Source organism: Phyllostomus hastatus, unplaced genomic scaffold (genome assembly GCF_019186645.2).
Source record: "Phyllostomus hastatus isolate PE091 unplaced genomic scaffold, TTU_PhHast_1.1 phas_scaffold_755, whole genome shotgun sequence".
NCBI lineage: Eukaryota > Metazoa > Chordata > Mammalia > Chiroptera > Phyllostomidae > Phyllostomus > Phyllostomus hastatus.
Genome location: NW_025334039.1, coordinates 10,270,647 through 10,342,735, shown reverse-complemented (window position 1 = coordinate 10,342,735; position 72,089 = coordinate 10,270,647). Strand labels below are relative to the sequence as shown.

At 38.9% G+C, this 72,089-nt stretch overlaps 2 protein-coding genes across 4 annotated transcripts in view; both read left to right on the top strand.

Moving 5' to 3' along the window:
* Window positions 1-3,030, top strand: part of CFAP54 (cilia and flagella associated protein 54) — a 250,390-nt gene extending 247,360 nt beyond the window's left edge. The window contains exon 68 of the mRNA XM_045826558.1: window positions 2,805-3,030. Coding sequence (XP_045682514.1) covers window positions 2,805-2,924 — 120 coding nt within the window. The 3' untranslated portion in view covers window positions 2,925-3,030. The remainder of the gene's footprint in view (window positions 1-2,804) is intronic.
* A 25,994-nt stretch (window positions 3,031-29,024) lies between these two features.
* Window positions 29,025-64,565, top strand: NEDD1 (NEDD1 gamma-tubulin ring complex targeting factor). Of its 3 annotated transcripts, none has more exons than XM_045826684.1 (15): window positions 29,025-29,117; window positions 31,376-31,519; window positions 33,684-33,778; window positions 37,629-37,745; window positions 40,532-40,672; window positions 46,251-46,480; window positions 47,815-48,016; window positions 48,396-48,585; window positions 51,457-51,564; window positions 53,676-53,723; window positions 54,986-55,188; window positions 55,980-56,133; window positions 57,155-57,311; window positions 62,769-62,835; window positions 63,267-64,565. In XM_045826684.1, the coding sequence occupies exons 2-15, from the start codon at window positions 31,384-31,386 to the stop codon at window positions 63,369-63,371; spliced, it is 1,953 nt and encodes a 650-aa protein (XP_045682640.1). In that variant the 5' UTR covers window positions 29,025-29,117; window positions 31,376-31,383; the 3' UTR covers window positions 63,372-64,565. The 3 variants fall into 3 exon arrangements, with proteins under 3 accessions (XP_045682640.1, XP_045682639.1, XP_045682641.1); XM_045826683.1 differs by lacking the exon at window positions 29,025-29,117 and adding an exon at window positions 29,124-29,389; XM_045826685.1 differs by lacking the exons at window positions 29,025-29,117; window positions 33,684-33,778 and having other exon boundaries at window positions 31,391-31,519; window positions 37,638-37,745.
* The last annotated feature ends 7,524 nt before the right edge of the window (window positions 64,566-72,089 follow it).

Sequence of the window (72,089 nt, the reverse complement as noted above, 5' to 3'; positions counted from 1 at the left end):
GGAGGTTCCTAAGCTTCTCCTCATTATTTTGAATTCTTATTTCTCCATTCTTTTCTGTTTGGTTGTTTCTTTCTTCCTTCTGGTCCACTCTATTGTTTTGAGTCCCAGTTTCCTTTCCATCACTATTGGTTCCCTGTGCATTTTCCTTCATTTCTCTTATCATATCCTGCATTTGTTCATCTACTTTGTGACCAAAATCAACCAATTCTGTGAGTATCCTGATCACCAGTGCTTTGAACTGTGTATCTGATAGGTTGGCTCTCTCTTAGTTGCTTAAAAGCACTGGTTCTGGGGCTTCCAATTCTGTTTGAGCCATCTTTTTTTTTCCTTTGGTCTGGTTGCACCTGTTACATAGGAGGGGCAGAGCCTTAGGTGTTCACCAGGGCGGTGGGGCACCCCAGTCTCTGGGTTGTGACGTTGTATGTGGGGTCCGGTTTCGAGAGGGAACAATGGTGCTTGCTCCGCTCTCCATCGGACCTCAGTCCCTTCCGCTGCTTCCCCCTAGCAAACTGGGCCCCTCTGGTGCCAATTCCCGCGTGGGTGGGCTTGTGCACCCCGTGGGACTTTCCAACGACCTCTCCTGTGAGTCTGGGAGTCTCTCCCTGCACCTCAACCCCCACAGGTGTTTTCAATCAGTGCCCCAAGGCTCTATTTCCCAGCTCTGGGATCCTGGGTTGCGTGCAGTGCCTCGCTTCACAATCGCTGCCTCGCTGGGTCTGCTGGTTGCCACCCCTCGGCTGGGGTCTGCCAGCTGCCACTTGCGCGCTCAGGGTCCACCCACTGTGGTCTTACGTGCCTCAGATGCCTTACGCACCCGGTCCCAATGCTCTCTGCTCTCCATGCTGCGACCCGCGCGCAGTTGCTGGACTCTGCTTCTCCTACCGGTCTAGATGAATGGGTCTATTTTAACTTCTTGGTTGTCCAACTTCCATACAGTTCAATTTTCTGTCAGTTCTGGTTGTTATTCTGTTTCTAAATTGTTGTCCCTATCTTGGTTGTGCAGGAGGCACAGTGTGTCTACCTATGCCTCCACCTTGGCCAGAAGTCTCCCTATAAATATTTCTTTATTTCATTTAGTGTAACTTTCATTTCTTCCTTTCTGTTGTTGCTGTACTCAGTGAGTTTTTTTGAGCATCCTGATCACCGGTGTTTTGAACTCTGTATCTGATAGGTTGGTTATCTCTGTTGTGTGTGGTTCCTTTTCTGGAGTTTTGTTTTCTTCTTTCATTTGGGCCATATTTCTTTCTCCTCAATTTCACAGCCTCCCTGTGTTTGTTTCTGTGTGTTAGGTAACACTGCTTTGACTCCCTGTCTTAGTAGCATGGTCTAATGTGGAAAAGGCACCTGTAAATTGTGTGGGGCTGAGCCTTAGGTAATCACCAGGGCAGAGCAACCCGCTTCACCATTTTATAGCTCTGTGTGGGAGTAGGACTCAGAGGGGACAGTGCCACTCCCTGGCTTCTGGAGATTTGCCCAGTCTCTCCCCATTTCCAGTCATTTCGCCCACTTCCCGTGTGTGACTGGTACCCTTCCAATTGTTGCCCTGGTGGTGAATCCCACCACCAGGGTGGTGGGTAGGTTTGTGTATGTTCTAAGTCTATGTAGGCCCTTTAGGTGGAGTCTCCTAAAAATCTGGCAGTTTCTTCTGCCACCCTAACCCCGGCCAGATTTACAGCCATAAGTTATGGGGATTTATCTTCTTGGCACTGGAACCCTGGGCTGTGCAGTCTGGCCTGGGGCTGGGATTGCTCTCTCCCAAGGTATCCCTCCCAAACTTTATCCACCGCATGTGAATGTGGGACCATCCATTCCCACCTCCACCTCTCTGTGCCACACTGCATCTCTGTGCCTCTCTGCCTGTCTCTGCAACTCTGCACCTCCTACCCGTCTGGATGAATGTGGCTTCTTCAAATCTTTGGTTATTGGACTTGCATACACCTTGATTTTCTGATTGTTTTGGATGTTATTTGTTTAGAGATCTAGTTGTAATTCTTTCTATGGGTGCAGGAGAAAGTGAAGCGTGTCTATCTACACCTCCATCTCAACCAGAAGTCCACTTTTGTCATTTTTTAATCCAATAAAGTGAAGAAAAGGAAAAAAAACCCTAGTCTCTATTTTTAGGTTATTTTTTTTGAGAGTTAACATTTAACAAGCAGACAAGGAATTAATAAAACTTGTCCTCTAAACTCTTACCAAGGTTTTCAAGCCCACAAGGATCTAATTCATTCATCTTCAGAAGTATCTAGACTCGCATGAAGTGGGTCCCCAGTAAGCATTGTTTTCTTTTCTTCATGTTTCTCATTCCTGCCCTTCTCCCACTCCAACAACCAATGCTACGCTCACAAAAGCAGTCTTATTTCCCCTTTTCTAGTCTCTCAGATAACTTTGGCTACACTAGTCCTTGGTGTGGAGAATGAGCTCCTAACACAATTGGCTTCACTGTGGCAGGGTGTAAGCTGAAAGCCCTACATTTAGAATCATACACAGTGATTATGTAAATACAAATAGTCCATGTTTCTGGAAGTATCTGCTGTTTTATAGACTCACTTTTATCGATTCATAGATATGAATCTATATGCTTTTTTATAGACTCATAGATATGAATCTTAATAGGATATAGAATGATATATATGACATTTCAGCAGTGTGAAGATGTGAAACTTCGTGTCTTACCTCAGGCAAGAATTAAATATCTTTCACATAAAATTATTCCATGGAATTGGTATTTGTATATGATGAGAACTTTACTTCACTCAACAGTTTGAAACAATGCATTTAATGAATATTTTAATGCCTTTTCTCAGGTTCCATTTTTTGTGTCGCGGCAATCTATATACAATCTGGAGAGACTTTTTGATCTTGCTAATGGTTGCATCATATCGGATGGAAGCCTTTTCAATTGGATTGTGTCCATTATTCCCTGAGCATTCTTTACATGTTAACCTTGTGAAGGATTTCATTGTTATTGTTTTTCCTGGTTGAAGTGTTTTGAAACTGTCCTCTTATAACAAACAAAATAAAGTTTTCTTACACAAGCTAAAATTTCTTTAAAAACTATGGTTTTGAACAATGTTTTACATTGCATTTGAATTAAATGACAATGCTGTTGCTTTAAGATGCTTTATAGTACTATTCACAGAAAATATATGTGCAGTCCAAGTATTCCCGTGTTTATATGTACTAGTTTCTGTTTTGATTGTCTTTAGATGGATCCAGATAATAAAATTGAATTAAGCCAGTAGTTTTCAAGTTGGGTGGGGTGGCAGGATTTTATATCTAGGGTGGTAATCTCTGAAGACATTTTTGATTGTAACTGGAAGGAGGATGCGACTGGCATCCAGTGGGTAGAAGCCAGGGATGCTGAGAAGTATCCTAGAGTTCCCAGGAGAGCTCCCCACAGTCAAGATTTATCTGGCCCAAAATGTCAATAGTGCCGAAGAAGAGAAATTCTGGATTAAATCTCAACATGTGGTAAGCTTAACTTGGGGAATTTGTCTGCGGGGCTTGGGAAGAAATCTGTAACAAATTAGAGCTTTCATATTTTTATACTTCTGAGAGGCAACATTGCACAAATTGTAGAGCACAGGCTATGGAATTGTATAGATCTGAGTTTGAATAGTAGCCTCATCTCTTCCTAGTTCTGCTACTTTGTGAAAGTAATAAATTGTTTAAGCTGCTGTTCCCTTGCCAGTAAGACAGAAATACTAACAGGATTGCTGTGTGGATTAAATAAGCGAGGTAATGTAAGGAGGCGCTAACACAACACCTGAAGTGGTAACAGTCATCTGCCAAGAGTTCCCATTTCCCTGCCAACCTGGAAGAGGATCATGCATTTCTGGCTCATTTTTTTTTTAGCATCAATGTTCCAAAGTTTGGAAATAGCCAAACTAGAATTGTCCTAGGATACACTATAGAAGCAATGAGTCTTGAGCAAGCTTTTAATTTGAAGGATTTTGATGGTTGAAAATTTGCTGGTTGGCAGGAAGCTATAAAAGAACAGACACATGAAAATGAAAATGAATATGATACATGTGCAAAGGACTTTCCTACTACCTATCGGTAGCAGACAATCATGATAGAAGATAAGAAATTCTAAGGGTGAAACTAGAGTGAAGACTATGGGCTTCATTCATATGTGATAGGGTACCATCACTGATGATGAAGGGGAGCCGTGGCAAATTCCACACACTAGTTGATAGTCAATAAATGTAGAGTTAGTGGAAGGAAATGAATGAATGAATGAAATGAATGAAGGCCTGGCTTTCAGGGAAAATAAGTATGCAGTATTCAACAGTCAGGGAAGAAAGGAAGGCAAGAAGACCAATAGGAAAGGAACAAAATATTTCCCAATGAATTCAGAAAAATAATTGCTTGATGACTATATTCTTTTATGAGGTAAAGTTTGGGTCAAACAGAAAAGCTTTTCAGATAGTGATGGCTCTCCTGGGGCTTATAAAGTTTTTGCTGGGATAGAGAATGCTTTCAAGGATTTTGTGTTTCTCCCAGGGGAAGTTTAATTTATTATGCAAAGTTTAGCCCCCCAGGGGCAGAAAGGCACAACCAGAGGCAGTGCACTTCCATATAGGTGTGGCAGTATAGCATGACCAAGGCCATTCACATCAACCTAATGTTAACTTTCTGGAATGTATTTACATGTCCATTCTACATCACTACTAAGTTTTTATTAATTGCATGCTTTTTAAAATTGTAAGTATTTGTGGATATAAAGGCAAACACTGTTTTATAGAACCCTAGAACAATGCCTGGCACATAGTAGAGACCTAAAATATCTGTTGAATGAGTGAATGAAGGGATGGATGGAGAGAAGGAAGGAAGGAAATAAGGGAGGGAGGGAGGGGGAAAGGATGTGACCTAGGAAAGATGGTATTATGGGGCTCTAAAAGGAAGGGAAGCAAAGGTAGCACCACCTTCACCATCACTACCTCTGCCATTGTTGTCTACCCTGACCACGGCAGGCACTGTGTTAGTAAGTACTCTATTCACTGCCTCCTTCTGTCCTTACAAGAATTATACCCTATGTGCACCCTATGTGCACCACGAGGCACATAGGGTGACTGACCCCATGTTACAAAGGTAGGCTATTAAGTAACTTCCCCAATGGTCCCAGTTAGTTAGAGGGAGAGCCAGGACTTAAATCCCAGCTCTGTCTGACTGGAGAAGCTGAGTTCTTTGTCCCCGCTCCACGGTGCTGAGAAATTTGAATGTTAAGGGAGAGGAAGACATAGCCAAGCCTCAAGCTCAAGTTGGAACACTGATCTATCCTAGGAGCAGATTTTTTTAAATGACTTGCAGACCTAAATGGGTGTCCCAAGAAAGCAGGCGATGTCCCCAATGTTATCCATGCCAGCGTATTGGTTTCCTCTGCAGAAGGAAGTTCCCTTCAAAGTATTACAGATAACATTTCAGCACATTTTCACTTTCTCTCCAAATTTAGAAACTTACCGATGCTGTTTTTCTCGGGTGTTGTTTGGACTGAGAGAAACGCCGTCTCAGACTGCACCTGACCCCATGGTCACGGTTTCCCCACGTTAAGCCATCATTCCAGAAATCTCCCATCTCTTCTCCAATAATAACAGCACTCACTAGAATTGAAGCTTTCTGTGCAAGGCAGCAAGGAAATGGTGATAAACTGGGCTAAAGTAGAAACAAAAAAAAAATTCAACATCTACTAGGATGAAAGATATGTTTATATCCAGAAATCCTTCAGGTTTTTTCTAAAGACCAAATTACACACATCTGCAGCTGCTTTTTTTTTATGCAGTGTACAGTGTTTGCAAATGCTTTATAGCAGACACCTGCAAGTTGTCTATTTGTTTTAATTATAGCAGAGAATGACAAGAGGCACATGGAAAGGGGGGGAAGAGGGAAGCAGAAAGAGACGGAGGGAAATGGAAAGCTGAGGAACAGGAGCTGGTGCTGCAGCTCACTGACAGGTAACAAAACCCCAGTGCTTCCCTATCTTGTATCTCTCTCTGTGTCAGTCTCCAGGAGATTGCTTTGGAAATTGATCACCTGCCGGCCATTCAGAGGCTTAAATGCTGTGGTCAGGGTTTGCTTCATGTGTAGGCACTTTACACATTCTCCACCCCAGTTGACTGTTCTTCTTCACTGAATTGCAGGGGGGAAATGGTACCTTTCCAGAGAGTACTAGAAACGTGGTTTCTGCCTGTGAGCTGCCCTTTTAGACCACCTTATACGAATCTGCCTGTCCCAGTTCAGATGACAGAGGACTGGCTCCCAGCGCCCCTGAAGCACTGCCCGGGGCCTGCTCCTTTGGCTCCAAACAGTGCCCTTTGGCACTTAGTTTTGTGTTGTTCCATTTCCACAACCCAGTCTTTTACCCTTAGCGCAAGGGTGTCGTAAGTGTGTGAGCTTGTCCCCGTTCCTTTGGCGTTTATTTAACTTGAGACTGAGTTTATTACTGTTTACACTAATGTATCTTGGCACTTACTGGGTGTCCACAACACCTGGAAAATTAGGTGAAATAATATCATCATGGTCAATCCATAAAAAATAAAATATTGTTTGTAACTTATTTATTATCTATGTGTGCACAGGGTTGGACGAGCCCCAAACTGTGGGTTAGGGGAGAAAAGAATGGACCCAGAAAGTCCCCAGGTTAACTACTCTTTCTCATATTTGAAATACCTGTGGTTATCCCCAAAGAAAATCTCACTCACATGCTCAAACAGACTTGTGCAAAAATGTTCACTGATGCACTGATTGCAGCAGTAGTAGTAAAAGAAACTCAAAACCTATTAAGTATCCCTAAGGTGGAGAATGGATAAGTGTATAATGGTGTTATCATACAGTAGAATATTATACGAAAGCTGTCAATTACTGAATAACAGACTACTACAGAGAAGTTATGAATGAATTACTATTTCTCATATAATAGAGCATATATCAATCTGGATACACTTCAAAAGCAGGTTAAGCAAAAGAAAAAAATGAAATATTGCAGAAGAACACATATAGGAAGATACCACTTATATAACATTTTAAAAACAGGCAAAATGACATAATACATGTGTTTATGGGCGTGTAAGTATGGGCTGAGACATTTTTTAAGCACAGTTTAGTTAGTGGTCCACCCCAGAATCAGGTTTGTGGTCGCCTCACGGGTGCAGGAGGAGGAAGGTGTCATAGGAAAAGTGCCCAAGAAGTTTCATTTGTATTTGCAAAATTGTCTTTTATAATCTGGGGGTTTGTTATATTTGTCTCTAGTTTTTTATATGCATCATATATTTCATAAAAGCTAAAAACAAACACCCCTTTATCTTCCCCTGCTTGTTGGCTAGAATGTTCTGTATGGCTCTTGGCTCCCCATCAGGAAACCGCCTTCACACATGAGCTACGACTCTGCCCTCTGTGTACAGCTGTTAACTGAGTAGTTCACATCTGGTTCCACTATTCGGGGTTTCAGTGACAACTAAAAATCATTTTGAGGCTAACTTCAAACTATACACGGGCCCAATTTTAGCAAAGTCAATCTATGAAAATATTAATTTTAATATAAGGTAGTAGAGCCTCGACAAATGTTTAATTAAATTGAGGAAGACTCCCTGTACATTTTCTATCAATTGTGGGGTATCTAGTTATACTTTAAATAATTTGATTTTCTGAAATGAGATAATATGCAGAAGTTTTTACATGGCTGCTACTTACACGCAATGAGGTTCTCTTGGAAAATCCATCTACTATCATAATTTCAGTGTTTTAAGAAAACATATTAAGATTTTTCTCTTTACTGAAGACATTTCCTATTTTTGCTTCACACTTCAGTGGAGCTTTATGAGTTGCCAGTTTGACACCAGAATTTCCATGGCAACATATTATTTTTTTGTCATAAAAACAGGCGTGATTAAGAAGAAGTCTTTGAAAAAAAGGAGGCTTTGGTGACAGCAGCAGTTCTCTTTATAATTAAATTCATTAGTGAAAATGCTGGGTTAAGAGGAACAGGAATTTTATTGCGACAAGGACATTTTCAACTGGGGCTTTGGAGATAGCACGAAATTAATTGCTATTAAATTGCCTTTGGTCCTGTTTGATATTTAAGATAACATTCATACATTTTGTATTTAATAGCTTAGATTGGAACAGGTCTGAAACCACATTCTGCCCAAGCGCACATCACCCTGAACCCTCCCTTTAAGCTGCCCACAATGGGAAAACTCCATCGATTTCGAAGTAAGTTGAAGAGTTCTAAGTCACTTCCCAAATTTCCTAATTTAATTCTTCCCCACAAGATTCACAAGAAATTCTTAAACTGATTTCTTTTCTTGTCACGATGAAAGCAATTTAGGATGAATATAGAGAATTTGCAAAATATCAAAAGGTCCAGAGTAAAAAATAAAAGTTGGCCAGAAGTTCCACCACTGTGACACTGTGTGTTGACATTTAAATATATTTCCTATAGCACATCGAATTATCTTCCCTAGTAGCCAGGAAAAAACAAACAAACAAACAAACAAACAACCTCCAGACTGAAAAGTATACGGATTGGAGGCGGCTGTCCACACTCCCTAAGACGAGGCACAGACGGGCCATTCCAGAGCCTGCTGGCTGGGAAGTGCCCGAGCTGGTGCAGGAGACCTTTGTGGTTTGGTTCATCTAATGCAGTTCTAAAAACCAGGATGTAATTAGATCCAAAGGAATTGTCTCGAGTTCTTTCTGCTAGGTAATGATCCATAGGTGGGGGCGGGGTGGGGGGGGATCTTTGTTTTTGTCCTTTGGAGGCTGGTCATTGAGTATATCTTTCAGAGACACATTAGTAGTTAGTTCCCTGACAAACTTAGCTCACTCATTCGTGCACACAGTTTGTTCAGCTGACATTGCTCATCGCTACCCTGTGCCTTTGCTTCCTGGCAAGAAGTGTCCTTTCTCATTCTTTAGTGAACAAGTATTTATCAAGTGCCCACTAAACACCAGAGACTAGGTACACAAGGAGTGCCACTTAGGCCATCCTCTTCTTCAAAAAACAACATTTAAGGACACCAGCTCTTCATTCCAGACCCAGCCCAGGCGTCTCCCGCACCAGGGCCCTGCCTTCACCAAAGACCTGCCTTCACCAGGGGACCTGACACCTCCGTGCAGGACACACGCCCTTTCATACTCACTCCATTTTACAGATGCTTATTTATATGTCTGTCCCTCTCCTTGGGGTCAGGGGATGAGGTGGGTGGATTGCAAGGAAATACATTTATTTTCTCTCTTTTTTTATAGCGGTTTCTCATTAAATTTTGGGTTGCATTTCTTTGACTACAACTGAGGTTGAATGTTTTTCACATTTGTTATCAGCCCAATGCATTTTTCCCTATTTCATGCCTCTTCAGGACTTTTGCTCATTTTTTTCCTTGTTTGTTCATTTGTTTTTTTCTTGTTGATCTCCAAGAACCCTCACTATCAAGGGTGTTAACCCTTTCTGTATGTTTTTGTAAAATTTGCTCAGGTTTTCATTTGTGTCTCAATTTTATTTACAGTTTGATGGCTCTTATTTTTAAAACTGTGATAGTCAATTCCAGATTATATTCAGACTTGCTCAAAAGGGGGTATAAGGGAGCTTACAGGCATGCATTCAATACAAAGGTAAGATGAATTAAAACCACATAAGCAAAGTGAAACAAAGAAAGCAAATAAAGGCAGGAAGGTAAGAGGGAGCCAGGAGTCAATTACTTGAAAAAAGATTCTGTGACGACCTTACACTTCCTAGGGGTGAGCCAGAGACGTGGCCGTGTGCTTTTCTGCAGCTCGTGTTGGTCAGTACACATGGCACGTTACAAGATGACAAGATGAATGGTGGCACAAGGGGAAGACAGACCCCGAACTTAGGAGAAGTGATGGTATTCCTGGTACTAATTCCAGAAAACAGTTTTTCCTGTGGGTTCTTATCATGTGGCAGGAAAAGAAAACTCCAAAAGTTTCTTATGCTCTGTAACTGTAACACTTGCAAAGTTTCACACAGGACTGTAGAAGCTGACAAGTCGTAACCAAAGCAACGGCCAGTTACTCAAGGTCGTACACAGACTCCCATGATAAGCTCCTGTGCTCTGTAGCTTCTGCAAATTCCTCCTGAGTTTTCTCTTTGTCTCCCATATAAGGTAGCTGGACCTAACTTCCGCCTTCGGCTTTTGTAACCTTGCTTCGCCACGTAGGTAGGAAGCCCGGGACTGTTTAAACCCCGGGAGAGTGAGGATAGGTGCTCAGAGGATTTGGATGTTAGCCACCCTCTCTGGGCTCCCGGGTAATAAAGTTCGTGCTTCATTATCTCCCCGCGTGTGGGTGGATTTTCCACAACAATCAGAGCATCTTCTCAATGAACCATGTCTTAAACAGCAGCCTACAGTAAAATGCAACCCATTTAATAAATCATTTCAAGGTCTAGACTTCCGAGGATTTGTAGATCATAGACTTTCTTTCAAGGGCTTTTCATTTATTTTATTTTTGTAAAACACTATCCATGACTCATGAATTCATTTAAAATTAATTTGGGAGGCAGGTAGCAAGTGAAGGTTATCAAGGAAAGGGATATTGTTATTGATCTTAAAAACAGTTTTGTTTTTGTCTAAGGAAAAACACTTTAATTGGCTTTTTTTTTCCTTAGAGCAATTTCACTGGTTAAAAATATTTTTCAAGTATATTTGGGGTGGCATGGAAACACATACCAAAATTATAACTTTCAAAACTTCGAAGGCTTATGCTTTGAATAGCTTGGAGTAAGTTGGTTTATGAAAGCTGATGCTTTGAAAAGCTTGAAGTTAGTTGGTTTATCCGTCTTGACACTGCATTCAGAGTGAATGCAATATACAACTAGCATGGCCATGATTCAGGTAACTACACACACACAGTTCTGCCTGAGGTGCTGTGAGTCAAATTCTGAAGTAGAGAAAAAGGAAACAATTCTGCAGGGGCTGAGTATACATGGAAATAACATTTTATGTGTACATTTTCTAATTGAGAGAAAATAATCTTTCTGATAAAAACTAATTATTTTATTTATTTATTTATTTTTAGAGAGGGAAGGGAGGGAGAAAGAGAGAGAGAAACATCAATGTGCGGTTGCTGGGGGTCATGGCCTGCAACCCAGGCATGTACCCTGACTGGGAATCGAACCTGTGACACTTTGGTTCACAGCCCGAGCTCAATCCACTGAGCTACGCCAGCCAGGGCTTAAAAACTAATTATTTTTGACTGATAAAGGATTATACTTTTTATAAGATAATGAATGTATAGGTTTAAGGGAACTGCAAAGATTATTTATTTCAATTACCTTCCATAAGCTTAAATTTCCTCTGACATGGCTCCACTAAGGAACAACCAGCCCACACTTAAGCACAGTCGTGGCATAGTGGTTCAGGGAGTCAGCAGTGACACTGGGTTATGTGGGTTGGACTTCTGGCTTTACTATTTGCCACCCCCCTGAACGCGGGCAAAGTTTCTTAACCTCTCTGCACTTCAATTTTCTCATGTATGAATCAGGGGTAGATAAAAGCACCAGGAAAATTGGCGAGCAGATGCTGGATGCTCAATACAGTTATCACTCACTATTGTTACATCTTAAATTATTACATACACCTTTCAGGAAAGTTCAATTCCGACTAGAAAGACCAGAGGGTTTTTGTTTGTTTTTTATTAAGAGGAGTTCACTGCTGGTAACAGAGGTGCTTTTATTGAACTACCACCTACCTAGTAATTACAGTTTTCAACTTTTGACTTAAAAACAGTATAAACAACTATAAAATCAGAATTAAAATAACTGTTTGAATCTCCTAGGGAATGGCTGAAAATATGGGGAAACCCAGGAGGGGATATGATTCTTGAAATAAGGGAAGCAGACTAGGTGAGATCCACATTTAAGCAGTTTTTTTCCTGAGAGCTCTTCTCGTCTGGTAAAGTGCGTACGGTCAGAGCCCAACCTGGAAGAGGCTGACTGGACTGAGGATGCAGAGGTCAGAGGGTGGGGAGCTCCCAGATCTGGGCACAAATTCACCTCAAATTGTTGGCTGACCACCAAACTGCACTTGCCCGTGGTGAGGGGATCCAGTGGAATGTAACAGCTGGAAGGTTAAGGAGCTGAGCGGAGATTTTAACTTGGTGCCAGAGAGACAAGTTTTGGAATTCAAGTCCATCCAAGTAAAAGGGACTTATTAAATGCTTTGTGCTTTTCACTGAAACCTTAAGAAGGCCACACTTGAAGAATGAAAATGCCAGAGCTAAAGACTACATACAACTGAGGTCCAAGGGCAGAACAACGAAGCCCATTCTCTCAAGCTGCCACGAGATCAAGGCGATTTGACATCAGTTGAACAGTCTGCTAGAACTGGGAAAACCAGTTACAGATCTACAGAAGTCCCGGATGCAGATTTTAAAGTAACCACGATATACATGTAAAAGACCTATTGGAAAAAAAATTGATATAACAAGTGAAGAGATGATGAATATCAGGGAAGATAATGAAACACATAGGAAAAAAGAACCAAGTGGAAGTCTTGGGACTGAAAAGAAAACATATCTGCCCTGGCTGGTGTAGCTCAGTGGATTGAGCGCGAGCTGCGAACCAGTGTCACAGGTTCTATTCCCAGCCAGGGTACATGCCTGGGTTGCAGGCCATAACCCCCAGCAACCACACATTGATGTTTCTCTCTCTATCTTCCTCCCTTCCCTCTCTAAAAATAAATAAATAAAATCTTTAAAAAAAAAGAAAATATATCTGACATAGAAAATTCACTGGATGAACTTAACAGCAAATTAAACACCGCAGAATTAAGTAAAAGGACAGAGCCACGTACGCCATACAGACACTGAACATGAGAGAGCTGGTGCGACTACGTTAATATCAAGGTTTATTGCAGGACATGGATTAGGGCTGGAAGTCAAATGGAATGTTTAATATAATGTGTGGAGGCCTGTTTTGTTGTTTTAAATCCCAACGTAAGTCTTTATTTATTGTTAGTGAATAAAGACTCATCTTATTTGGTAATGAAATGGGAAATAACTGAAATTCTTCTTTTTAAAAAAAGAGAAAGTAGAGAGGAAAGGAGGGAGAAAGAGAGGGAAAGAAACATCGATTGGTTGCCTCTCGTGCGTGCCCCGACCAGCTGGGGACTGAGCCCTCAACCTAGGTATGTGCCCTGACTGGAAATCAAACCAGTGACCTTTCACTTTGCAGGTCAATACGCAACCAACTGAGCCACACCAGTCAGGGTCCAAAATTCATTTTAAAAAAATGGGTGAAGGTTATGAACATTTACCAAAGACAGGCAGGTAGCATGTGAACAAAAAAAAAACTCATTGGGAAACCAGTGATGAGGTTGAATGGGTAAACAATACGCAGCAGATGTCATGAGTGTGGTGTTCATGGGGCAAGGGCTGTGAGGGCACGACCGCCATGAATGGAATGTGTCTCCCCAAAGTCATGTATTGAATCTGTACCCACAGTGTGATGGGATCTTGGGGTGTCACTAAGTTTAGATGAGGTCACGAGGGTAGAGTCCTCATGATGAGATGAGGGCGCCTATAACAAGGGACCCAAGAACTAGCTAGCTAGCTCTCTTCCATACGGCAGGAAAGCCACTGTCCTCAAACTGAAAGGAGGGCTCTCACCAGACCTGGATTGCTGGCACCTTGATTTTGGACTTCCTATCCTCCAGAGATGTGAGAAATAAACATTTGTTGATTAAGCCACCCAGTCTATGGTACTCTGTTACAGTAAGTGTTTGGGAATTTATAGAAATTGTGAGAATGGCTTTGGACCATCATAGGTATGAAATGGGAGATTTGAGTCAAGCTTGGGTGTATTAGGCCCAAAAAGGCTGAGGTTATGTCTGGATCTTATGACAGTCTTGATTAAAAATCTTTTTGTTTTGAATAATAGAAGATCTACTTCTGACTGGATCATACAATAGAGGGAATTTATGCACTTGTAGCTGAAAAGTGCAGAGGTAAGGTGGGCTTCAGGTCTGATTCACTTCACAGGTTCACGACCACTTCTGAGCTGTGGGCGCATTTCTCAGCAGGCGTCTCAGCAGCCCTCTTTCCTGTGACATTTCATATTCACAGTGGTTTCCCTCATGGTAGTGACAGTGACTGCAGCAGTGCCAGGATTCATATGCTCACACAGCACCATGAGTCCGCAAACTTGTTCTATAAAGAGTCACATAGTATTAAGTGTTGTGTTTCTGCTGCAACTAGTCAACTCTGCTGTTGCAATGCAAAGCAGCCATAGACAATACATAGCAAATGAGCATGGCTGCATTCCAATGGAACCCTATCGATTTTAATTTTGTAAAATTTTTTTGTGTCGTGAAATAATCTTTTTTGGATTTTTCCTAATTGTTTAAAAATGTAAAGCCTTTACTAGGTCAAGAACTGAAGAAGCACAGACAGAGGGCCAGGTTTGACCTACAGGTCATAATTTGCTGGCTCTTGATGTAAAGGGCCAGAGTTTTCAGCAAAAGATTTCCTACTTGGCATGTGCTCCCTTTTCTCTCTGCAATACAATCACTGGGGATAACCCTACCAGTACCACTTATGTGCTAACCTCTTCCAAATTTTGTCTCCTACCCAGACTGCTTCCCTAACTTGTAACTCCTATAGCCACCTGCCTGTTGAACATCTCCACTTAAGGGCTTAGGAGCATTTTAAACTTCACATAATCAGCACTCGCTAGGGAACTCTACCTCCTTAAAAATAGGAAGCCGCAGGCAGGCACCTTGACATTCCTAGGGAATTGACCCCAATGCCGTAGGATGATGCTTCAGTGTTTCTTATATTCTAACATACTTAAAGTGAAAAGGGAGAATTCTGATTGTCTGTTTTTTCTCTTCAAGGGGTGAATAAAACTGAGAAAAAAAATCAAGAATGCAACATCAGACAGGAATTTTTTATCTGTTCGCTTTTGGAGATTCGGTGAGAAGAAATAGTCATGATTCTCTATCTTGTTTTCAGAGAAGACTCTAGATCTGACCTGGCTCTTGACCCATCTGGTCATTTACAGTGTATCCAGATACTCAAGATATTGTTTTGCGTCTTTGTTCTTGCTCATATAGCCTCTTGCAGCCTAAAGGTTGTTTTTGACCCCGACGGGAGCAGTTTAACTACTGCTTGCCTTTTACTCACAGATCTTGTATCTCTTCCTTAGCTTGTCCTTAGTTTGTCCAGCAGATCAATCTCCTCATCAGATTGCTTTGGCTTCTCATTGTTTCCGGAGGTTTGAAAGTACAAAGTTTCAAATTAAAAATGAACGTGCACATGCACTTAGCTCTTTATTTATTCAATATGCATCTTCTGATCATTGCTATGTGCTAGACACAGGCTCTGAAAAGACCAAGATCCATAAGCTGTGGCCCAGCCCATAGGGTATGAAGGACAACAGAAATGTGAACTTAAGAGTTCATGGTACAACCATGTGGGTGTTAGAACAAAACGTAAACAAAGTGGGAAGAGTGGGACGTAGCATGGGGCTCACAGAGGAGATGGTGCAGTGACCACATTAGGACAAGAAAGGACAGGAGAGGGAAGGCAGGCAAAAATGAGACTCTCTAGCCCACAATGCTGATGGCGGGGCCACAGGAACGATTACTTCCGGAAAGAGGAAGAATTGCGAAGATAGATTGAGTAGATAAAATGCCTAATGAGACCATAAATGAGGAGAATTGCTTCTTACAGCGTATGAGAAGATAATTTTTATCAGATAATGAAATTGTTTTCAGTCTTCAGAATGAAAATGAATCCCTTGCTAATGCAAATCATGCTAATAAAGGGAATGAGAGAGAATGTCGGAATTGCACTTGGCTAGCAGTAGGCAGAAACCAACCTAAATAGTCTAGGAGAAAAAGTTAAAGATAATGAAGTAATCAAAATAATTGCTTAATAGGGAATGTGAAAGATCTGAAATGTTAAATTATAAATGTACGGTGTCAAGAAAAATGAAGTGACCTGCAGGAACAGATTAGAAATCCAGACTCACGTCAGGTGGAAGGGAAGCTTTTCATTAGCAAAGCTGAGGATTAATTAAATCTGAGAAGCTCTTTGAAATCCACAAGTTCGAGTTGCTTTAGAATACAATACAACTGATATATCGGTATTGTAATGAATGATTAGAGCAGACTTCTCAATAAATGTATTCTGCTGTCGTTCACGTGATGGGTATGAGCTGAAGAAAAGAAAAATGGGTTATTTAAAACCAAAATTGACTTTAGCAGCATCTGCTTTCAAAATTGGGGGCCTTGTGTATCCTGTAGGGAAATATATTGTTCTTTTCTCCCTTTGAAAACACCTCGAGACCCTCCCAAGCAAGATGGAGGGCACTGTACCTCCTCACCAACCTCTCAAGGGGACTAGGGAAAAGGACTAGCTTATGAGTTATTTTTCAGTTACCTCTGAACCAGCTCTCTTGCTTCAGCTGTATAATTTCAGAAGCTGGTAGCAGAGCTCAGTGCTGTGCAAGGTGGAAGCCTTGGAGAAAATGGTCCGTTGTTGACAGAGCACGTTAAGTATAAGTGAAGGGCAGCTCTGAGCAGGTAGGGAGTAGTGGCCTACATTGTTTTACAGGAGGAGGTAATTTTGGGGGGAGACCCATGGAAGGGAAGTGGGACAGGAAGATGCTTGAGGGGACATGGGTGAGAAGCAGCAGAGAGGCAGAAAGCCCCTTCTTCTCTTCCACACAGATGTGTTCTGTGAGAAACGGACATCAATGGGGAGATCAAGGACAAACGGGTCCATGTCTGAGGTGCATGAGGAAGATGATTCATAAACTGATCTGAATCAGAGACACGGGGATTCTGAGTCAAAGGTGACAGAGACATGCTGACCACACTCCCAGAGTGTGGAACTACTTGGAGCTGGCAGGGGGCGGAAACCAGCCCGCCTAGCCTGGGGGAAGGTAGGTGACAGGACGGAATCACTCCAGTGACGGGCTAGCCCGCCATCACTTTAGTGTGCATTTTGCACACTAAAATGCAGTTTTTAATTTACGTGGGCTGTTTCATTGAGTCCGACATGAAGATTTTACATTTGGTTTACACTGCACCGACTTTAGGCCATTTAGAGATGCTCCTTTCAGTCGTATTTAAAAGATTTCTGTGCATTCCACTGAACAAAAACCTTACACTATCAGGAAAGACTGCTAATAAATACCCAATTACAATAAAGTATTACAGTGCTTTGAAAGAGGAACCACAAGAGCACAGACTAGGAGTGTGTGTGTGTGTATGTGTATGTATTCACGCCTAACCCATCCACCATTTGGGAGGGGAGGTTGCAAATTTTTTAAAAAATTTTTATTGAAGTATAACATACATACAGAACATTATACAAATCCTAAGTATATCGCTCAATGACTTTTTTTCAAACCGAATGCACCTAGTAACCAGCACCCAACAGGGTTGGAACAAAGTAGATCAAACAACTCTTTTTTTCCTATCCACGACCCTGCCAAATGCATGCCTTCCTGCATCATGAGTCACCCTGGGACCATTATTAGTCAGCCTTTAAAATTAGTTTTTCAGAGACAACTACTCCTCCTCAAAAGTGAAATCTGTGATGAAAGTCCAGATGAACCAGAGCAAAATATTTCCAGCTGTCAATTAACAGCCAGAATGCATTTTTTTTTCCTTTACAAAGGATGCATCTAGATTCATGGAAATTAGAAGGAAAAAATCCATGAGGTCATCAGGTGAAGAATTGTTCCCTCTGATATAATTCCTCCTTTTTTCTCTAGTTTAAAATGAGAAATGCTGTTCTTACTCAAAGTGAAACCATACACATAAAGCAAACTTAATGCACCTTTTATTACAGAAGCATGCACTGAACCAATTAGATACTATAACCCCATAATGTTGCATCAAAGTCGGTGGCATGTTATTAGAAACCAAATGATGTAGAGCATCTTTTACTTCGTGTTGAGAGAGAATGGGATGGCTATTCAACCCGCAGGTGAACCCAAGTGGATGTGGGAGACAAAGCATTCTCCATCAAGGTGCAGGAGTGAGGGCTGTGGCACTGTTTCCTTGAGCGCGGGTATCAATCAGTAGCTACAGAAGATGCAAAAAGTCACTCTTGTGGCTGAGTCCTCCTTTAATCTTTCCTAGAAAAGCCTCATCACTGTTCAAACAAAATGGCTAGAAGTAAAAATGAGTTTGTAGTAGGCATAAAAGGCAGATTGGAGGTCTCTTGGATCATGTATTGATGTTATTTTCTTAATAGAATTAGAAAGGGTGAGGAAAGCCTAAATCACAGCATTTGTGATGTAAATTTACATCGTTTTATTGTTTACAAACTTTCTCCAAAAAAAAGCCTTGAAACTTATTTGTAAAGAAGCAAAACTAGTAGCTCTTTTAGGCAGAAACCCTGGTTTTGTTTTGTTTTGTTTTGTTTTGTTTTGCAAGTACAGCACCTACCACAGCACTTGGGACATGGTGAGCACTCAGTAAATTCTCAGTGACTGACAAATGGCTGTGTGTACTGAGCTGGGCAGTTCGAACTTCTCCTAACAGGGCTGGAGAGCCATCATCTCCTGAAGGAAGCTCAGGAGAGGAGTTGAAACGGTCGCATTTGCTGTGTAGCAAGATCCTTCTGGCAATCATTTGCAGCGTGTGTCATAAAGGGACAGACCTGGAGGGAAAATGACTCACTGGGAGGCAGGAGGTAACAGTAACATCACAGATTAGATAGTTTGAACTAGGCAGGATGCGTTAAGGTGAAAAGGAGGGACTAATTGGAAGAATACTTAGAAAGTAAAATTTATGTGATCCAACGATTGATAGAACGTGGAGGGAGAGAGAAGACAGAGCAGGAGGACTCCAACCGTGATTGTTGGGATTGTTGTTTGGTCTTTAGGTAATGGGTTAGCAGGTTGAGATGCAGAATATAGGAATAGGAGAAGCAGGTTTGGTATCAAAAACGAGGTTTTCTGTAACCCCTTTGGGCTTGAGGTGCTTATGGGATGTCTGCTATACAGTAAAAAGAGTAGAAATGATTTTCAAAGCTGTGGGTTTTCATGCTATTTCACGGGAAGAAAGGCTCAGTGTGAAGATCCAGAGGGCAAATGCCAGAAGGAGACCAAGATGGAGTAGCCAGGGAGGTGGGATAAAAGCTAGGATTATATATGAGAAAGCGAGCATAGCTAATGAACACATGGACTTTGAAAGATTCAGTGAGATAAAAACTGAAGTCAGATTGGATATATTGGAACTCATTAATAAAAGCAGCTATTAGCTCTCTTTTGGTTGCAAGTAGTGAGAACTCAAATCAAATCAGCTTAGGAATTTATTAGCTCATATTAATGGGAAAAAGAGTAGAGGATCTAGAATCTTAAATGATATTAATACCCTTTTCCCTGTAATCCCTCTTCCACACATCTCTGTCCTCTGTTTTGGTCTCACTCTTTCCTACTACAGACAGGCTTCTGGTCCATGGGGAAAAACAAGACTGTAGCTAGCTCCAGGCTCCCATCTTCTCATCCTTGCAAATCCAGAGGAAAGAAGGAGCTCTCTCTACTGACCAGAATGTACCACTTTCTGAGGACTCTGACAGGCCAGGCCAGCCAGGGGCAGGAGCCTACTCCTAGACCAAAGGACAAGGACTGTGAATGGTACCAGAATCACGTGCTTTCAGGAAGGAGAAACAAATCCATGAGAAGGAAGTGGCTGTTTCCAGAGTGTGTGGTCGGAATCGAGGCGACCACAAACAACAGATGTCTACAATCTGTTGAACGAGTCTGGTAGAAGCCAGTTTGCCGCTGAATCCCAGTCAGTCTTTTAGACTCAGGTCTGAGAGGTATTGGCTAAAAAATTAGGAAAAATGCCCATAGACTAGTCTTCATTTTGAAGAGGCTTGCTTATTAAGTAAACATATGGCTTATGTTTATCTCCCCTAAGAGTGACACCTTTAGTCAAGATAGTAACTACGGATGGCATCAGATGGGTGCTAGACTTACCAGGATGACCACAGTGTAGGGCATCTACATGTCCAATCACTGGGTTGTACAACTGGAACTAACATCATATTGTTTATCCACTGTAATTGAAAATAAATTAAAAAAAAAACAAAGCAAAGAAAAGCAAAGAAAGGTAGACTTTCTGCTCCTTATGGTAATTGAAGCTTGTTTTTGGCATAAAATAAGATTACAAAGTGGCTTTTTTTAAAAAATAAAATAAAAGGAACATTTCCCAAGGTGTCCCCTTTGGGAGGCTGCCCATTTATCCCAGCAGTGACGTTACTGCACAAGACATTTTTGAAACTTCTCTTTCGAATTTGCCTCAGAACTTGAATGGATAAAAATGCATGGCTTTTAAGAACAAATCTGAATTTTGAAAACAACCCAAGTTGTCATTTGGAGTAAAATTTGGTGAAAAGGGTAAATAATAGGAATGCAGCCTAATAATGTAATACAATAATGAGAGAGATTAATTTTCCTCTCCAGAACCCTAATGGCCTTTTCTCCTCTTTCTCCTTTTTCTATTTCCCAAACATGTCACTGCCTTTTCCAAAACCTATCAGTGATTTCTGACTCCTGACATAAAAACATTCAAACCCTTTGGTCTACAAAAGGCTCTTTTCTGTTTATTCTCTATGACATTTTACCTTTTTGTTTTTTCCCCATGCCCAACAGAGAGTCTGTGGGAATGTTCAAACATTGTTTTAAAAATTTATCTGGAATTTCATGGAATATGGTGTGAGGATTAATGCAATGTCGTAGTGAATAATAATATTCACTACATGAATAATATTCACTACATGAATTATATATTGAATATAGCACTAGGGCTTAAAAGAAGTGAACAACAGTAAGAACCTAATGTAGATTATATTGATCATTACAGTCTAGTCAGAAGAGCAAGCATAGTCTTAAAAGTTAGACCGACTATATTGGAATTCTAGCTCTGCCATTTATTAGCTTGCTGTCTTTAGGCAATTTGTTTAATGTTTCTCTAAGCATCCATTCTCTCTACTGTAAAATGGAAATAATGACATCCGTCTTATAACTTCATTGCAAGGATTAGAAGAGGTCATGAAAAGATTTTTAAATAATCTTAGAGAGAGAAAGCCCTGTATATAAGCATGATAAAGTCGAGAAGTCATAAAAATTGATATTTTGACTGCATAAAATGTCAACAACTTTGCATGCAAAAAAATATTGTAACCAAAGCCAAAATCAGGTAAACTGGAGGAAGTGTTTGCAACATTTATGACAAAGGGATTATTTTCATTCTCTCATATATCAATGAGGAAAAAATCCAGTAAAAAACATATGAACAAAGGACATAAAACAGCCCACTGCAAAGGAAATACAAATAGCTTTTGAACAAATAAAAAGGTCTTGCTAATAATAAAGTAAATGCAAATTAACACTCACTGATACATTATTTTTCACCTAACTGACTGACAAATGATGTGGGAAGGTAGGCACTACACAAGGGAATGTAAATAGGTACAAGTTCTCTGAAGGCAGTTTGGCAACAGCCATAAAAATTTCACTAGTTACTCTTTTGAGCAATGTCACATCTGTTTGGTAGCCTGTATGGTTTGGTAACGAATGACCGTATCTGGTTACAGGGCACTTGAAAGGTGGCTCAGCTGAACAGAGATGCGCTTTAAGCATACAATACGGGGTGGGGCAAGAGTCGGTCTACAGCTGTGAGTACATGGAACAGAGCTTATTCTTGTTATTTTCCGTACGAACAACTGTAAGCCTATTTTTGCCCCACCTTCTATACCCTGGATTTCACAGATTTAGTACAAGTAAAATAATTTTTTACACTGATTTACATGTTGAAATGACAACATCTGAGACATCATGGGTTAAATAAAACACATTTTAAAAATTAATTTCCTTCTTTCTTTTACTTTTTAAAATGTGGTTGCTAGAACATTTAAATTACATGTGTTTTTCACTATATATTACTATTGAAAAATACAGTTAGTATATTGATATTGAGTTCTACTTGCATATGTGGGAAATTATGTATATTTAAAGAATATGTCAAAACATCATTCATATTTACTGACAGAGGCTTTGCTAAATAAAATGTGATACTTCCACACAGTGGAATATTATGTGATCAGGAAAAGGAATGACACCAATGTGTTCAAAGATGGCTAACTATCTGATATATATTGTCAAGTGAAAAAATGAAGCACAGAACAATTGTATACTATGCTAATGTTTGTGTTCAGTATCTATGGACTAGATTTTGAATGAATTATGTAAATTTGTACATATGCATAGAATGTTCTTGGAAGGAAACAGAAAAAATTATTTTTAGTTATTATCCTAGAGAGAAGAAATTGCAGCTCAGTATCAGGGGTGGGGAAGATTTACTTTTAAGTCTACCTACATACAGTGATTAAATGTTTTATAAATGTATTCATTACCTATTCAGAAAAAGTGTATGTATGGGTTTTCATTGTTTTTGAAGAAAACAATCTCCAAACAGAATTTTCCAAAATCAACTATCATGGCATAATAATTCATATTTATTTTTAAGAAGTGGAAGCAGGGGACATATATACACATACACACACACGTATATATATATGGCATACACACGCACACATATGTATGTGTGTGTATGTGTGCATATGCCTACATGTGTGTGTGTGTGTGTAAGCTGTAGTGTCCTAAACATAGTAGATTCCTGGGAACTATCCATCTCCTTCCCTTCCCTACACTTTGCCCAAGAGGCCAGACGTAACACAGCATTCCCGTGTGTCAGGGATAACATAAGTGTTACGTTCATGTTACGGCTCTAGAGGTGTCAGGTGTAAATAGGATGAGACCACACTGATCCTATGACATGCCCTGGAAATAAGTTATTTTCCCAGTAAATTCCAGAAACTTGCTTGCTTGCTTTTTTACCTCCCTCATCAAAATAGAAGGCAGCTTGTACAATATATAATGTATACTACACAGTCAATGTAGTATTATGGGCTGTCTGCAAATTTTATTACTATATTAAGGGCTGAAGCAAAACTTTCCAGTTACTACATCCTCTGTGCTAAAATGTTTGTTCTCCTTGTAACTCTCTTGATTCCCTGACTCTCTTTAATATCTGTAAAACATTTTTTCATATCTGTGCCAGAAACTCTGTGTGCCTTGCTAACCTCTTTGTCTATTTCAATCACCTCTTCTCACTTTCATAAAGTTTTTTGATTGATTGCTTCTCATGGGGGTTTGTCTGGCTTTCTAGCCCTTTGTCTAAATTTAAAGCAGTAGAGCCATCTTTCAGAAAATACAGTGTTCAATCAATTACACTTGCTCATGAATATCTTTAGGGTTTTCTGAACAAAAGTCTCTTGATTCTGACTCATTTCCATCCCTATAGCCTCTGCCTGAGTCCAGCCCTCTTCATCTCGCCTGGAATATGTCAATTAGCTCTTAACTAGTCAGCTTGCTTTCAGACTCCCTACTGGCAATCCGTTTTCTACCTTACTGCTGTCTTCTAAAATCAGATTCTGAAAAACAGATTCATTCATTCGTTCATCAAACATTTTTTAAGTAGATCCTTTGTGTTAGGTATCGTGCTAAGTCCTGGAGACACAAAGACATATTTTTCTGATGCAGGCACTGCACTCCTGAGTTTTGAGTCTAGTGAGAAGGGTAGGCAGCGAGCAGACCCAGGTTTACATCCTCGGGGGTGGCCACAGGATGCTGCAGCAGCATCCAGCAGGAAGGGATACTTTCTCAGTCCTTGCCATCTGATCACATTGGAGAGAGGCAGAGGGTCATGTTCTAAGCCAAGGCAGCAGCAAGGGCAAAGGCTAGACAGGGTGTTGCATGAATGGCATACCTGCTCAGTGAGGCTGGACAGGTGAGCACAGAAGTGCTAGGGACGTTAGCATGAGGTGGTGGTGGTGAAGGGCCTAGTGGGCCGTGCAAAGGAGTTTAGACTTTGTTCTAAGACTTTAGGCTTTGTTCTAAGGGTCTAGGTTTTAAGCAAAGAAGCCATGTGGTCAGATTTGCATTTTTATGAAAAGCATTGAAGTAGGAGCTTGGAGGATGGGTAAAAAGATAAAAGACTGGAGCCAGGAAAGCAAATTAGGAGGAGACTATCTCAACAATCCAGTCAAGAGTCCAGGATGATGTAAATCAAGATAACAGCAGTGAGGAGAGGAAGAATAGACAGATTTGAGAAACAGTCATCCATAAAACACACTGGGCTTAGTAATCACCTATTTGGATGTTTATGAGAAGGAGGAAAACGAGAGAAAAGTCAGAATTGAGTTATGAATGCCTGGTTTGAGCCCTTGGGATGCTATGAGCAGCGGTGGAAGAGGGGATGGTTTTGCAGAGTCACTTTTGCGATCTGGAAAAGTGACTCTGGAAAAGAGTCACTTCATCTCTGGAAAAGATGGGAGCAGTTGAGTATAAGGGTCTGCACTCAAGTGAGAGACCTGGGCTGGAGACATTCAATCTTTATCCATTGTCTCATACAGCAAATAGATAGGGAGTGCCTACTATATGCCAAGCACTGTTTTAAGCCCTGGGAATATAATGGCAAAAACAAAACAAAACAAAACAAAAAAGGACAAGTTCCTATTCTGGTGGCACTTTCATTCCAGTAAAGAGACTGGGCAAACCAAACAGCAAGTAAATAAATGTATAATATGCTAAAATGTCAGGTAGCTATACGCTCTGCAGACAAAGAAACTAGGGTGAGAAACAGCACAATGCGGTGTGGGAGATATTTTAGATCAGGTCGTCCAGAGAAAAGCTTCTTTGAAGAGGTGGTATTTGAGCACAAACCTGACTGAAGCTTCAGAGGGAGCCCAGGGAAAGTTCAAGGGAAGAGTGTACGAGGAAAACCGTGTGGGGCAGAGCGACTTAGAAGGAACAGGTGGTATCAGGTGTAGATCCTCTGACTCTGTCTTTGCAAAGTAATTGTTCTGGCTAGACCACTGGCATTCTAATATAAATTTTTGAATAAGCCTGACATTTTGTGCATACACAGTATATACCTGCTGGAATTTTGTGGAGATTAAGTGGAATAAATAGATTAACATGAAAAAATAATATTCTAAGAATATTGTTTTCCATCTATTTAATATCACGGAACTCTTTATTTAGGGCTTTAACTTCTTTCAGCAATGGGTATAATTACTACACATATTAAAATTAGCTGTAAGTAATACATGCTTTTGGATGCTGTTGGAAATGGAATTGTAATTTTTATTTCACTTTTCAATTATTTATTGCTAATATATAGACATGCTCCTCTCTTTTTGTATATTGACTTTGCATAGATTCGCTTACTAGTTCTAGGAGCTTTTTCTGTATGCCTAGTGATTTTTCAGTATACCCCACATGTTCTGCAAAAAGAGTTTTACTTCTTTCTCTCCATTCTATATGTCTGTCATTTGTTTGTTTGTTCATTCATTCATTCATTCATTCATTCATTCATCTATTTGACCTATCACATTAGCTGGGGCCTCCAGAAGAATATTGAGCAGTAGCATCCAGATAGGGTATCCTTGTCTTGTTCTTGATCCCGGGAGAAAAGCATTCAGTCTTTCACCAGTAAGTACAGTGTTATCTATGGGTTTTTCATAGATGTTCTCAAATCAGTTGAGGATGTTCCCTCTCTTTTTTTCCTAGTTTCCTGAGAACTGTTAATCATAAATGGATACTGAATTTTTCAAATACTTTTGTTTCATTTATTGACATAATTACATGAGTTATTTGTCTTTATTTTGTTAATACACTGAGTTATGTTGTGATTTTTGAATGTTAAACCAACCTTGCATTTCTGGAATAAACCTCACTTGGCATGATATATAATCTTTTTCATATGTTACTGGGTTCAATTTGCATATATGAAATCTGTCCAGAAAGAATCCAGCCATTGTTAATATAACAAAAGTAGTTTGCGTGGCATGGATATAACCCAGCAACCAAGGAGACTGGAATGCACATGTGTGAACAATGACCACTTCACTGTACTAGTCAGTGGGGGTGGTGGACACCATTGAGTGAGCATGCGTACTGTGTGAGTGTCGTATTCAAAATGATAAGTGAGCAGAACAATGAGTCTGCATCATATTTTGCAGTAAGCTTGAACATTCCTCTGCAGAAAGTATTTGGAAGATTCAGAAGGCTTTGGAGATGATGCAATGAGTGCAGTGCAAATAAAAGTGTGGCACAAACACTTTTGGTCAAAAGATGGTCAAAAATCTGTTGAAAGTGATCCCTGGGCTGGAAGACTGCAACAAGCAGAACACCAGAGAATGTTGACTGTGTACGGGCTGCAAATCCACAAAGATCGGCAACTGATTGTGTGAGAACTAGAAGCTGATCTGGGGATTCCAAAAACTACTGTGTCCAAGATTTTGACACAGGATCCTGGCATGAAATGTATTGTGGCAAAGTTTGTTCTGTGGCTTCTGCTACCAGAGCAGAAGTAACGTCAGGCTGCAGTTAGTTGCTAATGACGCTGGGAGAACCATGTGAGGTCCCAAGGTGCCTACTGTCAAGGGGCCTGAAGTGTCATTGTCCTGTGTACAATGTTTCTTGTATCTTCTTTAATAAATGTCTCTATTTTTCACATTACATGACTGGATACTTTCTGGATATGCGTACATTTTTATATCTCTATAGGAGGGCTGTGACTCTATAGCTATTTCTTTTAATGTCTTTATCTGTTTTTGGAATCAGAGAAATACTGTCCTTAAAGAATTGAGTTTAGAAAATATCCCTTCATCTTCTGGTTTTGGAAAAATTTCATATTGAATTGATATTATGTCTTTCTCATGTTTTTGATAGAATTAATAATGAAGCTGTCTGATTCTGGGGTTTTCTTTATGGGAGGATTTTCTTAATTATGAATTTAAATAATGTAGTATATATAGGACTATTTATATTATCTACTTGTTCATGTGTCAATTTTAATATATTGTATGTCTTCCAAGATATTTATTTTATTTAAGTTTCCAAATTTATTGGCATAAAGTTGTTCATACTCTTTCCTTATCATCTTTTAAAATATCTTTGGTTTTGTACTGATGGACTCTCATTCAATCCTCACATTGATAATTTGTATTTCAGTTTCTTCTTGATAGGTCTAGCTAGAGGTTTATCAATTTTATCAATAATTTCAAAGAATACTGTTCATTTGTTTTTCAATTTCATTGTTCTCCACTCTAATCTTTGTGTTCAATTTGCCTTTTTTCTAGGTCCCTGACGCGAGAGCACAAATCATTGATATTGGATTTTTTTTATAATATAGACATGATATATTTATTTCCATGTAAGCACTGTTTTAGCTGAATTCTGTAAATTTTCATTTGTTGTAATTTACTTACTCAGTTTGAATATTTTCTCATTTTTTAAAAATTTGATTTCTTCTTTGACTTATGGGTTATTTAGAAGTAAAGTCATTTAATTTTCAGAGAGTTGGGGATTTTTTAGATGCTTTATCTTTTCTATTTCTATTTCATTCTATTGTCATCAGATAACATACTTTTTAAGATTTCTTCTTTTAAAACCTATTGAGATGTGTTTGTGACAGGACTGTTCCAGAACTAAGTTTCGATGAGGCTGGGGCACCAGCAGGGAGGAAGAAGTGGAGGTTAATATTTGGGTCTTTGTGCTGTGTTTTGGCTCTTGACCATATTGCATAATGGCCTACAGGGCAGTGTTTGTAGCCTTATGGACCTGGGTGTAACTCCAGTCCATATCATTTCTTAACTGTGTGACCTTGGGCAAGTTACTTAACCCCTGTTTCTTCATATGTCAAGTGGGAATATATAATACATTTGTGTTTTTAAGACAATGAAATTATATACATAGTATACATATACATATGTCTACATACACATTCATATACAGTGCTTAAAGTCTGTATTCAATAATATCTATTACTGTTATTATATAACATAGTATGTATATATATATGCATTGTTATATCACATAGTTTCATATATTCGTTTAAATTTTCCTGCTGACTCTGAAGTTTCAGAGATCTAGTCTTATCTTTTCCTGTATTTGCCCTGATTATCCCTGTCCCCACTCTCACCTTGTTTTCTCATTTCCCAACTTTTGGCCCTCATGCCTGTCAAAATTTAATTTAATAACCTCAAGAACTACACATTATACAATTAAGGCAGTTGCTGCTTGCTATCTTCCCCCTTTTGAGGTTCTCCATCAATCTTTACAACTAGGCTAGGATTTCTACTACTGCTCTCGAAAACTTGTACTTACTAGTTTTCCAGTTATTTGCAATGTGTGTACAAGTATGTACCTACCTCAGAAACACACTCCATATGTACTTGGATGACGGTATAATAACAGTGTTTGCAGAAGAAATGCCCTATATTTACAAGTATTTTAAGCAAAAATTGTTAGTAGAGCTTCTGGGAGGCCCAGGTAGAAGGGGCACTTTAAAAACTCGATTCAGCTCCTTTTCCACCTAGAAGAGTCCCTTTCAAAAGAACCACCAACTGGATGGTGTTTGAGGTTCTGGACTAGGCTTCATGACGCGGGAAGAAAGATGATGGGTTTGAAATCAGGTAACTCAGATGCTTACACTTGGGATTATTATGTCATAGCCTTCCTGAGCATGTTTTCCTGTGTGCATTTATCTGCTCTCCATGCTTTCCTCTTTAGGAAAGCCCACCCTACGCCCACATCCGTGTTAATTTCTCTTATGATGGGCTTTTTTACACGTCTTCCGTTTCAAGCAGCTGTCACAATTTCACTTTTTCATTTAAGCGTGTAACTATTTATTGACGTCTGCCGCCTAATGTCGCACAGCTGGGCCTGCGACGGTAAGCTCCTCCGGCGCCAGGGACCAGGAGCGTGTGACTTCATCCCTGCGCTCCCAGAGTCTAGCCAAGGGCCTGGCATTCAGGCAGTCCGCAAACCCCTGTACGACAAAGAGATAGCAGCTTGAGGCCGTCGCTGGGCTGCGGAGGGAGGCGCCTAGGGTTGCAGTTCCCACCCAGCCCAGCGATCCCCAGCCCGGGGCCGAAGCAGCGCCCTGCCCGCTGACGCCACCGAGGGTGGGACTTCCGGCCGCTGAAGTTTAACAGTCCGGGCGGGAGCCGGAAGCCCAACGCCTTAGCGGGCCGTGTTGTGGCCCCCGGTGTGCCGCGGCCGAGAGGTGAGGTTCTGCAGGGCCGGGGCTCAGTGGGCCATCGCCCACCGCGTCCTTCAACGTTCCCCAACCTCGCCCGCCCTCCGGCCACCTCTGGAGGTGGGACGGAGGTCCCGGGGCTTTGCGCGCCGGAGCTGGTCCCGCGCTCGGGACGGTTGCGGGGCAGAGGCGCGGCGGCGGGCTTGGCGCTGAAGTTCCCGGGAGCCGCGGGCCGGGGTCGCGCCCCTCGGTTTGAGACAGCCTCCTGCTCTTCCGGAGAGGTGGCGGGGTCAGCTCGGGTACGTTGGTGGCGGCTCTGGGGGGTGCGCCGCCTCCGCAAAGTTTGCAACTTACCCACAGTCTGTCCCCCTTTTTGCAAACCTCTAAACTAGGACTCATTTAATAGGCGCTTGAGTGCATTTTACAAGGTTACCCCAATTGAGCAAGCCTCCTGCAAGTAAAACGCATCTTTGGCGAATGAAAGTTGGAGAACTTTTATTGGTTTAAAGTAAGTGTTGTAGTGGAGTTGCTTCGAGTAGCTGTTGTCCTCAAATCCGGGCTAGCGGTCTCTTACTGCCTTGTGTCCTGACTGCTCCCTCTTTATGGGACTCCCTTTGAAAGGCTGATGTAATTAATGCACCTTCCTTCAGTGTGCTCAATTCTCAGAAGACGGAGGTGGATGGGCAGATGGTCCCCTACCTCGCTCAACTTTCAGAGAAGGAAACTCATCAAATGAGTTGGCCAAAGGCACTGTCACCTAAACCCTGGGACACATCGCTTGAACCCACTTTTTCTGCGCCCCGGTCGCAGGTGATCGTTCCACCACACCACTCGACAGGAATGGTGTAAGATTATAGTGACGACATCTTTCAGTTGTGTGTACTGGGTTTAGAGATCGCCCTCGCTGCACTTCATTGTTCCTTGAGGAGGGAACCAAAAGCACATGTTACTACATGTTAAGGCACCAAATCCAAACACTATGCATGCATTGCAACAGATGATTCTAATGACTTTTAGTCGCACTGTGTTTATCTGATGAATGAAGCATAGTGAATTACATAAGTGACTTCTCTTGTTAACAGAAGTTTTAACTTTTTAATAAATACATTAAGAACTTTTTCTTGGTCTCTTGAGAATCAAAGGGCTCTGTAATTTTTCATTCCTCTCACTTGTCCTTTGAGACTGGGTATACTGGACGAAAGATGTTTTGTTGATGACTTGGAACCCTGTCTATGACATCACTAAAGCTGTGCTGTCCTCTTGAACTGTCCACACTAGGAAGGCTTGGAGGATGTTTTTCTAGGTTCCCTTCTTTTCCTTTCTCCTTTCTCCCATGTATTTTTGAGCATTTTTTTTTTTTACCTGTCATGCATTACTATTTGCTGCTCTTTCAAGTGTCTGCCTAGAGCAGTTTTCTTGCTCTTTGTTTTCTAGATTGCTTTAATTTGTGAAATCACTTTGTCATCACTATGTGTTTGAACTATATACTGAAAATAAAGAATATGAGTGAGAACACTGTAGACCAAGAATTGATATAGGGACTAGTAACGTCTCTTTGGGCTGTATTTGCTGAATTTTGGAATTGTTTGGAAAAACGAGTGCCTTGGTTTGGACCTGCAGGTGTGCTACATATTATGATACATTTTAAAAAAGATCAGGAGGTTATTTAGGCAACACTTACTTATGAGTGCCTACTGTGGGCCAGGAATGTTTCAAGATTGGTAGTGAACAAGACAAAATGCCTGTCCTGAGGATCTTCGTAGTTCAGTGGGTGGGGACAGACGTTATGAGTAAAAGAAGACTTGCAGATAGGAAGCAGTGCCATGAAGAGAAATGAAATAGGATCATGAGATATGGAGCAACTGGCAAGGGGCTGCCTTGGTCATGCTCGTCAGAGGAGGAGACAGTTGAGCTGAGATTGGAATGATGCAAAGGAGATGACGGTGGGCAATCCACCGAAAGAGCATTCCAGGCAGAGGGGACAGCAAATGGAAAGCAAGAAAGAAGGCCAGTGAGCCTGGTGGCTCCAGGGAAGGAGTTGCACCCAGGCTAGGTCCTGTAGAGCACACTAAGAAGGTTGGGTTTCATTATACTTGCTGTGGAGAGCCATGGGAAGGGTCAGCTAAGAGAATGATCTGGTTCAGGTCAGGAAGGTCACCCCAGCTGCGTTGTGGTGAGCGTACTCTTGGGGACAAAAGCGGACAGCAATGCCTCTTGTTTTGGATTAGATGCTTCATTTTAACTTTTTCCCTACTTTTGTTTTTAAAAATGTTTTTAAACTATAGGTGCAATCATGCAGGAAAACCTCAGATTTGCTTCATCGGGAGATGATGTTAAAATATGGGATGCTTCATCTGTGACATTGGTGGATAAATTCAACCCACACACATCACCACATGGAATCAGCTCAATGTGTTGGAGCAGCAATAGTATCCTTTAAAAAAAATAACCACTTTTTGTTAGGTTTAACAACTAATGGAACTTTTGCATGCAACCCGTAATGAGAAATATATTTTGCATAGTTATGAAAGATGAAAAGAAACAGGAATTTACTAAATAATATATCTCATGAATACACACTACTATCTCTTGATTTCATTTTTAAAAATTTCAGTTGCAGTCCATTACACTGAAAAACACTGCTATTAATATAGATGCATATATATTAATTATTAGATCCAGACCATAGAATTAGTTTTATCTAAAATTTGCTGTTGAATCAAATGGAATAAGGTAGGTAATAGTGGGAAAAATTCTGAAAGGTTTTGGAATGAGTTTTTGCATCTACATTTAAATATGAATCTGCTCTGGAAATCCATGATAGAACTCATAGGCAGAAGCAAAGGTTGGGGGAAGAGATAAAAATTGAAATTGTCCAACATGCCCCTCTTTCTGACGTACTCTTGTCTTTCTCTTCCTTTCTGTGACAAAAATAGTCTCATTGCCCGAAGATTCAGAGAACTTACTGAATTTTCCTTAGCTTTCAATGTTTCTGATTCACATCCTCCCTGTTGTAGGAAGATCCTGTATGTGGACAAAATAAATGAGGCAGTGAAGCCTGTAAATCCGTTATTTCTCAGCCTCCCACTATTGACATTTTGGGTCGTAAAATTCTTTGCTACGTTGCTATGGGAGCGGTCCTGTGTGTTAGAGGATGTTTAGGAACCTTTCTGGCCTCTGCCTACACGTCATACGTATACACTGTTTCTTAAACAACAAATTAGGATTCAATGTGTCTGATCATATCAGTATCCAAGGATTAATATTCTGCTTCCCGATGAAAATAAAAATATCAAAGGTTTGAAATATGATGGACTTATGAACAAAACCATTAGAAGTTTTCATGCTCAACCGAATCTTGCAAATATGTAACAAAAATGATGAAATTTCTTATTGAATGAAATTCATGTCATCGTTCCTTGAATTTGTATTATAGTAGCAAATTAAATGACTTCGATGCCGTATTGATCAAACCCGTGGTGAAGTGACTGCAGTTTTGAAGTGCTCTCCAAAGAGAGTGACAAATGTGTGAGGCTGCTTCTCTGTTACCGGATTTCTATTATGTTTAGAGGTTAATTTTTCTCTGTTACTGTATAAGAGAAAAGTAGCAGTTTTTAGTAAGACTCACTATTTTTTGGTTTATTTGTAACCCAAGGAGTTTTCTTAAGAATTGGCATTTCCCGATAAACCCCTGAATGGTCTGTCAGTAAAACTGATGTGACTGTGAGGAGGTGTCATGTGACTTTCTGGGAACTGGTCTTATTTCTGTGTAGTGTTCCCGCGCTGTGGATGTGCGTTGGAAGCCTTTGTAGAATCTTATTCTGAATGAAGCTTTGATCCCTTACACAGAGGTTAGTTATTGATGAACAAAGACTTCCCAGACTCAGAAACTTGGGGCCCACTTTGCATGGATTCCAAAGATGGGGTTCATGGTGACGTGCCAGGTAGATTAGTTTCCTATTTTTTTTTTACCCTCTCACATTATTGTTTGTTTCTTTTCCTTGCTATATTAATATTAAACTTTAAATAATTTAAATTTAATTTAAAATAATGTACCCTCTCACATTATCTTTTGTTTTTTTCTTTGCTATATTAATAATATTAAACTTTAAATAATTTAAGTATAATTTAAAATAAAACTCTTATAAGTAGTTAATATGTAGCCACATTTATTTATATTTGCTATTGACTGTAGCTTTTATTTTTAATACATTTAAGATTGAAACATTCACAAAAATTCTAGTTCTGAGAAAATGTCAGATTTTATTATTTTAGTAGACAAAAATAGGAGACTAGTGTAGGTATTTGCTTGCTAGCTTAAATGGGTACCAAGCACTGCATTACTAAATAAGTATCTTGAGCAGTGTTTATTGATGAAAAGTGATTAATATATGATGATGACAATACTTTTCATCTGACTGATCATGATGATTTCATCCTTGAAGGATACAATTAGACCTTCCAGCCAGCTTTGAAAATGGAATAGCATTTCACATGGGTTAAGTAGCTCTTTTATCATCACAGTTCTTATGTTAATAGTCTAGTGCTAGAGATGCTCATGGATCATTTTATGTTCCATAACTCTTCATGTAGATAACTTTCTAGTGACAGCGTCTTCCAGTGGCGACAAAATTGTTGTTTCAAGTTGCAAATGTAAACCTGTTCCACTTTTAGAGCTTGGTGAAGGGGTAAGTGATTTAAAAAAAAAAACAACTTAAAATCTTAGCTCTACTTGGGTGGTAACTACTTATTTATTGTGGTGCTTGAAACTAAATGTAAAGGTGTTTAAAAGCATTATTCTTAACCTATGCTGAAGCTGAAAATAATACCGTAACTCTTATTATAGGTGAGATAAGTGCTGAAACATCTTTAATTAAAATAATAGTGGATCTTAGGGGAGCGGTCAAGGACTCATATTTTGTCAACGAGGCTCTTGCTTTCTCCATTTTTCCTCTGAGAGGTTCCCTGATATTGCTGCCTTTTTAAGGACCAAGTCCCACTTAAGTCATGAGGTTGAATTGACCCTAAAGTGTGATGACGTAGCCCTGCCCTCACTGATGCTGGGCTGAGGACTGCCAGCTAAAGACCTCTCTCTGTCTGATGGGAGCCTTCTGCCTGTGCTTCTGTCTGCTTGGTACTGATGGGTCTGCCTGAGCCCTGCCTGCCTCCTCCAAACTCTGGGGGGTGGGGTGGGGGGTGGTGGGGGGGGAAGATGACTGGTCCCAGAGCATTAAATGGAGCTTTCATTGCATATTGTTTTCTTATCCTTTTGTTTTTTTAAGTTAATCCCTTTAATTCAGGATATTGCTGGCTACCTCACTTCCAATCTATTGGAAGCTATTTCCAAGCTATTTCTTTTTTAAATAAAATATGATCTAAATAAAAAAGGTGCAAGTGGTTGGTAGCTTCTTCTTTTTTAAGTTTCAGATTTTCCTCGCAGACCCTAACGCATTAGGCAGGGTCCTAATTTTACACACTGGAGTAGGGGAGGAACGCAATCAGAAAGAACACAGCAGGACAGTGGCATATAAGCTCGTTTAATTTAAAAGGGACTTTTGATTTCTAAAATTCCCTAACGGTGTCCGGTGGGATTGACTCAAGCTTCAGTTGCAGCCTATATATGTTGCAGGCTGGGCCAGAGAGAATGCTGAGTAAGTAAGGGTGGAAGTGGAGTTTGGGGCTCAGTTAACTAAAACTGAGGCAGAGAGCCTTCCTGGTTTATAACAGTCAAAATGTACCTACTTCAGGAGCAGGCAAAACATGGTAGTCATGGTCTTGGATCTTTAAATCTTGTCAGAGGCGGATGACAAACATTTGTTTTATTAAATATCAACATCAAAATAATTTTGATTTCCACCTCCACCACAATATACATTATGCTAGTTTTATGCATCATGCCTTAGAGCCAGTTTGGCACCTTTTTGTTTTCATTTTTTAAAGTGTGAAAAGAGCAGATGATAATCACAAATGGGACCTGGTCCTAAGACTTCTGGGAATATTCCACATCAGCGGTTGTGGTTCTCTTTCCCACAGTTGAGAAATCACACCAGAATGCAGGGGGTGAAGGGAGGGCATTATAGTTATAGTTTGAATTGGCTTTAATTTACTTACAAAAATGTTTTGCAAGCCTTGATTCATAAGCCTTTGTTAGTAATTTCTTGTAGCGTGTTTTGAAGCCTTTGCTTTGAAGGATCGAAGTCCTTCCACTCATGTGCTATTTGAGATATTAGACCTTTTCTAGATGGGAAAATATGATTCTCACTTAAACATTTTTTGAGTAGAACTTTTAAGTTTATACTTTTTTTGTTTGATTTTGTATTTGTATTTCTTTAAGGTGGGCAGATTGGTATCAACAGTGTTACAAGGGATATGATAGGCTTCTATATAACCTAGAAATTTGACTAGCTGTTAATATTTAGATTTTAAAAACTGTACCCATTGCTTGTGTCTTGGGGTACAGGATTCCTGTCGTAACTACTGGATTTCTGTGAAGTTTGTTGGTGACATGAAAAATGTATTAAGATTAAAAAAAAAAAAACCCTATTATCAGGGTAAACCAGCTATAAATATAGCTTTTGTTCTGAGCCCTTAAGAGTGCTCTGACTTGTTTTTGACAATTAGAATCCTAACATATGGATCTGTGATAGACATCGTTCTTGTCTGTTTTGTTTACAGGTTAATTTTATAGTTGTTAGCAAACTGCCCTTCTTTGCAGTGATAATCTGATTCTAAGTCTTATCAGTCTGTTTAGACCAAAGTCAGTTCCTAGTATGGTGCCTGCAAGAGAATTGTACCTGCTATCCTGAAACATTGATGTGATGTGCTCTTTATGTTTTTATGGTGTAATTTTGACTCTTGATCAAAATTCGAGCACTGTGAGAAACCTTGAGGGTGGGCGGCCATCAGTGCCTTTTTAGGAATCCAGGGCTGTTTTCGCTATCCTGGAGGCTGGGTTTGAGGTGTGTGCGCTCCCAAGGCAGGCACAGTGATCTGGTCCCCGTCTCTCATGTCTCTGATGAACAAACGTAGGCTCGGGAAGGCGAGATGACTTGCCTAAACCTACTTAGCTTGCCTTTTAACTTTTAAGTAAGTCACAAGTATGTCCCCCTTTTTCCCATAGCATCCAACTGGGGTAGCCACACACACAGTGCACCCGAAGGTTAAATAGGAAAAAACTTGCAAGATTGTGTTCTAGCAGAGGGGCACCACCAGGTGATGACACTCAGATAACTGTTGTGAGAAAAACTTGGTAGCCTCCTGTTTTTAGCTGTTCATTTTATAAATATTTTATTGAGCATGCCTGTGGTCTTTTGCTCAAGCGGGAGTGACATGCAGGTGGAAGACAGTAAACTTGTAAAGGGAATATCCAGATTGTGATAAGTTGTTATGTAGAAAATTAAAATAAGATATAGGGATAGCAAGTTACGTTGGGTGGCCAAGGGAGGTCTGCTGAAGAGGCGGCATTTAAGGTATTGTCTGTGGCCAGAAGAAGCCCTTCAGCCAAGGTTCAGGGAATTCAGGTTTCAAGACATGAGCAGCTGTTGTAGAAGCCTAGGGGCAAGTATGGAGTTGTTAGGTTTAAGGGGTGCAGGAAGGTCGTTGTGGCTGGAGCATGCGTGGTGAGGAGGAGTGGTGGGGGGTTGGGAAGGGGCCCAGATGCAGAGGGCTTTGATAGCTAGGTTGATGAGTCTGGAATTTATTCTGGGGTTGACTAGGAGCCTTTGAAGACTTTTAAACGGGAGGGGCATGATCAGATCTAATTTGTAAAGGTCACCCGGCTTAAGAGAATGGAGAGAAGCAGGGGTGGGAGCAGGACACCTGGCTAGGAGGCTGCTCTTGTGGCTCTGCAGGGTTGGGATTAGGGTGTGGGCTGTAGAGGCAGATAAATGGGGGCACGTGGGATTTGTTTTAGTGTTGGAGTTCAGAGAAGTTATGGTAGATTGGGGTGGGGAGAAGGAAGAATCAAAGACAGTTCTGGAATTTCATCTTGAGACACTAGATGGATGCATCTGTTCTCACAGACACGGGGAAGACAGCAGAGTCAGGCTCCCTGACTGGATGTTTGAGAACGGGGTTTCTTAGGAGGAGATTTGTCGTGAGACTTTGGGCAAGTGTCCTGTTCTCTTGATGAAACTTCCCCCTTCTGTAAACTGAGGGATTACACATCCTTTAAAGTCTCCTCTACCTTTAGTGTTTTTTGAGCTCTGGGTTGGTTGTTATCCTGTGGAAACGTAAGAGCATGCTTTATTAGGGGGAGATGCAAAGGGCAAGTAAGCCATGGTGGGAGGCCAAGACTTGCTGATACTCCCTCGGCTTCCCCTGCCTCCCCTGCTGTGTGGAAGAGAGCAGGGGTCTGGGTGGTGTTCTTGAAGCCTTTTTGAGCCCTTACCAGCTGCTGGCTCCATATGGAAGATGATTAGAGGGGAATCATTAGTATTAGCATGTTGACAGCATTTAAGTCAAGTGCTTACTAAGTATTGCATAAGACTTGAAAGTCATCTCTGGGCTCTGTTAAATTAATTTTTTTTCCTTTAATAGCAAAAGCAGACATGTGTCAGTTTAAATTCCACATCTATGTATTTGGTCAGCGGAGGCCTGAATAACACTGTTAACATTTGGGATTTAAAATCAAAAAGAGTTCATCGATCTCTTAAGGTAAGCAACTTGGGTTTTGTTTTTGTTTTTTTTTTTTTTAATCCTTACAGAAATGGTATCTCACAGTGTGTTAGTTATCAGACTTTTCATGTTGATGTTTTGTGATAAAAATAAGATGTTTCAGAATTGAAGTGAGATTTGTTAGGGAAAATAAAGATGTTGTTTAGCCAAAAGCTTACTTTTGTCTGTTTTTTTCCTCCATATATGTCACTAAGGCATAATATTGGTGTTTAAAATGTTTCATTTTTTCACTTCGTTCTAGTCTTGTTTAAATGAACCACTTCCTTCACATTTTGTGAAGAGTGCTCTGTTGTCATCAGAGATCTGTTTTTAAGGCACCTTGGAAAAAGCATGGGGTGGGGATGACAGCGGTCTGGTCTCTGTCTGGTTGTTAGGGTTGGAGAATCAGCTTTTTCTTTAGTTACTTGGCTGCTCCTGTTTGTGTTCCCTTTTCTGTGTTCCTGCTAGGTGTCTCTCATCAGATGGTGGAAAGCATGGTCCTTACGAACTCACTTTCTTTAAGACCGTTTTATTTCCTTCATGAGGATTCCCGTTTGCATTTGGGAGACAACCCAATGTAGAGGAAGGCAAATAGCTTTGGAGTTCGTCCTGGAATTGAATCCTGGCTCTTCCACTTAGCAGTTGTGCGAGCTTGCACAGGTTTCCTACCTTTTCTGTGCCTCATTTAGTTAACTCCTCTGTGAAACAGGAAAAATGACATTGTCTCCAAGATTGTTTTAAGGATTAATAATAATATATAAAGCTCTCAGCATTAGTAGGTACTCGGCAAACAGAAGCGGCTGCTGTCATCTTTGAAACATACTTGCTCATTCTGGCTTTGGGGCATTTGTTTTTTGCTCTTTTCCATTTTGCAGTGCCTGGTTTCTTTCTCTTTTTAAAAATATTTCATTGATTGTGCTGTTATAGTGGTCCTTATATTTCCCCTTTTGCCCCTCCCACCCAGCACCCCCTACTCCCCTCAGGCAGCAACCCCCAGTCCCCCGCCTTGGTTCATGTCTAAGGATCATGCATGTAAGTTCTTTGGCTACTCCATTGCCTATATTGTATTTTACATCCCCATGGCTCTTCTGTGACTACCAACTTGTACTTCTCTTTATTTTTTGTTCAAGTACAGTTGTCTCCATTTCCCCACCACCACTGCCCCTCACCCCACACATTCCAGCCTCCCACCTGTGATCCTGCCCCCCTTGGCTTTGTCCGTGTGTCCTTTACATATGTTTGTTGAAGACCCTTCCCCTATTTTCCCTGCCTGTCCCCCCCACCATCTAGTTACTGTCAGTTCTTTATTTCAATGTCTCTGTTTATACTTTGCTTGCTTGTTTGTTTTGTTGATTAGGTTCCACTTATAGGTGAGATCTTATGGTATTTTTCTTTTACCACCTGGCTTATTTCACTTAGCATAATGCTCTCCAGTTCCATCTATGCTGTAATGAAGAGTAGGAGCTCCTTTGTTTTTGCTGTGTAGTTTTCCATTGTGTAAATGTACCATAGTTTTTGATCCACTCATTTACTGATGGGCACTTAGGTTGCTTCCAGCACTTGGCTATAGTAAATTGTGGTGCTATGAACATTGGGGAGCATAGGTCCTTTTGGATTGATGTTTCAAGATTCTTAGGGTATAATCCAGCAGTGGAATTGCTGGGTCAAAAGGCAGTTCCATTTTTAGTTTTCTGAGGAAATTCCATACTGTTTTCCATAGTGGCTGCACCAGTTTGCATTCCCACCAACTGTGCACTAGGGTTCCCTTTTCTGCACATCCTCTTTAACACTTGTTTGTTGATTTGTTTATGATGGCCGTTCTGACTGGTGTAAAGTGGTATCTCATTGTGGTTTTAACTTGCATCCCTCTGAATGCTGGTGACGCTGAGCATCCTTTCATATGTGTCTGGAACCTCTGTATGTCCTCTTTGGAGAAATGTCTGTTCAGGTCCTTTGCCCATTTTTTCACTGGGTTGTCTTCATGGAGTCGAGTCATGTGGGTTCTTTATCTGTTTGGGAGATCACACCCTTGTCGGAGGTATCATTTGCAAATATATTTTCCCATACGGTTGGTTCCCTTTTCATTTTGTTGATGTTTTCTTTAGCCCTGCAGAAGCTTTTATACTTCTTAATCCCCTCACCTCTCCACCCATTCTCCAAGTCCCCTTCCCATCTGGTAACCATCAAAACGCTCGCCCTATCCATGATTCTATCTCTGGTTTCTTCCCCCTTCCCCGAATTTAGATCTAATCCTTTCTTTAACGTTGAACTTCCATTAAGCTTCCTCTGTCACATCAGTTCACATGCCTCCTTCTCTTTCCCCTTGACACTTTGTCTCTGCCACACACTTAGCTGTTCGTGCTGCCATTTTCATGTTGATGCAAATGTCCTATCTTCCCCCACGGAACAGTGCTGCTCTCCTGGGCAGGACCCGTCCCAACAGTCCACTCGGGGTACATGCTACCTGACAGTGGAAGCGCGTTCTTTAAGGTAGACACACCACCATTTAGAGAATTACCTTTCCTTTCTGTGTCTCGTTTCAGAGTACCTGCTCATTATTATGGCTATGAAAAGTAAACCTCCGTTTCCTGAGAAGACTTGGGGTTGATCAGATAGTTTCCTACCGATATGAGTAATACTTGTAGGTTATTTGAGGAAAATGTTAAAGCAAATATTAGATTAATAAGTAGATAATATTTATAAAACATGGAATTTACGAAAATATGGGAAAGTGTGCCTTTTGAAGGTTTTACGGCACTGTACTTACTTTCATTTTTTTCTTTCAGGATCATAAGGATGAAGTAACGTGTGTAACATATAATTGGAATGATTGCTACATTGCTTCTGGATCTCTCAGTAGTGAAATTATTTTGCACAGTGTAACCACTAATTTATCTAGTACTCCTTTTAGTCATGGTAGTAACCAGGTACAGTATGGGTTTATTCAAAATAAAATTGGGCACTAGTTAGTGTGGCTCAGTTGGTTGGAGTGTCGTCCCATAGACTGAATAGACTGAAAGGTTGTGAGTGCGATTCCAGGTCAGGGCACATACCTAGGTTGTGGGTTAGGGCCCTGTCAGGGCACGTGTGATAGGCATCCAGTTTTGATGTTTCTCACATCGATGTTTCTCTCCCTCCCTTCCCCACTCTCTAAAATCAATGAGCATGCCCCGGGGTGAAGACAGACATAAAAATAAAGTTGGCAAGATAAATTTTGAACTCTTACATAGAAGAATGGGTTTAAAAGTTTTAAAAATCAGTATTTTAAATTTATTTTTTGCTTGCTTGAAAAACTTACAGCTTGCTGTTATTTAATGGTAGTATTTAAAAATGCTCAAATAACAAGCCAATTCATACTAGATCGAGTGTGCTTACTTCATTGGGTTAGCTAGGCCATTGAATATAACATGCTCCTAGGTGGTAACTATGTATAACAAAATACAAATAGTGTTACTAGGTGAAGCCCACAACATGGATATTAATGTTTCTGTGACATTACATTTATAGCAGTGTTGCATGGCTCGAACTGTGTTAGCAACAAGACAGATACTCAAGTTAAAAAATACTCTGGTGGACATGTGATAATTGAGTGTGTTTAGGCACAGGGTAAATGGAGTTTTGTTTTTTGTTTCTTTACATATATGATAATACCATATATGATAATCAAAGCTCATTCATGTATTTCAGGTTAATACAGAAGTATGTGGGGAAACTTTAAAGGAAAATTAGCTACATTTTTTTCTTTATAAAAATTAGTCTATGAAATTCTTAAAAGAATACATTTAGTTTCTCAAGAAATCTAATTTTTGGCTAACTTCCATGAAATTCTCCACAGAAATTTCCAGTGAGGTACAGCTTCTTTGATCTTTCCTTATTATAATCACTCTGGCCATAATTATTGCTAGATAAAAGATGAGAGCACCTCACTTTTGAAAAGCAATTTTTAAAATCATTATTTAATAGTATATATTGTGTTTAACAAATTTAATGGATATTGAAAATGTATAGAAAAAATATCTTTGCTCAAGGTCCTATGTATTGGGGAATAAATAAAAGAGATGTGCATATAAATGAGAATATGGGTGATTGATATAAAACAACCTTATGGTGATTCAGAACAGTGAGAGAAAGTTATCTGATTGGGAATAAAATAAGGGGAATTAAAGAAGGGGGCATTTCAGCCAGGTATAAGGCCTAATTGATGTGTGTTTTATTTTTACTGCAGTGTAAACAGGCCTCTTTGCCAGTCACTTGATTCTGACTTGTACTGGGGTTAACTCTTGCATGTCCACACTCTAGTTGGAACTGAGTATTGTTTTCTTTGTCCTCAGTGGTTGTCCAGTTTTGTGCCTCATGCGGAAAAGATCCTCACGTGAATGCCTGAATATGTTTAGAGATTACAGACATTCTTATAGGCTAATGCAGAACTTTGGGAGAGGGATATTTTATATGGAGGAAATCACATGGTGATTTATATATGGCCAATGCGAGAAAAGATTGGAAAGGTACACCTGAACGTAGTGTTGGTGTGTGGGACTTTGAATACTGCACCATTAAAAATAATTTTAAGATTTCAAATATATTACATATTTATTTCTTTTTTTAAGATTTAATTAATTAATTTTTTAGAGAGGGGAAGGTAGGGAGAAAGAGAGGAAGAGAAACATCAATGCGTGGTTGCCTCTCGCACGCCCCCTACTGGGGACCTGGCCCACAACCCAGGCATGTGCCCTAGAGTGGGAATCGAACCAGTGACCTTTGATTTGCAGGCTGGCACTCAAGTCACTGAGTCACACCAGCCATGGTTAAATATTGATTTCTTAAATTTAAATAACTTTCATAAAAATTTCAGGTCTGTTCAAAAATTGACATAATTCAAATACACCATTAATCAACTCAATTTCTCTGTTGTTTAGTTTTACCATAGATAGTGTGTTACTGAAAAGAAACTAGGGTAGGTAGGGCACATGTAACGATTAAATTAAAAAATTTCTGTTTCTGTTTATATGAACAACCAATTTGAAATCTTTTAAAATTATCAAATTGATTTCTTAGCAAAAATGAGAAAAATAATGAAGTTTTACTGAATCTGCATTTCACTGAAGTGTGTATTGGAAATGAGATTGCCTGAGTATATTTAGAATCTCACTTTGAAGTGTATGAGCTGAACTGAAGCTGGTAGTTTCATGTGCATCGCAGGGCATTTCTGCCGGGGAAAGAGCCGCACCGCCTCTGCAGAGCTGCCAGGGCTGATGACAGACCTCTTAGATTGTAATTGCCTGTCGCTGTTTGGCAAGTTCAGCAACTTACGTGCACAAATAGGGTAACCTGTGTTGCCTTTTCAGATTGTGGCCTTATTTCAAGCTGTTGAAAAATGGATCTGTTTTATTGATTATGTAGATTTAAAAAATATCCTTTAACATGTTAAAACAGTTTTTCTCTAGGTTGTGGGATTATGGATGGGTTTTTTGTTTGTTTTTGTTTTTTGTTTTGTTTTGTTTTACTCTTTCAAATATTTATAGTAGGGATGAGCAAACTATGACCCATGGGATGGCTTTATTTTTGTAAATAAAGTTTTATTGAAACACAGCCATGCTCATTTATATATTGTTTATAAATGTTTTTGCATTACAACAGTGTGAAATATGTACTGTCTGTCCCTTTAAGAAAAATTTTGCCAACCCCAAATCACAGTAAGTGATGTATTTTTTATATTTAGAAACAACCGCTGCCTTCTGCAAGCACGCACATTCTTACATAATGAATTGTAAGAAAAAATAACATTGCTGCTTAAAATATTAGGATTTTCATAAGCTTCTTGGCAATATTTTTCTTGGAAATAGCTTGCATATGGAACAAGATAAAGGCTTAGTAAGCACTGCTGATACTAAAATTAATGAATACTTATTTTAAATATAATTTAGTAGATTAATACTTTGTTTATCCAGGGTTATTTAGTATTCTCTTAATGATATTCTAAAGAGATGATGATTTATTGGACGTAGAAAGTTCAGAAATGAATATCTGTTATCAGAGAGATCCAGGGGAGGCATTTAAAGGAATCGGTGTGGTTGCTTAAGGGTCTTCTAAGACAGGTGTGTGACAGATGATTATCTGGTTACGTGGACAGCAATGAACACGGGAGTCACGGGCCTGTGAGAACAGTTGGGATCCGTATTGTGTACCTGGGTCCGGGCAGAAATGCTACTTAATCCTCAAAATAACCTTTAGAGGCAAGTGAGTGTTTTCTGTTTCGTAGATGAAAACACTGAGGCTTGGAGATGCAGTGATTTATCCAAATCATAGGGTGTTTGGACGAACTTCCACTTGAACCCAGGTTAATCTGAGGACGAGATTTATGGTTATCTCTAGTCTTTTTTTTTTAATAGGTTGCCATATAAGTCCACAGAATTTGAAGCAATATGTGGAATTTAGGTTTTGACTTAATCAAGAACTGTGTTTTTTAACTATTCCTAAAGTTTTATTTTGTAAAAGCAGTAATTTCCCTGAGCCTTGTATATGTAGGCAGATAATGGATGAGCATATCTTAAGGATATTTTAGCAAATTGATGCTGTGGCTAAGAGATTGAACATGAGCTTTAAAAATCTATTGAAGTCTTTTTTTTGTGTGTGTGGTGTAGTTTTGTGTTTGGGGGTTTTATTAAGTTTTTCCTGTACATTTAATTCAAATTCATTGTTTTGCCTTGTGTTTTGATAGGTTGATATATGACTATACACATTATAATTCACCAAGAGCTCTGTGTCTTTCATACTTAAGGTCCATGTAGTTTATTTTTTCTTGAGTGTGGACCAGAGGAAAGATTTGTCCATTCATATGGGTATACTTTTCCTCAACAGAGATGGAAAATATATACCAACATTTTCTCTTTGTACTTTAGCCGTATGAAAATGAGCCAAATTTAGTAGGTAACCATAGTAATTACCGTATCTTACCCTGTGTGTCTGGTAACAAGTACTCCTTTTTGTTTCCTTAGATAGATTTTATTTTATGTTTTTCCTAAATGTTTTTGTTGTTGTTGAGGGCTAATACATATTATCTTGAAACATTTTAGAAGTAAGTAGAGTATGACTTTTAATATCTAAAATCCAGTGGTTTCAAATCCTTTTGGAGTTTGAAAGATTAAAGTAGATGGAGCAAACAGTAACTCAGTTTTGACTTTTGTTCTGTGCCAGTTTGATCTGGGGTAACGTGTAAAGCTTACACCTGCCTACAGAACTTGCTCGCTGCTTGACTCAGGACTTTCTGGAGGTGTCTTACAACCAGTTTCCCCCTCTGGTGGCTTGTACTTAATTTCTACACTTACATTGCTGTTCCTTCACAGGGAAAAATTAGCTTAAATATAAAATACTTAATTCTTTTTTTAAATTTTTTTTATTTTTAAGTGTATACTTTTTTTAACATTTTTTAAGATTTTATTTATTTATTTTTAGAGAGAGAAGGGAGGGAGAGGGGGAGAGAGAGAGAGAGAGAGAGAGAGAGAGAGGGGGAGAGAGGGAGAGAGAGGGAGAGGGAGAGGGGGGGGGAGAGAGGGGAGAGAGGGAGAGGGAGAGGGAGAGAGAGAGGGAGAGAGAGAGGGAGAGAGAGAAAGAAACATCAATGTGCGGTTGCTGGGGGTTATGGCCTGCAACCCAGGCAGGTACCCTGGCTGGGAATCGAACCTGGGATACTTTGATTCCTAGCCCGTGCTCAATCCACTGAGCTATGACAGCCGGGCGTAAAATACTTAATTCTTAGCACAGTAAATATGAGTGTAAGTTTGAAAGCAACATTTCAGTAAAAGTAGATAAAATTCAATTAGTGTCAATCCAGGACCTGTTTACTCACACTGGATTTTGATTTGGTTCAGCTGGATCAAACTCTAGAAAGAGAATGAGGTATTTCTACTGCCCGAGGGGACAGGTGGTTAAAAGCTCGCCTTGCCCTCGGGCTGATGCTTTTGAAGCATGGGTATATCCATCCCCAGTCTGGAGTATTGACAGTTCCTCCAGTTCCTCCTGTGGGGTTTAGTGAATTTTTTATTATGCTTCAGGTGTTGGATTGCCAGCACAGCCGATGCTCAGATTCAAATATACAGAATGTATATAAAATGCAGATACTGCTTTTTTTGTACTTATTTGTGTTTTGGTTGTGACTGGGCCTTTTATTTGTGGGGGATGTTCTAACCTTGATGAAGCGATGTCATTAATCTCCTTGTATTATGTTTTTCCTCTGGAAAAAGAGAGGAGATGGAGGTAGCTTTACTCCAACTTAGTAAAATCATGACAGACATTCAATGGCTAGAATATTGGTATGTCTTAGGGTCATCTTATATAGCCCAGTAAATGATTTTATGGTGTCATGATTGAAACCTGTTCCCCTATAAACAGAGAAGTCCTGGATCCGGTGTGAATGTTGTGTTTGTGGTTGGTCATCATTTATAGAGTTTAAATAAAATGTTTTTATGAATGCTTGCAATTACATAAAATTGATTCTTATTTTTATAGCCTATTCGGCACTTGAAGTACTCCTTATTTAAGAAATCGCTACTGGGAAGTGTTTCGGATAATGGAGTAGTAACTCTCTGGGATGTGAATAATCAGAGTCCCTACCATAACTTCGACGGTACACATAAAGCTCCAGCCTCCGGCATCTGCTTTTCTCCGGTCAATGAATTGTTGTTTGTAACCGTAGGCTTGGATAAAAGAATCATTCTCTATGACACTTCAAGTAAGAAGTAAGTGTGACATTTCTTAACTTGGTAACAATTAATTATCTCATTAGCAGATGTATTTGTGATTTGTATAGACCTCTGATTAATGATCAGGAGCTCTAAAATTTGTGTACTTGATGTCTGGTGAAGTAGATTTTTCTCTTTTTCTCCCCTTGCAGAAGGAAATAGATGAGGCGTGGGTAGTCTTTAGAGTACTTCTGGACCATGAACGTTGAAGGGTAGCCTGTTAATTATTTCACATTTTTATTTTAGCACTCATGCATATTATTCTTTTTCAAAATACGACTAAATGGGTACCTTTTTAAAGCATTATGGTTAATTTGCTGTACAATTAATTCCGTATCTAAAGCAGGATGTCTAAATTATTGATACTAACATTTTGGGCTGGATAATTCCTGGTTGTGAAGGGCTGTCCTGGGCGCTGAGGGATGTTCAGCAGCATCCCTGGCCTCTACCCCACGAGATGCCTGTAGCACGTGCCCTGTTGTGACATCCTAACCCCCTCCAGTTGAGAACCGCTGATCTAGAGCTAAAGGGCCCATAATCTAAGTTTCTGGGTCGACTGTCTACTTTGGGCTATAAGGATTCTTGGTTAGCTTTAAAAAAAAAAAAAGCTGCAAGAATGCTGTAGGTGTATTTTAGATACCAAACAATATCTAAAGATCCTGTAGCCCTTATTAAAGTGTACTATTACTTATGTCACATTCTTTTTTTACTTTTTTTTACTCTTTTTTTGAACTAAGAGAACTGAGTCGGTAAGCCGTTTCTTTCGTATACCAGACACTCCAACAAAGAGCTCAGCTTTGGCAGATCAGTATTCATACTTCGATATCCGCCAAGGATCACGCCACATGGGTTCTGTTAGCCGTTCGGTCAGGAGATGCACAGCTAAGAGCAGAGTACCAGCTGCTCCCCTGTGGAAGGTCGTGCACCGTCCTCTTGAGGCTTAAGCAGGTCAATAAATGGAAAGGGGATCCTGGGAGCCTCCTTAATTCTGTGGCTAGAGTCCTTTTTTTGTTGAGCAGCACCCAGGAATTCTGTCACACTCATTGCAGTAATTCCTCAAAGAATTAGGGACCACTTCTAGAAGATGTAAGGTGTACCTATTAGGAGGGAATAGAAAAGTAGGATTGAGTGTTCAGTTCCTTTAAATGCCATTGCACTGGAAACATCTCAAAGCCCGTAATTCTCAATTTCTGCTGTATGTAGATATTTGGGATGTGTATGTTGTTTGCCAAATTCTAAGCAAGTTTGGTTTTGGCCTACAGTTATTCGTGTGTCACAAGAGCTTGTGTACCTGTGCACGCTCATGCACTTGTCCTCCTTTCTTTCCAAAGGCTCGTGAAAACCCTAGTAGCTGACGCTCCTCTGACGGCAGTAGATTTCACGCCGGATGGAGCCACTCTGGCCATTGGATCCTCCCGCGGGAAGATCTATCAGTACGATTTAAGGATGTTGAAATCACCCGCTAAAACCATCAGTGCTCACAAGACATCTGTGCAATGTATAATATTTCAGTACTCCACTGCTCTTTCTAAGGTAAAATATTTTCTCTTTGAATTTTTGATTTTACTGAATAAATCTAGCTCAGAATATGGAAATTTTATGTTGTCAATCAAACACGGTGCAGTTTTGCTTCATAATCATTTTTATATTAAAGTATTTAATATAATTTTAATACAGAGTCATTTGATACTTGGTTTTAAAACTATTAATTTCACACTTAATTCTCATGTTTCCCTCTTCATATTTTAAAAGGCTTTTGTGTTCAGAGGGAAACTTGCAGATTCATCAGCAAGCTTAAAATTTGTAAGGAAAAACATATACATATTTTTAATCTAATAGGGAATTGATAAAATATTAATAAGAGTAGAAAGCATTAGAAACCTGACCTTTTCAATATTCCATTACATTTTAGTCAGGTTTAAGTAAGGGCTGTTCAAATAAGCCCTCGGCTGTGAACAAGCGGACCGTGCCCGTGAGCGCTGCCAGCAGTGGGGTGCAGAGTTCTGGAGGTGCCAGAGAAGCCGCTTCCGTTGCCGCGGTGCTGCCGCAGCCCATGACAACCGCTGCGGGGAAAGCAGCCGGCGCTGCCCAGGAGAGAGCCGGTGAGTGCTGCCGACGTGTAGTGGCTGGAGCGCGCCCCGAACCCCGATGTGTATGGTTACACATTCTTCAGGAACCTGGAACTCACGTTCACTTGAGTATTTAGGTAGAAGTATTAGTAGATACCACTGAAGAAGTGAAAATTTTAACTTTAGCTGTATATTTCTTAAAAAAGTAATGGAAAACAGTCTATTTAGCTGAACTTCTGTTTTAAAAAGTATCTTAAAAAATGGAATAATGTCAACTCAGAAATTTTTCATTCTTAATACTCCCAGACTGGATGACTTTCCATTGTGTCTTCAGATTAACCAGTACGGAATGAAACTTGGATGATGTCATGATATTATTTTTTTTGAAAGCTATTAATGGCTCCTTTTATGTCATATTTCAGAATAAAAAATAAGTCAAGTGATGAAATGAATGTGTTTAAGTATTAAATAGTGCCCAGCACATATTAAGCAGCGTACTAGTTTGTTAAATAAAAATAAATGAAAATTTTGCAATTGTAAATAAGTTTTTCTACTCTATAATCATATTGATGAAACATTTCTTAAAGAAGAATTCATTTAGACATTGTGAAGGTATAACATGATGATGACCTTCCCCATGCTTACTGTAGAATACATTCTCTGCCTGCAATAGAGAACGTATTTCCTGAGTTCCTGAAAACCTTCTGGTTTTTATTTTGAGAAATATGCTGAAGTGTCCACTTGCAACAGATAATTTTAAAAGTCTATGTGGTGTATATGCCAGTATGTTTTCAAAATATTCTCATTAGAAATGGAGGTATGCATCCATGTCTTTTAATTTTTAGGACAAGTACTTTGACTTGGACAAATATATTTGTTGGTGCCTTTTCAATCTGAATTTACTGTTTCCAAGTATTAGCAAAACTTTAATTTGTGTTCATAGTGTGGAATAGTTGTTTTTAAAGGTAGTAAGTATAAATTTTCTGTGAATAACTACATCATACTTACATAAATATTATATATATTATGTAGAAAAATAATTAGGTCTTTATTTAAAAACTCCTAGAAATAAATGCTATTGCTATCTACTTAAGAGAAGAAATTCTTTTTGAAAATAACTTTGAGTAACGTTTGCCAAAAATGTTGAAATAACTATGTGAAAATTGCCATTATTTTCAAAATTTATTTTATTATTGATTTTATGCATAATTTTGAAAAATTAAACAAAATGAGATTTTCTCATTTCCTATAAATTTTCTGAAGCTGGTTTATTCATTTAGTTTTTAATGAGAAGGCTCGTGTGTAACGACGACAGCATTAATTAGGCAATGAAAGACCTGGGCCTTCAGGGTCACTGATTAACAACACCACCGATTAGCAAAGTTTCTGGTAAAACGGAAGTTTGCTCTGCACCTATATTTAGAAATTTTGTTTGTTTTATTTGAAATGATGGCAAGCTTACAGAAAAGTTTCAATAATATTACAAAGAACTCCTGAGCTCCACTGTGTAGAAGATTGACCATTTTATAAGTTTGCCATATTTGCTGCCAGATTTTCTCTCTCTCAGATACACACACACACACACACACACACACACACACACACACACACACACACTTTCCCCCCCTCAGAAACACCGAGAGTGTATTAGGTTTAAGTCTCAGGTCTATCACTTCTTACCAGGATGACTTTGTCTCTTTTTTCTCTTCCACAGGTAATACTTAACTTTTAGGGTTATTGTGAAATCAGAGAAAATGTACCAAGGGTGCCTGCTACATGGTGGGCACTCAGTAATTATGGTGTGACTAATAATACTGTCACCACAGTCATCATCATTACTATTATTATTTTAAGCTACTTGTAAGATAAATCCAAAGTTTGGGGAAAAAAGTTCATGCTGCTCCCACTGGAGGGGTCTGACTTAGTTATGGAAAACAACCTCTGCAGACTTGTTGCCAGTGTTTATTTTCAGTAGGAAACAGCCTGCCCCTTTATTGGTGACTACTGTGCTGTTCTCTCTGAATTTGGTATTCTGCTTTCTTTCCTCTTCTTCAACTATTGTGACATTAGTGAAGTCATCTGAGGTTGAAAATGCTGAGGGCAAAGTGAACAGCTCCTGCTGCCAGTGAAGGGAAGACAGAAGAGGGAGAAACACCCACCCACTGCAAGCTGGGGAAAGGCTGACGTAACTTGAGTCCTGCTCTGTTGGGCATTGTGCTCCCTGGGCCTTACAGACTTTTTTATGACTGCCATTTGTAGATAATCCTACGAGCGAGTCCGTCAGTAACAAAACCATGTTCAGAATATTTTGTTTAAGACGAAAGCAAAGTATTTACATTATTTTAGGAAAATTCCAATCAAAATGGCTACAATAAGGTGGTGTTGTATCAGTAAATAAGTTATTTGATTTTGGGGTAGCACTTTATCCCATGAAAATGATGGTTTCCTGAGCTGTTATTAAGTTCTGCTCTTTCCCCTAACACTCACAGTTGTACTGTTACCAGTAATATGGTAATACATTTTTATCTGCTTATTGACAAAATCATATATTTATCCTGTTTAAATTATTTTTTAAATTAAATTTACTGGGCTGACATTGCTTAGTAAGATTATATGGTTTCAAGTGCACAGTATTACGATGCATCATCTGTATGTTGCATTGTGTGTTAACCACACAAAGTTGTATCTTCCTCTGTCACCGGGTATTTGAGTGGCTTTGCCCTTGACTGCCCTACCCCCTCCTCCAGCCCCTTCCCTCTGGTAGCCACTGTACTGTTGTCTGTGCCTCTGAGTTTTTATTTCTTTGTTCATTTGTTGCTTTCAGTTTTATATTTTTAAAACCTAGTTTCTGCTGATAAATTTATTTAGGTATAATAAGACATTTTTATTTCTAATTCCTATAAGGTTTGCCTCGAAGCATCAACACAGACAGTGGAAAAAGCCAAGATTGCTCCAGTTTTGACGACAGTAGAGCAAGTAGTTTGGGTGACATGTTCTCACCTATCAGAGACGGTAAGTTTCTTCAGATTGCAGGATCGCCTTCTCTTGCTGGTAGTCACTACGTCTTTATTCTGACTGAAAGCTGTGGGTAATAGCCACAGTTTAACTGTGGTCATGATAGTTTGCCGATTTTCTCAATCCCTCATATTTTAAATGTTGTCACTCCAGAATAGATGCTGGTAATTTTCACATTGGAAGTTTGCAAAAAGCTTCCAAGTTAGCACTTTAATTTCCACAGAAATTTTTCAAGGGCAGTTTGGTCTCCATAAGCAATCTTGTATTTACTTTTAAGTAAATCTGTAAAATCTGGGATATTGATAGGTAAAAGGTATCTTTCTAACTAAAAAAAATTGCTTCTGTAATTATTAGTATTTAATTGGTATTTATTATATGTTTTCATGGAGAAATACGGCTGGGCGATACTTTGCCTCATCTTTTATACCAGGGGTGTCAAACTCATTTTCACCGGGGGCCACATGAGCCTCGTGGTTGCCTTCAAAGGGCTGAAATAATTTTAGGGCTGTGTAAATGTAATTACTCCTTAACTGTGAAGGAATTGAAATTAATTAAAAGAATTTTACTCCTTAATTGTTAAGGAATTGAAATTAATTAAAAGAATTTATCCACAAAATTTACCCACAAAGATTTGCATGTTTACTGTTCATATATAATAGTTAAAAACTGGAGTGAACTTAAATGTCAGCGGTAGCAGGACATTTAAATTGTTACATGTGTTTATGATCTTCTATAATTTTTTAATTTCAAAATTGTCTATTTTCCAAATTTTCTGCAATCAATTTCATAATCAGAAAGAATTGATACAAATATGATTGTATGGAATTATTGTCTTCTGCCTGCAAATATTTCAATTGCAGGTCAGATTCTTTTATCTTCCTTCCACCTAATGAAAGAGGGAAGGATCCCTTTCTTTCAAGATGAAGAGAGGTCAGACCCGCATCAAGAGTAGAGAGGATGCAGATGAAGGAAGGGAAGGGGCTTGGGCTGGAGCGGAGAACAGGTTCTGAAGTCATGAGAACCCTTGCTAGTCAACTCTGGAATTGAAGAATGTAGGACGGGGCTTTTGGGGGGTTTTGAGTTATAAATGAAATCCTCTCTCATGGTTTTCTAGAGAAATGAATAAAGCGTAGAAATTCCTCTTTAATTACTTTAGCTAGCTTTAAAAATATGATTAGCCATATGCCCTTCATTTCTTAGAGCTTTATGTTATTAATGAGAAGAAAACGTGGATACTAAATATAGTACTGGTTTCGTTGTCAGGAGATTTGTGTTTTAATCTCCAGGACGCAGCTCTACTAGTAAAAGGCTTAATCTGTTTTGCCTCAGTTTCGTCACCTTTTAAATTAGAGCACTTCTGCTTTTGTTAGGGGAGAACAGGAGAACTACTAACTTCTGAAAGTGTATGTGTTGTGTGCAGTTACTGCACACACCCGCAGGTACATGGTTGGATGGATGATAGTCCACTAATATGGTTATGTGTGATAATCACTTTATTGGCCATTTGAATTTCTGGGGAATTTGACCATTTTTCTATTAATCCATTAAGCAATTTTGGGTTGTTAATTAGTAAATTAATAATACTGCAGTACTGAAATTTCTGCCATTGAAATTTCAATATTAATAAGTTCAATGTCAAATAAGACCTTATGTTTTTATAGCATTGTATTGCTTACAAAATATTTTTACGTTATGTAGGTTGATTCTCTAAACAATCTTGTGAGATGGTCAGGGCATTGTGCCCCTTACGTAGATGCAGAAACTGAAGCTCAGTTGTGGTGAAGGTTTGTCCAAGGCCACGAAGCGATTAAGTGGTATAGGCAGAACTGAATGCAGAGCTCTGGACCTAACTGTGCTGTTTTTTCTAGTATACTTTGGTGTCTCATTAAATGACTGTAGAGTAGAATTATCTTCTCTTATTTACTGCTATGCATGAAGCTAAAAGATGAAAAGGGAAGTTTATGTGAGTGCTAGCTTTTAACTTCACTCAGATTTTTCTTCATAAAATCATTAGTCTCTGAACTCTTCCAGGGATGAATAGGAAGTCTAAATTGCTGTGGTGTCTTTCTCACTATCTTTTAAACCTGATTTTCTCATTTTGTTTGTAGATGCTGTGGTGAACAAGGGAGGCGATGAGTCTGTGGGTAAAGGAGATGGTAAGAACTGTTGAGAAGTCTTTTTATGAAAATTGTAAGTGAATTGTGTTATCGATGGCTGTGTAAAAGTTACCCCAACATTTTGAATTTTAAAAGAGCGTTTATCGTCGTAACTGTGGGTTAAGGATCTGAGCAGAGCTTAGCTCAGTGCCTTTGGCCTTCGGTCTCTCTTGGCGCTTTAATCAGGGCATCCACAGGGCTGCGGTCCTCGGGGCTTGACTGGGCTAAGGCCTGCTTCCAAGCTCATTCCTGTGGCCGAAGGCACTCAGGGTGGAGGCCACAGTGTGTTTGTAACCTCACCTTCAAAGGGACATCCACTTTGCTGTATTCTCTTTGCTAGAAGCAGGTTACTAGGTCCAACCCTCATTTGAAGTGGGAGGGTTACAAGAGGGCGTGGATCCATGCCAGATGTCAGAGGTCATTAGGAACCTTCTTAGAGGCTGCCTGCCCCTCTCTCTCTCTCTCTCTCTCTCTCTCTCTATATATATATATATACACACACACTGTATTTATACTGTATTTATATACTAAATATATACTATATAAATACTATATATTAATATAGTATATAGTAATATAAATGCATACTATATATACTATGTTTATATATAAATACATATTTATTGCTCACATGTTTTATATAGATATGCAATATATAAATTGCATGATTTTCTATAGATACGGAATATATACCCCGTGTTTATATGCGTAACACGTGCATATATGTGCATGTGCGTACATTTTATATGTACACATATCTCATGTTTTATATAGATATGCAACACACATGCATGTATTACATATGTAAAACATGCAATATATATGCATGTGCTATATTGGTAAGTTATGCAATACATGTATGTGTGTTATATATGCAAGATATATGGAATACATATATATCTCTCACAGGTGTGAAACAAATAAACAATATTCAATTCTCAAACACTACTACGAACTAAAATGTTCATTGTGTTTTGTAGTTTTTAAAGTAATTTTACATATACTATCTCTTTTAAGTCTTACCACTCAAGGAAATGTGTATCATTATTCACATTTACAGATCAGGAAGCAGAAAGTTTTACAATTTTTGCCCAAGAATACACTCAAATAAGAGCCAGAGCTGACAAATGAACCTGACTTCAGAATCTAAATCCCTTGTCTTTCTACCCTATTAACCTACCTGTCATGTTAATTGCTTTTATTAAACATCCAAAATTGGAGAACATCATAGGCAAATGCAGTTTTTTCCTCCTCTTTTTCAGGCCTTGATTTTCTAACACAATTGAACTCCATGTTTCCTCCAAGAAAAAATCCAGTAGCTTCAGGCACTTCAGTGTTGCATTCTAGCCCTCTTAATGTCTTCATGGGATCTCCAGGGAAAGAGGAAAATGAACATCATGATCTGACAGCTGAGCCTAAGAAAACATATGTGGGGAAACAGGAACCCAAAGACCCCTTCAAACAGGTATCTCCCTGAGAACGAGACTGACCTCACTGCGTGTTGTCGCTAGCAGGCACAATGGTGAAGTTCATCACTAGGAAGCAGACAGCTGCCACTGCACGTGTCCTGACTGTGGACAGTGCTGTGCACTGACTGGCTAGGAACGTACCCTTCAAACTTGATGTCACAGGTTAGAAACTAAAGGATACTTTTGAAGTGTCTCTGGATAGGATGAAGGTAATAGCAGATGTAAACTTAAACTTACACTATTGTTTTATAAGACAAAAATCTTGGTTTAGCTGTCTGTGTAAGAATATTTTTATACCTGAATTTTTTAGAAGTTATTTCCATTACAGCAGAAAGCACTGAATTGGTGGTTAAGTCATTTATCCCAAGTCTTAGAGCAAATTGAAGTTTTAGGATGGTATTGAAAAGATACCATAATTCAAGAAGTACAAAAATATCTTTTGACTTATTTTTCAAATATTTCTGTCTAGTTATATCACATTAGTATTTGGGGATTTTTTTTTTTTGCCTGTGGTAATTATTTTAAAGATACTCAACAGCCAGATGCTTATGTTGTCATTGGAACTCCTCTTTCTTATGCTATCATTGACATTGTTTTGGATTAGTAAACTTGATTTATTTTTCCACTAGTGCTAGCATTTTTTTTTTTTTTGCTTTCTCTATCCCTTTCTTTCTCATCCTTTACCCGACCCTACCTGTTGGATAAAAAGAGAAAGTTGGTACAAATCATGTGGATTATATGGGTACAACCAGAATGCATATATTAATTGTTTATTTTAAATGTGAAGTTTGCAAAGTTGATCCCTGGTGCTGAAACTGGAAATCTAAATACCTCTCCATCATCTAACCAAACAAAAAGTCCTGAGAAATTTGAAAAGCCAGAAAAAGAAAACGAAGCACAGTTACTATATGAACCCACAGTCAATGGATCTTCAACTTTAAGTAAGTACATAAAAATTCCTAATGTTTGAAAGTGTTAAGTTGAATACTCCCACATTTAACTTGAAAGGATAACTAAATGGATTGACCACAGACTAAAAATTTTAAATGTTTAAGGAGTTTAAAATTTATGACATCTCTCTAGTGTGCTTTTCATACTAGAAGATAATAAAATGTATATGAGTGGTTAATATAACCACATTTACTTGACACTCTGGGTGTTAATTTCATTTTTAATGTACTCTATAAGTGTCTTGATCTGGTATGATACAGATAGGAATTTAGTGTAGGACCCTTGGAAATGGATCATAAATGGATCATACCTAAAATTGTCTTTTTAAATTAAAATGAAGATTTATTTGCAAAGATACTATTCCTAACTATTTGTTTTTTTGTTATTTTTAATTTGTCAATTACAGTTGACATAATATATTATTTTATATTAGTGTGTATTTCCTCATATTAAAGTCCTGTTTGTAGTGTTCCTGAGCACATTGAAAGGGATATTAGGTTCATCTATAAGAGTCATCCATATAGAACAACTCTTTGAATGGAAGCAACTCTTTTATATAGATATCTATATTTTACCTTAAGGTTTCTGTGGATGGATTGCATTAGCCTGAACTCCAGGGCTTTGCCTATAGCCCTACTTTCCTCCTGTGTTCCTCCTGTTTGTTTTTAATAGTCTCGGTTTATCTAGTTTCTGCTGCAGCTTGTCACATTCATCTTTTCTAAGAGGGAATGGTTCAGAGATTCTTCAAGATCAGTCCCTCTGTCATATGTTGTTACTACGTTAGACAGTTGACAGTTTATATATAGAGATAAATGACTATTAGAAATAATATCATAGAAAGTTTGTAAGATTTGTATTCCAAACAGTGAATTTTTCTAAATATCACAGGAACACTGTTCTTTACCAGTTTACCAGTTTTTCAAGTTTTCTCATGCCAGATCTTATTTAGAAATGTTTGATGTCTTTTAGTCTAAATTGACCCTTAATCTTTTCTTCCTTTTTTCATATCAGATCCAAAGTTAGCATCCTCCGTCACTGCTGGAGTTGCCAGTTCACTGTCAGAAAAAATAGCTGATACTATTGGAAATAATCGGCCAAATGCACCATTGACATCCGTCCAAATCCATTTTATTCAGAACATGATACAGGAGATGCTGGATGACTTCAGGTAGTAACTGAGAGATTGCTCTTTCTGTCCGAGCTGTAACTGGCTTGTTTCTTATTAGGTTAAAACTGAAAGTAGAAGTGATGCTGGTGGTTTCTACCTGCACCCAGGCTCTGGTGTCCATAAAACCATAGGAAACATGATGAGTTTTATTGATCTTGATGTACTGATACTGACTCTCAGCCAGGGAAAGGCACATTTACCTGGGGTCATCATCAGATGATTCGCAGGGCAGCCCAGCAGGCGGGCTGCCATTGTGGGTGTTTTTATTTCTATCATCAAAATGTGGACAGATTCTGGTAAGCTCAGATAGGTTCTTATATACAGTGTTTATAGATCCCCTGCCCAGTATGCTATGTTGAATAATGTAGTAGAGAAGATATTTTCTGAGAGAATTCTGAATTTTTTCCAATAGAATGCATTATAATGTAATACTTAATTAAAAAATGTCTACACGGATTTATTCATGTCTTCTTGTCTTTTGAATTTTGAACGTTGTTAGAGTGCATTCTAGAACCTATTATCTCAATATATTTTGGAGGCTTTTTCAGTTATTAGAGTCTTCTATGTTTTTTTTTCTGACTTATAGTTAGTATTCTAGCTCCAATCTGGGTTATCATGAGCAAGAATGTTGGAGAAGAGGTACAGTTTTTGTTGGTGCATGTTTATTTTTAATGTTAAAAAGACTTTGAAAAATAATTTTAAATGTTAACACATACATTTTTTAAAGAAAAATTGTCATTTCGACATTTACATTGTGTCTGGTGTATGCAGCAGTTACTAAGGATACAAAAATGAATGGTCTGCCCATGAAGTCCTTGTAGTTGAACTGGGGTCAGGACGGTGTGTCCTGCTGTGGTGTGTGTTTGTTCAATGTGTGTTGATTCATTTGTGATCGGTAAAGAGGGCTGTGATGACAATATGATGAGCAAATTTTGTTCATGTACTGGCAGCCAGAGCAAAGTGCATGAGCACTGCTGAAGGCAGCAAACCGCCTGTCAGTGTTCATCTCTTTCCGTTCCCCTTCTCTCACCCTCATTGGCTCCGTGCTCCGTGTGAGGGAGGACTTCTGTCACTGCTCCCCCATTCGGGGGTTTTATTATTGCCTCCGTGCTTGAGAGCTCAATCCTTCTGTCCTTTTTCCCCTTTATCACTTTTTAAAAGTGAAGTCTTTATTGTTCATTTTTTAAACTATGCTAGTAATTTTATTGGGATTTAATTGTTTTTAATTGGTTATAAAGTTGCATATGTTTTGAGTGTCTGCTCCAATCCTCTTCACCTGAGTTCTGACATTTCCCTCCTCCCTCCCTTCCTGTTGTGATAAGAACACATAACATGAGATCTGTCGTTTTAATAGAGCTTGAATATTGGTAATTGTAGGTACAACGTTATAGAGCAGATCTCTTGAACTTACTCATTTTGCATAACTGAAATTTTATGATTGTCAAATACCAGCTTTCTCTTTCTCCTTCTCCTCAGCCCTGGCAATCACAATTCTATTCTCTGTTTCCGTGAGTCTATTTTAGTTATCTCATATGGAATCATTGCCATGTCGGTCCTTCTTTGACTGGCTTATTTCACTTAGCATTGTATCATTCAGATTTATCATGTTGTCTAATAAGTCAAGATTTCCTTTCTTAAGGCTGAATAATATTCTGTTGTAGTGTACCACATTTTGAAAATGGAGTCCTGTGTACCTATTTGTAAAGAATGTGGTTTTTCAGGAGTGCATGTAAATGTCCAAATTGTAGAATTGTGTGGATACAGCCGACTAGAATATGTGGGCGCAGCAGTGCTGGGAGCGCAGAAGCGAGCAGCTCTGCTGGGGCATGTACAGAGAGGGAGCCCTGCCTTGCCTTCAGCTCTCAGCACGCTTGCCCGTCTGTGCCTGGGGAGCAGGGGTGGGCAGGGGCCTCTGTCAGCTCTTCTGCCCCTGCTCCCCCCGCCGTCAACCAGACACAGCCTCCTGGGACTCACTGTGGACCCAGGAGGCTCAGAGGCCTTCTGTAAGTGCGCCTGCTCCGCCCAGTAGCTGTGGAATAGCTTCCCCTCACAGTGAGGGGCTGTCTCTCACCACTGCTCCTGCAGCTCTGGAGTGTGGCTGCCTTCTCAGAGGGGTTGCTCTCCTTCTCCCGTACGCCACGTCTTCACCAGCCTTTGTGCGTCTGTTTCTTAGGGGGTCTCTCCCAGCCCTCCTGCCCTGGCACTGATTTTTCACATAAGCGCTCAGCCAAGGCCCATGGGGAAAACTGGGTGAGTGAGTGCAGACATCGTGTGTGGCTGCGACTCCAGGGCACTCTGAACTGTCTGTGTGCCAGTCTTCAGTCGCCTTTACACATCTCTCAAGAAATTCAGCCAGTTCTCCTCACCCTGGGAGTGGCGGCTTTCTCCCCGCACTGCCCCGTGGAGGGTGAAAACGAGCACAGGTCTCTTCATGTAGAAGGGAATCCTCATTTTCTGGGTTGCAGTTCACTTGGGCTTCTTTGTGCTCTTCAGCTCTCTGGTTGAGGCATACAAACACGATTTTTATGGATTATCTGGCTTGTTCTTATTTATTAGGGTTGAGGAGATAACATCCTAAGTGGAAGTCTGTGGGTCTATTTCTGTTGTTTTTCAGGATTTAAACTTCTTCTGGCAGGCAGATCACTGATCCGTACTTGGCAGGTTTCAGGTTTTCTTAGTGCTAGTTTATCTCTGATCTGCCTTTATTCCTAATGTTCAGTCTCTCGCCTTTGACGGTGTCAGCTGAATGTCTGGAGCATTCCCCAGGCCTTGTTATCTTAGTGGGTCGTGAAGTTTAACCTTCGTTTCCCCAGCACCACAAGGCTGCCAAAGTACTTTCTCTGCTGTTTGGATGGATCTGCCATTTTCTGTTTGGTTTCCCGTCATCTGTCCCAGTATAGGCACTGCTTCAGAATCAGCAGACGTCTCCAGGGGAAATTGTGCTGTTTCAGGTGTGCTTTTCTGCAGGCTCCCCCTTTCCAGGGCTGGGACGTGGTAACCTTGGCTGCTCTGGCAGTCCCACACTCGCATGGCCCTCGCTGAGACGGTCTCCAGCTCCAAGCCGCTGCTTCAGCTCAGCCTCTGTTCTCCGCACCGTTGAATCAGCACATTCCCCAGGGGAAAAGCAGTGGGAAATGTGGGGCTTACCTGGCAGACTTCTCTTCTCTGCAAGAGAAGAAGTTCTTACTATCTTTGTGATTCTGTGATTCCTTTGATTTGTTTTTAATAGAACTTTTGCCAAATTCAAATGTAGAAGAGAAAATATTTTTCATGCCCTTAGGTTGGCAACAGAAAAAGTAAGGTAATTAGGAATAAATTTAACCAAAAATGGTGAATATCTTTATAGAAAAACATCTAAAAAATATATTAGAAAGCATTAACAATGAACTAAGTGCAAAGATACTGTGAAGATGTCAGTTATTCTAAATTGGTCTATAGATTGAATGCAGTTCCAATCAAATCCCAACTGGGTTTTTTAGAAGAAGATGTTGGGATAGTTCCAAAATAGATATGAAAGAAGAAAAGATCTGGGAATAAGCAAGACACTCTAGAGAAGGTTGAAGGGAACTTGATTATCAGATGAGTAAGCTTAAATATTAAGCTATAATTAAAATAGTGTATCATTAGCACAGGGTGACAGATTGGCAAATGAATCAGCTAGGGCAGAAAGAAACCTAAACGTGTATGGACATTGTGATCTGTGACAGGACACATGGCAGGTCTGTGTGCAGAACATGGAACAGTTAATGGGTTGTGTCATGACATGTTATAAGTACGGATCCCTTTTTCATGTTGTTAAAAATCAATTCCACATAGAATAAGAGTTTAAATGTTACGGGTAAAATTTTAGGTACTGTAAGAGAATTTATTTATGACTTCAGGATAGAAAAGTTATAGGAAGATATCCTACCTATATAAATAGATCGGTAAACTTGACTGTAGTATTAGTTTAGTAAATTTGAACTGCTCATCCCCAAAACCCATTTCAGAGTGAAAGGACAAAAAAATATCTGCAGTACTCAATATACCCAACCAAGGGTCAGATTATGCAAAGAACTCTTATTAATAAGAAAAAAGACATTCAATAGAGAAATCACTATAAGGCATGGGTCACCATTTCACAGAAGAGAAATCATATATTAACCTAGGAAAGATTCTCAGTCCTGGAATTAATCAGAGAACTAAAAATGCATTGTGACACCATTTCCCACCCATTCGATGGGGAAATGTGAAAAAATCAGACACCACCTGCTGGTGAGAATGTAGAGCAAAAGGGACTCTGTTGTACTGATGAGCGTGTCCATCGATATTGCCACCTCAGAAAATCGGTTGTGCATTGTTCTGTGAAACTGAGGAAGTGTACATCTGGATCATGCGTTCTATCTATTTATCTATCTATCTATCATCTACAGAAATTGGCACATGTGTGTTGGGAGATATGTAAATGATCATTTGTAACACCATTGTAATAATAAAGACTTGAAAACAATCCAAATATCAATTGACAGGACAATGAATATGTCAGTGCAAATCAGCAAATTATAGATATATAGAACATGAATTTTGAAAGTGTGGTACTGGATTATTTTCTAAAGGTATACTACTCAAAGGCTACATAGAATATAGTACCCATTTTGTAATGCTCAAAAGCAAGGAAATTAAAAATGTATTGAGAAAAACTCCATGTTACACAATTTTTGTTTTAAAGCATTTCTTTGCTTAAGCAAAATTCATCAGAGTAGTAGTGCCGTCATTCAGTAGTAGTGTCGTCATTCTCAGGCTTCTCCCAGAAGCTAAGGGATGGAATCAGAGAGAAACATACAGGAAGCTTCTGTGATTTTGGTAATGTTCTAACTTATAATTTGTATGGTGGGTGACTATTTCTTTTATTATTATACTTCATAATTTTTGCATGAATTAATTGCATTTTATTTGAGTATGCTGTAACCACCCAAGTTATCCCTTGCCATTTGACTGAAAGTATTTTTTAAATAGCTCAAACATCAATAGTAGTTAAAATGTTATAACCTACTAAATTATCTGTATTTCATTGCATTATAAACCTGTGTCTTTCCTTAGTGATAATTTCTATATTAAGGAATGTAGTGTAGTATAGTGGAGGTGGATAGCCTGGGTTTATGTCCTGGCTCTCCTATTTACAGGTTTTGTGACCTTGGATAAGTTATAACTGCTCTGTGGCTCAGTTACTTGATTAGTAAAAGGGAGGCAATAATTGTACCTATTATAAAGATTAAACAAATTCTTACATTTAAAGTATGAGAAACAGTGCCCAGCACTCAGTAAATAAGTGCTACATACATTGGTATTTTTATTATTGTAATGATAATTGTTAACATCTAATAATTTTAAAAATGAGAACGCTTAACCAGTTTCTTGAATGAGGTAGAATTAGTAACACTGTTACAGTTCTAACAAGTATTTTATATTCTTTCCTAGAGAAGCGTGTCATAGGGATATTGTGAACTTGCAAGTGGAGATGATTAAACAGTTTCATATGCAGTTGGTACGTATGACAAATTTTATGTTAAGTGAGCGTAGAGTTGTGGGTCTCCAGAACCATTAAAAGGTGGTATATTTTTTACTTAGTTATATCTAGTTGCTACAATAAAGCAAAAGGGATCTTTAGAAATTTAGTAAGTAAAATAATATTTAACTAGTCACATTTCTTTTTAACTTTTGATAGTTAAGGCAACTTTTTTCTTTTTAGTACGTAAGCAGAAAGCTTCCCAAATGTGCAAATAAAAACCTTAAAAATATATAAGTTTTACTAGTTTCTTGCATTTATATTAACAAAGTAGTAAGAGTGGTTAAGTCCGAAGAATGTCATTTAGCTAGTGAATTGAACATGAGAGAAATGATAGCTGACGGTATGTAAAACTTGCCGCATAAATTTGAAATGTCAATAATTTAAAAAGCACTTTTGTCCTTTTCTAGAATGAAATGCACTCTTTATTGGAAAGATACTCAGTGAATGAAGGTTTAGTGGCTGAAATTGAAAGACTACGAGAGGAAAACAAAAGACTACGGGCACACTTTTGAAATTTGAGAGAATACCTTAGTGTTTTGAAATTTGGGAAGTTTCTGGCAACACAGAACTACATGGAATCAGTATTGTTTTCACGTCCTCTGGGAAAAAAATTTCAAGTTAAAGGGTGATGGGATTTTATACTGACCACTTTCATTTTCTCTGTCAAAAATATTTATATTTTTTATATTAAAAGCTGTACAATGTATCATCTGCCTAATAGGAATGTCAGTAGGATCTTTATTTTCTGAAAGCTTTAGGTAGACACTAAGTGGCCTTTTTCATAAGAAAGTTGTGCAAATAAAAAATAGGTTATGGATGTTTTAAAGTCACCTTTTTTAAACAGATATATTTTTGATTGACAATTGCCTTCCAAATTTTTTTGGATGTTTGATGATTAAAGAGTTTGATATGCACTCTATTTTTTATGGAAAAAATAATTTTAAAATAGCAATTGGTTTTTCTAAGTAATTGACTAATAAAACACAAGGTTGGTTAGTAATTATTTTGTTAACTTGAAGAAGAATGACTTCTATTTATTACTTGTACTTTGATAAGACAATTTTTGGAATTTTGAATTGCACAGACTACTTTATATGTATTGCATTTATGTTATTGTATTGTACTCCTGACAAATTTGTACTCTTGACTGGTATTTTTTTAAGCTAGCTTCACTTTACCTATGAAAACTTTTAAGGATTTGAAAGATTTGACCAGAACTGCACACCTGCTACTTATCTTATGAATTAATAACAAGCAAAATTAAACGTTAAAGTTTCAACCAACATGATTTACTTTATAATCAGTGGAAATTTCATATTAGGTACTAAATATTACTGTATTATTGTCATTTTTCCCCCAAATGAGAAGTGTAGATTTTTTTGTGGTTTATATCATTAACTTTTTCTAATTCTTTGTGTGCTGTGTTTAATATTTTTATATTATTAACCTTATGATAACATTTAGAAAGGATAATTGTCAAAAGAATTTGTAAATCTTGGACAGTAGGTAGATGTACACATCTACAAGCATGTACATCTCCCTGACGTGATCTGGAGTTCTAGTCATATAATATTAGGCAGGTGGTTGGCTTGTGTACCTTCTTGTAGCCTCTTGTCCCAAAGATTTAAACAGTGTCTCTTATATATAGTCCTCCTGTCCAATTTTGACTTCTGAAATAAAAAAATAAATAAATAAAAAATAAAAAAGAAATGGAGCTAGCTTACTAACTTTATAGTTTTCCAAAGCAATGGAAAATTTTAAGGGTGTTTGTAATAAATGTAAATGTTCTAGTAACTATGTCAAGGAATAAAAACAAATACTACTTTTCCCCAGTGTGGCTCAGAGAATACATCTGTATTGAAGCTTAAGTGATGCTACTGTGGTCTTTTTCCTGGCAGATTATGAAAGCATTATGACTTGTAACAAGTTTTCTTATATATCATTATCAAGCAGCTTTAGGAAACATAAGTGTGTTTTGCCTACATGCTTTATTTAAATTCATTAATATTTCCCTGTTGCCTTTTTCTGTATATGCACTTGATGTATATTAAAAGAGGAGGGATAAATAAAACAGTTCCAGTACCTTCATGTATATGGATGAAACGTTTTTGTCAGAATTTAAAAGTTAAATAAGTACAGGCAAAAAAAAATTATATATGGTAAAAATGGGAAACCGGGAATTAAACTTTTGCTTCTGGCCAAGATGGAATACTAGGGATTGGGTTTATCCATATGAAATCTTTAAAAGAGACAAATATGGTGAAACAGTTTTCAAATAGTGGACATCACGAGGTGTAGAACCGTGATCCCTGTGACAGGAAAACAAGTGAGATCCAAGAAACTCAGTGAACCCCGAGCACAAGAAACAAGAAAATTACACCAAAGCACATCATCATCAAAGTTTTAAGTACCAGAGACAAAGAAAAATTCTTAGGCAGCCAAAGTCAAAAGACACAGAGGAGCAAAGATAATGTCAGGGACAGCGAGTGACCTCTTCAAGGTACCAAAAGAAAATACCCAACTTAGAATTCTATACCCAGCAAATATATCTTTCAAAAATTAAAATAAAAAAACAAAACAAAACCTTTTTCAGACTTACCTATAAAGACGGAAAGAATTCATCACAAGCAGGCTGGGCTGCAGGAAATGTTAAAAGAATGCCTTTATTCAGAAGGAAAATGGTACCAGATAGAAACCTGCTTTTATTCAAATGAATGAAGGGCACCAAAAATGGTACATATGTGAACCAATGTAAGACTTCTTTTCTCACTTTAAATGATCTCTAAAGGGTAATTGACTATTTAAAGCAAAAATGATAAGGTGTTGTGTGGCTAACATATGTAAAGTGAAATGTCTGATGACAGTATCAAGGATGGGAGGAGGAAAATACACATATTACTTTAAGGAGCCTGTACTCTGAAGCAGTATATTACCTGTAAGTAGTCTGTGGTAAGAATGTATCATGTAAACCCTAAAGCAACCAGAAAAAGAAAAACAGTTAAAACTAATAACCCAACAAAGATAGTGAAATGTAGCCATAAATAATCCAAAAGAAAGAATGAAAAGAAGAAGGGGGGACAAAAAATAGGACAAATAGACAATAAGATGGTGGACTTACACAGCAATATCAATAATTAAGTACAAATTGTCAGTTGCCCTTATTAGATTATTTTTTATCCAAATATATACTGAATCTGAGAAATCTACTTTAAGTATAAAGACAAATAGCTTTAATATAAAAATAAATTTGAAAATATATTGGACTAAATGCAGATGACCAAAATGTGTAGGAATCAGCTCTAAGCAAGTACTTACAGGGGAATTTCATTAAATATCTGCATTAAAAAAGGGAAGGACTCAATTACTTCAGTTTCTATCTTACTCCTGAAAAATCATAGCAAGTGAAACAAAACAAGCAAATGAAAGAATAAAGATCACAGAAGAAATAAATGCAATAGAAAACAATCAGTTCAGAGAATAAGTGAAATTAGGAGCTAATTCCTTTAGATCAATGCAATTGATAAACCTTTAGCCAGAATGATGAGAAAAGAAAAAAAAAAGACAAACTACCAATATCAGGAATGAGAGAAGTAACCACTACAGATTCTGCAGATAGTTTTGACAAAGAAAATGCCAAACCTAAATGACAACACTGGTGAATTCTTTCATGTTTAAAGGGTGAAATATTTTAATTCTCAACAAATGCATCCAGAAAATGGGAAAATTCCCAACTCATTCTTTGAGGCCAGCATTACACTGATACCAAAGTCAAAATGACATACCAGTATTCATCATAAACACATGCAAAAGTTCTAAACAGGATTTTAGCAATTTGAATCCAAGTATATGTAAAAAGGATAATACTGGGTTGACCAAAAAGTCTATGGTTTTCTCCATAAGAAAAAAAACACATTTTTCATCTTTGCCAATAACTTTACTGATCTGGATATTTTGAGTATGTTGGCTATATTTCATGTGGTATAAAGTTGATTTTTCTCAATGTCTCAATTTGATCACTATCAACTTCAAGTGGTCTACCCGACTGTGGAGTATCTATCATCCAGTAAGAAATCTCTAGCACGAAACTTTGTAAACCACTTTTGACAAGCTCCATTACTCAGAGCAGCACCTTCCCCATACACTGCAAAGATCTTTTTTGCATTTCATTTGCATTTTTACCTTTTTTGAAATAAAGCATAATATGCCAAAAATGTTGCATATTTCCATCTTCAATATTAAAATGGCTACACAAAAATTCACTAATTTTGATTTTTTAATGCACACTGATATGACAGCTGTCACAATACAATCTAACAAAATTGTTTCAAATGAAGCTAAAGACAAATACTAGTAGAGCCATCATACAGAAAAAAAAAACAAACTTTTTGGCAAACCCAATACATTTGACTAGTGAGGTTTGTCTTAAAAGTACAAACTTAGGCTAATATTAGAAAGTTAATGTAACTCACTATATCAACAGAGTAACATGAAAACAGTATGACCATCTCAATCATAGTACAAAAAGCATTTGACAAAATCCAGCATTCATTTCTGATAAAAACTCTCAGCAAAGTAAGAAAAAAAATAATTTCCTCCAACTGATAAAGGGCATTTTAAGAAAAACCTGCAGTTAACATTATACTTTATGGTGAAAGATTGAATTCTTTCCCCCTAAGATCAAAGTAAGGATGTCTGTTAACTTCTATTAAGCACACTAGAGTTTCTAGCCAAGACTATCAGGCAAGAAAAAGAAAGAAAAGACTTCCAGATTAGAAATGAGGAAGTAAAAATGTCTCTTCACAGATGACATACTCTACTACAGAAAACCCCTATGGGATGTATACAATATCTGAAACCAATAAGTGAGTTTAACAAAGTTACAGAATACAAGGTCAATATACAAACATCAAGTGCATTTCTATATACTAGCAAAAAATTGAAATTAAAAATACTACTTATAGTTGCATTAAAGGTTTGAGATTCTTTGGTGTAAATTTGATAAAAGTTATGTGAGACCTGTACACTGAATTCTATAAAATATTACTGAGAGAGAGGAAGCCTAAAGAAATGGAGAGATATGTCAGGTCCTCAGACTGGAAAGCTCAATATTGTTAAATGTCAATTCTTCACATATTGACTTAGATTCAGTATAATACAATTCTAATAAAAATTTTAGCAGAATGGTTTTTAACTGCATCTCTTTTACTGTTTTTACCTAATCTGTTAAGTATTTAATACCATCTATTTCATTTTTCAGCTTAGAATTTCCATTTGGTTCTTTTTTTATAGTTTCTAATTCTCAGTTGAAATCTTGTAATTTAATTCTTTAAACATATTCACTCTAGTTACTTTAAAGCCTGTGTCTGATAACTACTTCTGGATAGCCTATGCATTTCTTGCTATTTTACACTCTTTCTCTTAGTTTCTGGTCACATTGTGCATTCTGATCATGAATATTTGAGTGATTGACATCGTTTCATAAAACTGTACAAATACTTTGAGTCTGAATACTATTATTTTCTCCTGGAGAAGAAGATTTGCATCACTATAGCAGGCAGCTAGGCTGTGGGAATGAGTACTCCCATGTCATCTTTTTTTTTATTCATTACCTGAGAACATTTTTTTCATTTGTTTTAGAGAGAGAGAGGAAGGGAGAGAGAGAAACTTTGATGCCATAGAGAGGCATCAATTGGTTGCCTCCTGTACATGCTCGGACCGGGGATCGGCACCCTGATCGAGGGGGTCACATGCGCCTATGCCCTGAGTGGAGATCATATACTTACCTAAGTATAAGACCTGACCTGATCGACAGTTAACCTTGCAACTTTTTGGTTATGAGATAATGCTCCAACCAACTGAACCACACTGATTAGGGCTCCCATGTCATCTTAATTCAATTAAGGGTGAGGTGATTCCAAGTTGGGTTTAAGTCCCTGGTTTATTCTTATTTTCAAGGTATAATGCTCCAGAATTCCAACCAAACTCTTGGGGTTCTCTTATGGCCATCTTGCTTGGTGGGTCATGAACTCTAATTTTTGTCTCCATCTCTGTAGCGTTTTGCAAAGTTCTGCTTCTTACCTTGTTGATGTTTAAATGTGCTGTTTTTCATTTGAAGTTAACAGAATGCCAGACAAGTTAGTACTGTAGAAAACCACTATACCTTATCTAAAATATTTCTAGTAAAGTATTATGTATTAACTTATAAAGTTGTACATACTTAGACAGATGGAGCCCTTAAATACTACAGAGTTATAAAGATAAGGAGATAGTATGTTTAAATCGTTATTTGTTGGAAAATCAAGGGTGTGGTTATAGAAAAGCTATAGTTAGAACCTCTGAAAGGAAAAGGGTATCTTACAGTAAGCCAATGATTCTCAAAATGTGGTTTGGTGACCCCTGGGAATTCCCAAAAATACTTTGGGGGGCTTATGTGGTCAAAATTATTTGCATAATAATACTAAGACATTGTCTTTTTCACTCTTATTTTTCAGTGGCATAGAGTGGAGTTTTCCAAAGGTTACGTAACGTGATTACACCATTGCCTGATATCTAATGGAATTGGGTGCTTGTATGTTCTTGCACTTTCTAGAGTTTTCTAAGGGAAACTCTAAACTCTTCAGTAATTTTTAATAGTGTGAAAAATACCTGAGGCTAAGAAAATTGAAAGCCTGCAGTGTGCCTTTTCCAGCTGGCAAAAAGGATGTGAAACTTAAGGGCACGGTTCCACATTAGTCTGATAGCGGTTGGTGGCTGTAGTTAAGTCAAAAGGGAGAGAGGAACATGTCTGGGAAAGAGTCGAGGGCACAACTTGACTTTTCACACACAGAGTAGACTGGAATCGAATATGTAGGAATTCACAAAATGTTTTAGACAGTCAAACTAGCCAAAGCACTGCCATCTAGGAATAAAAGAGATAGAAGCTTTAAAAAAAAAAAATCTTTGGGTACTCAACTTTCTAATTCAGGAGACAGGCTGAGAAAATTGCTCAGTTGTCAAAATAGCATATTTTCCAAAGCCCTTTTCAGAAGTGGCTGAGGAGGAGAAGGAAGATAAAAAGGGAAGGCTATGTCAAAGAGCAGAGTTCAAACCTTTGGCGACCAAAGGACTAGGGAGGTACTACCAGGGAGCAGAACCCGGGCCCAAGTCAAAGACATTCCCCATCCACAGAGCAGCATTGGCCCAGTGGGATTTCAGAATTGCTGTTGGCCAGGTCTGCTATGAATCTCCCATTCTTTTTAAATTGGAGTGATTATGTAGTTATCCTGTGCCAGCTTCACCATTGTTGGTAGGCTGTGTGGGAGTGAGTGACAGAAAGAGGAGAGAGGGGGAGAGAGATGGGATGGGGTAGATAGCTTATCTTTTCATTCGTTTTTCTCTGAAAAAAAGACCAATCAGTGTTCTTTTCAAAATGAGACTCACGAATCTAGGTCACAGGATCATGAACCTTGAGCCAGCGGCTGTGTGTGCTGGGAGGCGGTTCTGAGAGTCCTTGAGTGGGGATGAGCATACACTGCTCTGGGAGGGACATGAGTTACTGTGGGCCAGAGAGCAGAGTGAGGCATGGAATTATTGTCGCCAGACCTTCACCCCTACTCGTCTTCCTGCCCTTAGCTATTTAACTTTACTGCTTCTACTAAAAGAGGAGGGAGGAGTCTATTTCCTCATCTTGTGACTTTAGGTTTGGCCATGTGGTTTGCTTTGGACAATAAAGCTGAACTGATTGTGTACCAACTTGAAGCGTAGGCTTTTAGAGGTCCTACACGTTTCCACATGCCCCCTTGTCCTTCCCACTTGGACATTAAAAAAAAACAACAAAACATGAAAAGCTACCCGGGCTAGCTGCTGGTCTCAAGAGGAGCACGAGACAAGTAAAGCAGAGTTGTCTCACCCAATCCGTTCAGCCCAGCTGACCCTCGGATCTATGGGAATAAATGCCTTCCATTGTATGCCACTGAGAGTTTTTTGGCTGTTTATTGTGCAGCAGTAGGAAACTGATAAACATCTTCACTGACCTCTATTCCAGCCGCCAGGACTTAGAGCTTCAGCATGCCTTGCTGAGATATTTGCAAGAGCCTTCTAACTACACTTCTGTTTTCCTCTATTCCTTCTTGTCTGTTGTGCACACCTCTACCAGAGTTGTCTTCACCCAAAAGGCAACCCTAATTGCCTAGAGGAGGAACCCATGGTCTTTGGTGTGGCATCCTCGTCCTTCCTTGAATGCTTGCCTCCTGCTACTCCACACGCCTACCCCTGGTATTCTGCTCTCAGGGTTCAGAGAGCAAGCACTGTGCCATTTCATTCTTCTCCATGCTGGCAAACTCCTGCAAATATTTCAGGACACTTCTCACATGCTAGTTCTTTTGTGACACTTTTCCATGATGAAAAGACAATCATGTTCTCTTCTGTGCATCCAAATATTCATTTTCTACCAGTGTTATAATTTTTACAGGGTTCGGAGGATTTGTGTCCAGGTCCCTCTCCCCAGTGGGCAGAGGCCCTTTCTGAATGCTTCCTGTGGCTGCAAAATCTAGCGGGATGCTTTGACCTCCATAGACGTTCTGTACCATCTCGTATCTAATTGTATCGATTGTTGGAAAAGGTAGAATACATGTAGGAATTGTTACAAATTGTTCATTCCTCTAATTCCTGGATGGTGTTTATGATATATACAGCAAGCCAGAAATTTGATTCATCATAATCCTTCCTCTCTCCCACATGTCAGATAATAGCATGCATTTTAGTAGGATAAATTCATGCACATAGAAAAATGACAATAATGGTTGAAGATGGTTGGCATGCCCTTGATGTAGATATTGTGAGCCTTTTTCAAGTGAAATGTATTAACTCACTTAAAATTAAAATGTCAAAATTTAATTGTGCTTCATTTTGTATTCAGACAAATTGAAGTTTTCAAAATATCTTTGAAGCACATCTTATGTCAAAAGACACCTATTATTTGAATACTAGTGAAATAAGAAAACATTTGTTTCCTCATTTTAAAAATAATATAACTAGATGTTTATCTGCTAAAAGGAGACTGCAGAATAGCTGGATGTCTCAAGACTGCTACCATTATTGCACTATTTTTATCACATCACAGTCAATGACTTTGGCTAAGAACAAAGCTGTCTAAATTTAATAGGAGGTAACTGCTGGAACACGGGTCACACGAAGGAACCCGTGCAACACTGAAGAGGAAGGGGGGGCGATCAATAAGGGCTTTGTAAGAC

Coding starts and splice junctions, on each gene's coding strand:
- NEDD1 (XM_045826684.1), top strand. CDS start 31,384: ATGCAGGAAAACCTCAGATTTGCTTCATCGGGAGATGATGTTAAAATA. Junction 33,779..37,628: donor TTTTAGAGCTTGGTGAAGGG/GTAAGTGATTTA, acceptor TTCCTTTAATAG/CAAAAGCAGACATGTGTCAG. Junction 53,724..54,985: donor GTCTGTGGGTAAAGGAGATG/GTAAGAACTGTT, acceptor CCTCTTTTTCAG/GCCTTGATTTTCTAACACAA.